Below are 57060 nucleotides of genomic sequence, written 5' to 3' on the forward strand. Positions count from 1 at the left end.
CAACACGAGATTTGTGCAGGACAGTGACAGGAAGCCTTTGCCCGTGAGGAGTCCAGGAACGTAGGATGTAAATGCGTCCAGGTCAAGGCACAGGAAACTCAGCCAACGGTTCCCTAAACCATAAGAATATGTACTTTTTCAAGTTTATTTATTTATTTTGAGACAGACAGAGAGTGAGTGGAGAAGGGACAGAGAGAGAGGGAAATAGAGTGAATCCCAAGCAGGTCCTGTGCTGTCAGCACAGAGCTCAACATATGGGGCTCGAACTCACGAAACTGAGATCATGACCTGAGCTGAAATCAAGGGTCGGATGCTCAACCTGCTGAGCCACCCAGGCGCCCCAAGAGTATGTATTTTGTACTTTAGAAGTCTGGAGGTGACTTCAGAAGTGGTGTCCTCACCAAGGTCCCAGACCCCTGCCATCTCTCTGATACTCCTTTCAAAACCCTACATCAGGATGGGAAAACAGGTCGGTAGGGCTTTCTTGCAGGGCGATTATCATCAAGGGAAAGAGAGTCCCCAGAAGACACCTCCTAACGTCTGATTGGCCCACGCTGGACCCCACATCTCGTTTCCGGTCCATTTTCTGGCAGCAGAAAGGGATTACCTCCACGGGATGAGGCCGGTCACAATTCATCCCCTGGGGTGGGCGAGGGGCAGGCCTCCCCCCGAAACAGGGAGACGTGCCCCTACTCGAGGTACTCAGACATCATTCTGGGGGATGTGACGGTAAGTATCATGGTGAGCCCGTGATTCCCTTTCCGTGACTCTGTGTCCTTCTGGCCCCCTCAAGGAGAAGTTGTCTGTTTGGTGTGTGTATATCCGTAAATCCTTCCCGATTCTCTGGAATCTTCATAGAAGAGGCAGAACTCAGGCTGAAACCCTAACGCGGGTAGCAGCATCTAGGTCACAGTGTTTTGTATTTATTTTATTTATCTCCAGAGTCACCTACTATTTTCGATAAGTGGATGGTTTTCCATTCCTGCTTTCCATTCATACAGTTTCCTGTGTTTAAAATTTCCTTTCAAAATACATCTGCGTCAGTAAAACAAGACTTTGAAAGTAACTATTACATAGATAATAATACACATATTATGGCAATTATGGGCAACATTGTAGGAAGGTTCAACAGAAGATTAAAAACTGGGAAGTGTTGCTTAAGGATTACAAAAAGGAAGATTTGAAAGAGAAACTGGTCTACGGTGCAATTAGACCCTTCGGGAAAACCGGAACGCTGCCTCTAGGTTAATTTCTTTAAAAAAAATTTTTTTGTGCTTATTCATTTTTGGAAGACAGAGAGAAACAGAGCCCAAGCAGGAGTGGGGCGGAGAGAGGGGGGGACACAGAATCCGAAGCAGCTCCAGGCTCCGAGCTGTCGTCACAGAGCCCGATGTGGGGCTCGAACTCACGGACCGCGAGATCATGACCTGGGCTGAAGTCGGACCCCCCCAGACGTCCGGAGGACACAATCTCCTCCACATCTCCAGTGCCTACTGGTTTTCCCATTAATCAAAGACAGGCTAGCATCACACCCACACCCAGCACCTTGGTGAGAATCAGGATCTAACTAGAAACGGATGTTCCTTTGTACCAGTTGGAATGTTGGGCTACAATTAACGTCTGAAAGACCGTGAAGAATGAGCTCTCCCAGCAGGTGGCTGAACTCAGGTCCCAGGGAACCAGCTCTGAGCCCCGCAGTTCCTGTGGCTTTTCTTACTCGGACACACACGGACGGGCTGGGCTTCGCACGTGAAACGTTCCAACATCAGCCTTCCGAGCAGGAAGGAGGGGGGCAAGAGAAGAGCCTCTCTTTGGGAAAAGCTCTTTCTTCTAATTTTCTTGGGAAGTTTTCTTTTCTTTTCTTTTTTTCCCACTTTTGTTCATTTGTTTTCCGAGCAGTTGTTCCTCTGACTTCCCTTTCTGTCTCTCTGGCCTCTCCTGGGTCATATGGCCGTCCTTAGACCGGTCACAGGCAACGGGGGTGATGGCACCTGTCTGGCCCGGCCACACTGGCTCCGTCCCTCAGGACGGGACCTTAGTGCTCTGATACTCTCTGATAGTACCCATGTCAAACGCTTTTCCGTGCACATGAAGAACTGACTTATTTCGTGACATAAACTTAGCAAAGTATACAGACCCCTTCCCTGCCTCTATTCAACATCTCGGAGGACCCAAGGTGGCTAGGCGAGGCTGCTAAATGCAGTCAAAGCCACACGGATGTAGAATTGCCTTATGGGGTCAGGAAATGTTGCCAGTTTCCTGCTTCCGGTGGAAAGCACTACTCCCCGATATCATAGCCATAGTCATAGCCCGACTGTCTCATAAGGAAAATACAAATGTACGTTTCTTTTTGTCAGCTTGATAAGCGACCCCGTAAAACTCCGCTACCTCCCTTTGCAGACAAATATCAACATTATTTTCCAGTTCAGATATGCTTATTAATCCTTTTTTTTTTTTTTCTTAAAAGAGCTGAATCTGAGCTCCGCTCCATCGTTTCTATGACTTTACTGGGTTTATAAAGAGTCGTGATGTTGTTACACTGTAAGACCGCGGCAGATGGAGAAGCTATAATTTAGGGAGATTAAATGAGCTGAATTTTATATGCCTGTAGCATTTAAGGCATTGAAAAATAACAAAATAATTGGCAAACGACGCATGGTGGACACCAGTCTATCTCTCAGCTGAACGGCTAATAATCACTCCTCACAAAGGCTCCAGATGTGTGTTTCCTCTAATAATGGAGAGTTAAAAATAACATTCCTAATTCCTCCTCCAAATGTGCCTGCTGCCTGGCACTCCCCGGGAGGGGCTGTTGTTGGGTGTCTCGAAGCAGCTTGACAATAAATAAATAAGCGTGTTCATCACATTATTCAAACGCAGTCTTCATTACTTGCTCCAAACTTTCCAAGCAGGCTCCTGGGGTTTCGTCTTTCCGCTCACGACCTGGTGCTAACCAGATGTGCCTGCTGAGGGATGAATTTTTACTAGAGCTGGGTCGTTGCTTGATCCCGCGTCTGGGGACCAGACGGCACAGCCCAGTCCCCGCCTCACCCGCAAACCCAGCCCCCTGTCCTCACAGCTGTCTTCGGGAGGTGACGCGCAGGACAGGCTTGACAGGTGCCGCGCTGAACGTTTCTCAGCCCGAGGGGCTGACTTACCGTTTGCTTTACACGCATGGAAGTGACTGTGGCCCTTACTCCCCGCCGGGGCCCGGCGACGGGGGAGAGAGATGCCCGATGGTGTCCCGCACTCCAATTGAGAGGGTCGCGGGCTGAAACCATGGGCTGCCTCAGCGTCCCGAAGGCAGGGGTGGCCTTCTGATTTGGGGTTTGGGGAACAAGCCGCGGGATGGCAGGAGGCCCTGAATCTCAGCTTCACGCGTCTGCCACCAAAGCACGGGGCTGGTGGGCGATTTCTAACCACGAGGGTTCCCCTCTGCAAAATGAAATCCTAATATTCAGACCTCCCTCCCTCCCTCCAAGCTTCTGCCCCTCCAACCACGTTCTCCTCCTCGTGGCTGAGGGGGCCCCAGGTCGGAGTGTCACACGGGGAGGCAGAGGCCACGCCCTGCAGGGCTCTCTGACCTCCCCGGGGTGACAGTGGAGGAGGGAAGAAAACACAATAATGATGCCATAACTGTGACAGTGTCCCCAGCACAGTAGCTACCCCAGCCCCCGTGCCTACCCCCATCCCCCCAGAGTCCACGGTTGACCGACCAGAAGCGCCCATGTGACATGGGACCGTCACGCAAACGTTCCCCCTGACACTGCACGGACTCGCTTATCTGTTCGTGTTCACATTATAGACCACTGCGTGCCGAAGAATCAACTTTGTCCAAAGTGATATCTGTCCTTCCTTCACCTGTCTCCTGGGAGGGAAGCCGTGAGCCCTGCCATTTCCTCAGCGGTGGCTCTGTCTTTGTGCTGCCTATGGCTCCCGGGTCACACCTGGTAGTTTATGCTAATCAGATGACTGGGGCGGGGCTTGGCCAGGCCAGAAGGACCAGCCGGTTGCTCAGAGGTTCTGGGGGATTTGAGCAGGTGGCCCGTGAGCCCCACCTCCAGCCGGGGACGAGCCGGACGTTGGATTCCACCCTGTGGACACATTTCCATCATTCACGCCTGTGTCCCAACGCTCCCCACAGACTCTGATGCAAAGCTCGGGGGAACTGCCTTCGAGGCGATGCTGGGTGTGTTTCGTCATATGTCGCGGCAGGGAGGGGTGCTCTGTCCAGGACCCCACACCGGGAGACGGCAGCAGGAGGTCCCGTTTGGACCCCTCCCCAGGGACCCCCTCCTTGGACGGCTTCTAACTGTATCCTTCCCCTCTAATAAGAGCAACCACAAAGGTAGCACTTTCCTAGACCTAGGAGACATTCTAGCGAATGGCCAGAACTGAGGGCGGCATTCAGAAGCCCCCACACTGGCGTCGGGGTCACGAGTGTCCAGAGGGGACCCTTCTCCCCGACTTGGCGGTTTGCACTGACTCTCTACCACCTTCCCTGGGCAGTCCAGTTAAGGCCCACAAGCTCGCTTCGTTTCATTAAAATATCCAAGGCGAAGGTCAAAGACGCGGGAAAATTCCCTCCTCCTCCCTTTGCCAAACCTCAGACTTTTAGTCATTCTGTGACCCTCCTGAGGTCTGAGCTGGGGATCCCGAAGAGAGAGAAGGAGCCAGGGCAAGTCTTCCTTGAATGGGTGACTCGGTAAAAGAGCTTCGCGCTCTGGACCCAGCACACGCCCACCCTGCGTCCTGATTCTCTTTGCGAGGAAGATCTCCACTGGCCTCACCTCCCCTGCAGCTTCTAGGGCCCAGTGACTGTGTCACTTGCCCCGCCGGCCACCCGTCCCCCCCTTGCTTCCTGAAGAAAGCCCCACCTCACTGTCCTCCAGACTGCTTCCCACAGGCCCTTCATCAGACCATCCCCCAGAGGACCTGGCCCCAATCCTTGCTCAAACCCACGTCTGGCCCCAGGAGCCCAGAACCAATCCGTTGCTCTGAGACCGCGACGGGGAACCGAAGTCTGGCACGCGCGTGAACGTGTGGTAAGACTGCGTGTTGTTTCAACACAGATCATAGAGAAGCAACGTCATGGGCATTAAGGTGTCACGGGTAGGGCATAAACCCCTTTTCTGCTGCAACCATGGATCGTCTGTAGAATATCAAGTCTCTTTCACTGTGTGTTAGGAACACTGCTTTTCCCCTGGGTTTTTGATCGCTTCTGTGTTAATTGAACTTCTGCTTCCCTCGCTGGCCCCTGCTGCTTCTTGGGGTTTTTCTAAACTTTGTAGGTGGTGAGTCTCACCCAGAACATCACCCACAGGGAGTGGGGGGGTCCTTTAATCTGTTTTTGGAGTCCAAGAAGTGATCCACAGCATGATACCCCTAGAAATCAAAGACAAGGCTCCCCATGGAAGGTAAGTATTTAAAAGGGTGTGTGGGGGGGAGCCTGGGGGCCTCACTCGGTTAAATGTCCAACTCTTCATTTCGGCTCAAGTCATGATCTCACGGTTGGTGGGATCGAGCCCGATGTCTGGCTCTGTGCTCATGGCATGGAGCCCGCTTGGGATTCTCTCTCTCTCTCTCTCTCTCTCTCTGAAAATAAATAAATAAACATTTTTTAAAATGGTGGAAACCAGAGAAGCCAGCAAAAACCACGCCGTGGTTCCGTGTCCCTGTGCTACGAAGGAGTGCCCGAATCCTTCCATGTGCAAACATCGGCATCTCTCGGCACATCGTTTGGGTGTCTGGGTTTTGCCTAATCCAGCACCTGGGTGCAGCTGGTGGCCGGGGGGGGGGGGAGGGGGGGAGTCCAGCACCATCGCACAGACATGTGGGTGGAACCTTCAAAACGCTAGAAAGAACTGAAAGTCCCTGTACTGGGAGGCGTGTGTTCGCAGACTCCAGCTGTGGTCCACCCACATCCGCCCACAATGTTCTCACAGTTGGGAAACGCTTGCCCTAGAGGAAAAGCCATGGAACCAGAGTAAAAAGGACATTCTAAAACACAACTGAAAGGGGAAAGACAACCCCTTCGTTAGGCAGCAGGAGAGGTGTGAATTAAGCACACTGTATAAGCCGTGCCTACACCTGCCATTTTTGTAAATTTGATTCATTGGGGCAGACTTGTTTATAATCTATCCTCTTATTTTTATTTTTTGAAGTTTATTTATTTAAAGAGAGAGCGAGCGGGAGAGGGGGAGAGATTGAGGGAGAGGGAGAATCCCAAGCAGTCCCCACGCTCAGCGCAGAGCCTGATGCAGGGCTCAAACCCACGACCCATGACATGATGACCTGAGCCAAAATCAAGAGTCGGACTCTCAATCGACTGAGCCACCCAGGCGCCCCTGGGTCAGACTTTATCACAAAAGGAATGGGCTGTTCCGTTCCAAACTCATAAAGCTATATGAGAATTGTGAGGGACCCCTATTTTCATGTGATTTCGGGCCCCAAGAAAGAATGGGAGCTGCGGCAAGCCAGGAGTGACCAAAGCCATGCTGAACAAATAAAATGATTAAAGGCGTAGAAAAGTGAGGCTCACACACAGCCCGGATTTGGAAGCCACACCCACCTCAATGTAAAGTGCAATTTCTCCTAATGAACAGAAAGGTGGTTTCTGCTCCCAGCGTCTGCTGTCTCCAGAGAGACAATCCTCCATCTAAACTAAAATACACGCATTTCATCTGAACAAATGACCCAGATCGACAATTAAAACCAGAGTCCTTTTCGTGCTTCTCCTGAAACACAGACATCCGCTGGTTTTATCCGTTGATAACATGCCAGCCTTCTTAGATTGAGAAGAACATTTATTTCCCTGGTAGAGTTTAAAGCCCTTGGATTATTCCCACCTACGGGTCTCCAACTAGGGAAGGGTTTCTATTCAACTCTTCCCCACACTTTCCTATGTATTTTAAGATTTCTAAAAACAAACAACGCCCCTACCACCATAACGCATATAAATTATAGAGGTTCAGTAAGAAATCTTCCGCAGGTATTAAGAACTTTAATACCAAAAAAAACCCCACAAAAACCCATCTCAAATGCAGCATTTGTGCTTTGCACAGAAACTTCTAACTCAAGTCCTTGTTCTTTTTGGAGTTACATTTCAAACTTGCTTCCAATCTGGAATGCGATTACTAAGCCTCGGTGCACACCGAGGTGTGGGAAGATGTGAGAACCATCAGCGGCCAGTGGCTCAGCTCTGTTTTCCGTCAGAAAGCGAACTGGATGAAGCTGTTAGTGAAAAATATTTTTTATAGCTCAGAAATTATGCTGATGGGGAAGAATGGATTGGGAATTTTGGAGAGCGTTCCGATTCATATTCTGCCAGCTCTTTTGAAGCAGGCAGGCTCGGCACTTCTCAAAGACCTTTACCATTGGTGCCCACTCACTCGCAGGTCCCTGTGGGGCTCGGACAAAGAGCGGGCTTGGCTGAGGGGATTTATTGAGACTTATCAAGCGATTCAAGCCCTGGATTTCCAGGGAGATATCTCTTTGCATCCTGGCAGCAAAGTGTGGTGTTTGCCAAAATGGCCAGCACGATGCTGACAGTTAGAACTTGAGAAATGCACCTGACAGTTTTTCAGCTGGGATGTCTGCACAAATCCTCGGTGACCCAACCAGAATCCCCAGCTGTCTTGCGTGTTTCTTATGTCTCTAGAGCTCCGTCGGCTGTGTAGCACCAGCACCCTGGGGATCGTGGACCCATACCCTGCCCCCATCACAAACACATACACCCACAGAGACACGGGCACAGAGACACGGGCACGCACAATACAGAGACACACACAAACACACATGCACGCACAGCACTCGTAAACAACCACACATGTACAGGCACACGCACATAGCCACACACATAGACAACCACAAACACATATGCACACACAAACACAGGCATAAACACACACGAACACCGACATACCCACCACACGATACACACTATGCACACATGCACACAAATACACATACATGAACATACACATCCACATCCACATCCAAGCCACTCACAAATATAGCTCAAAAGAGGAACAAAGAGAACCATCAGCTAGACCTTGAATATTTCCTTCTTCTGAGCTTTCATTTGGTTTGACCTGAGTGAGATTGCAAAATACCTCCCCTCTTCCTGTCTTTAGTACACGGGGGCAACTATCTACAGAAAATTTTTGTCTGGGCGGCTGCAGGAATAAATAAAATATTTCTTTTTTTAAGTTTATTTATTTATTGTGAGAGAGAGAAAGTGTGAGCAGGGGAGGGGCAGACAGAGAGGAGAGAGAGAAGAATCCCAAGCAGACTCCACGCTGTCAGCACAGAGCCCAATGCAGAGCTTGAACCCACCAACTGTGAGATCATAACCTGAGCCAAAAATCAAAAGCTGGATGCTTTTAACCGACTGAGCCAACCAGGCGCCCCTAAAATGCTTCTTAAAGGTGAAGTTTCCTAGTGTTTTTTTAAAAAAAATTTTTTTAATGTTTATTTATTTTTGAGAGAGAGAGAGCAGGGAAGGGGCAGAGAGAGAGGAGGACACAGAATCCAAAACAGTCTCCAGGCTCTGAGCTGTCAGCACAGAGCCCGATGCAGGGCTCAAACCCACGAGCCGCGAGATCATGACCTGAGCCCAAGTCGGACGCTTCACCGACTGAGCCATCCAGGCGCCCCCAGTTTCCCAGCGTTTTTAAGACTTTTAAATTCACACTTAACCTTACTGATTTGCAAAAAGCCGCCTGAGCCCTGAGTTCATCCCGGATCTAAACTCCAAGCTCAGTATTTTAGCATGCCTCCCCAGCATCTTTTTAAATTAGTGTTTTGGGTTTTTTTTTTTCTCGTAAAGTAGAGAATGCACATGATATTTATTAATCAGGATAGTTTTGACTGGAGAGATGGCCGCTAGTTCAGAAGGCACTCATGTTGTGTTTACACGGACAGAGCTGTGGGCTGAGACTTTTGAGGGGAGCAAAACCAGTTTCACTGCTGTTTTGAGACAGGAGGCAGCTTCCGTCTGCCGCTGCTGTTGGATAGGGTCGTCCCCGGATGGCCCCACCCGCACTGGCTCCTCCAAATCCCGCTCACGAAGTGGGGGGGCAACCAGCGTTCTGCTCAAAACGCACAGACGGCTTGTCACCTAATGTCGTCACTGTAAAACTCGGCTACCCACATGGCTGTGAAACTAAGAATGCACCTTCCCACTTGCCTCGATGTTCTCGCTTTCCCAAGGGTTCTGGAGAGACTTCCGGATGGTTTCAGTGTGGGATTAACCTGGTCTGTTTGCAAAATAAAAGCGAGGAAGTCAGTTTTGCTCTGTACAGGTGGTGTTTGCTGGGGCTTGCTGGGTGCCGTTTATCCCCAGGGAAAACGTCTCGTGTCTTCTGTTCTTGCTGTCTCCCGACTTAGCGTGCCCATGGATTTCAACCCCACTGTCTCTGTGAGGTCCCTGCTTCCCTACCCCCATCTCCTGGTCTCCAAAACGGCACCCCCCCCCCGTCCCCAGACCCAGGGGACGGACCTCTCACACCCACAGTGTTTTAGGTGAATTCTCATAGAAGCACCTGTCCCCTCTGTTCCTTCAAGGATGCATAAACCTGGGGCGCTCCCAAGACAAACTAACCAGGATTAATCTGAGTCATTCCATCCTGCAGCAAGGCCCTTTATCCATAGCGTGCTTTGGATGAAATTGTTTGTTCGGACCCACGATGTGAGTATCCCATCTACTAAAATCCTGCTCAGTTTAAGCAAACGGCATCAGACCCCGGGGCGCTGCATCTCAGAACTAATAACTCAGGTCTGTTTTTCCACGCTGGGTTACGCCTCTCAGGATGCGGTGTGTGTCATGTGGATGGCAACCAGCAGTGAAGTTAGCCCATGGCTTCTAATGGGCAAAGAAACGTCGAGAGCAGATATAACCCCGGGAAAATTTTGCTAAGTGGATGAGAGTCGGTGTCAAAGTTCGGCGAAATTTAGAGCCCCTGTGGTTTCATACCAAAATGTTTATTCTTTTGCTTCTTAAATGTTACACACACCCCCGCAGACCTATGGGAAAGGGGGACCGTTTGGAAAAGGGGGTCCCAGCCCTCGTCCAGTTTTTGACTTTACGCTGAGTTTTAGCACAAGGAGCAGATTGGACCGCCCAGGAGCTACTGTATCTCGCTGAACGTGCCCACGTTCTCTCTCTCCACAAACTCCCCTTCAGGGACGCGGTACATGTCCCCGTTCTCATGGCCACCCTCCGCCACGTGTCCACATCGTGAGTTTGTCCTGCACCCAAGCCGAGCGAGCTCGCCGGGCTGCCTTCAACAGGCTCCTCGCCCCGGGGGTGGGGGTGGGGGTGTGTGACATCCATTGTGTCCCCACCCACCACGCAAACCCCCCTCACCCCCAACGTCTCCTTTCCAGGGGACGCGCCTGGCTGACTGCTCATGACTCATCCTGTCACTGAGTTTAGATGCTTCTATTTCAGAAGCGAATTCCCATTATACTTGAGCCAAATGTCAAGTATCCAAATGGAGATAAGGTAAGTGAGAAGGAGCAGACTTCATTTGAATAATTATGTTGGAATTAGCATGTTCTCTCCAGAAGTGAGGCCACCCCTCCAGGGGATGCTGGGGGAAACCTCGGAATTATCCCAAGGCTTACAAAAAAGCTCCTTCTGCAAGCGTCAGCCACCTTTTAAATAATCTTTGTTGTTACTGCTGGTGATTATTTCTGACATTTTTTTTTCCTTTATACATGTCCACGCTTTCTACATACTTTACAACAGACACCCGTTTCCTTGATTGACAACAATGATTAAGATCGGTTCTGGGGCGCCTGGGTGGCTCGGTTGGTTAAGCGTCCCACTCTTGGTTTCAGCTCAGGTCATGATCTCACGGTTCGCGAGTTCGAACCCCGTGTCAGGCTCTGCAGAGTCTGCTTGAGATTCTCTTCCTCCTTCCCTCTCTGGCTCTCCTCACTCTCTCTCTTTTTTTTTTTTCTCAAGATAATTAAAAACTTAAAAAAAAAGAGACCGATGCTGCAAAGGATCTAGGGCTTCAAAGGAACCATCATCTGAGTCCAGGGTCTGGAGGGTTAAGGCATCCTGTGAGATGCCCACGTTTGCTTTCACCGGAGACATAGGTCTATTCCAGCCATCATGTCCAGAACCGCTCTGCATAATCCCTGGTCGCTCCTCTACTAAGGGGCTCCTCCCTTTCTCGTGGGGACCATCGGGCCCAGTGCCTGCAGCAAGGCTGGCAGGTAGTGGTTTCAGAAAGAGCATAAGTTTCTTTCTCCTTCCTAACAGAAAAATTCAAGGATGAGCGAGTCTTTTTTGCTATGTCACCACACTCTTGCATTCAGGGCAAAGCCTCAGAAGCTCGATGCCCACAGTGCGGTGCCTTTTAATTTTACATCAAATGATTCGGGGCTCCTGGCTTCATTCTCCAGTGAGATTTTTGAAAAAGTCAAGCTTTACCGACCTCACTCCTCAACCCCAGCAGTTACATGTTCAGGACTCAGAATTCCAGCTCCTGGGGGCAGGTCCGGTGATCTGCTCCTGTTTATAAACCCACAGGCATCCCAAAGACAGGAGATACAGGAAAATGACAGTGAAGCTGGGGTGGACGGTCCCTCCTGGGGACGAAGGGATGGAGATGAAGCCATGCTCCACTGTGAATTATGCAAGGCATCGCCCCTGGGGTCACAGGGCCGCCTCAGACCAGTCTGTAGGAACTTCCTACCCCCGTTCCTGAAAGTTCCATCTCTTAGACTTGGTCTTCAGATACGCAAGTCTACCTGTGATGTCATGTGAGCTGGCCATGAGCACCTCCAGAACAGAAGGTTCTACCCACTGACTCCCAATGGGATGAGACGTCCCTCACACGGATAAGAGAGCAAAGGCGGGGAGAAAACCACTCCTACGATCAGGAAGTTGCATCTGGGAGACAGGGTCAGAATCACACAGTTCACGCTTTGGGAGCAGTCGTTTTCCACTGGGTGCTGGCCTGACCTCCTTTTTTCACATTAAAATTGGTATGACAAAATAATTTGAAATTATAGAATAATAATGAGGTGCCAATGGACAGACCCAGAAATTTAGGATGCTAGTTTGTTATTTCTGCTTAAGATCTGTCTTTGAAAGAAAGACAGCATTAAAGATTTAGCTCAAAAGTAAAGTATTTAAAAATCTGAATTCCTGGGGTGCCTGAGTAGCTCAGTCGGTTAAGCACCCAACATCGGCTCAGGTCAGGATCTCACGGTTCGTGGGTTTGAGCCCCGCATCGGGCTCTGTGCTGACAGCTCGGAGCCTGGAGCCTGCTTCGGATTCTGTGTCTCCCTCTCTCTCTGCCCCTTCCCTGCTCATGCTCTCTCTCTCTCTCAAAAATAAATACACAATAAAAAAATAATAAAATAAAAATCTGGATTCCTGTCTCCTGCCCCCCGTACCATTGGTGCCATTCATTTCCCTTATATGTGCACGTACAGAATTGGGTACATTCTTGCTACTATTATTTTGAACAGATTTTTCTCTGCTAACATCAATTGAGAGTAAGAAAAATTAAAATTTTTATTATACCTTCGAGCCGCGCCTTCCTGCTCGCGTTGCAGCCTCCAGTGCCACCGCTGCCTCCGCCATGCCCAACATCGTGCTCCTCAGTGGCAGCTCCCACCAGGACCGGTCCCAGCGCGTGGCCAGCGCGTGGCCGGCTGCCTGGGCCTGGAGCTGGGCAAGGTGGTCACTGAGAAGTTCAGCAACCAGGAGACCAGCGTCGAGATCGGTGAGAGCGTGTGAGGGGCGAAGATGTCTCTATCATCCAGAGTGGCTGTGGAGAAGTCAACGACAACCTCCTGGAGCTTCTCATCATGAACAATGCCTGTAAGATCGCGTCGCCTTCCAGGGTGACTGCCGTGATCCTGTGTTTTCCATATGCCCGACAAGACAAAAAGGACAAGAGCCGCGCTCCGATTTCTGCGAAACTTGCGGCCAATATGCTGTCAGTGGCTGGGGCAGATCACATCATCACCATGGACCTGCACGCCTCTCACCTCCAGGGATTCTCTGACATCCCAGTGGATAATTTGTACGCAGAGCCCGTGGTCCTGCAGTGGATCCGGGAGAACACTGCCGAGTGGGACCATTGTATCATAGTTTCACCTGACGCCGGGGGAGCCAAGAGGGTCACCTCGATTGCGAACAGGCTGAATGTGGAATTTGCCCTGATTCACAAAGAGAGGAAGAAAGCAAACAAAGTAGACCGGATGGTTCTGGTGGGCGACGTGAAGGACCGCGTGGTCATCCTCGTGGACGACATGGCTGACACATGTGGCACCATCTGCCATGCCGCGGACAAGCTACTCTCAGCTGGAGCCACCAAAGTTTATGCTGTCCTCACACACGGGATCTTCTCTGGGCCAGCTATTTCCAGAATAAATAATGTCGCCTTTAAGGCTGTTGTGGTCACAAACACCATTCTGCAGGAGGACAAAATGAGACACTGTCCCCAGATTCAGGTTATTGATATCTCGATGATCTTGGCAGAGGTGATCTGAAGAACACGCAACGCTGAATCTGTGTCTTACCTGTTCAGCCATGGTCGCTATAGATCCCGGACGTGGGTATTTTGAGGCCACAATTTTCAAGTACATATAATTCCACTGTGGAAGTTCATAGTTTATATATTTTGAGGTTCCCAAAGGTGACTTCAGATTGAAACCTTCTGTGTAAATAATGATAATGCCTATGGACATTTGGGTAAAACTCTGTATGCAGAATTAGCCTTTTATTTCTGAGTGAATCTTAGAAAATTTATAATACCCTGAATTTTGATTTTTTTTTAAGTAACCAGATGTCAAATGAACCATTGGGGTTATTGTGCTTAATGTGACCAAATTTTATGTGGCTTAAGATGGCCACGGACACGTTTACCGTCTGATAAACATTAGCCATATCAGAGGCAATGTAGTTTGGTGTCTTTTTTGTTATTGCCACTTCTGAAAAACATGTTACAACTGTCACTTACCTGCAGTGTCACGTTCTGAAATTCCAAAATTTGTGTTCGGCAACAGATCTGATTGAGAGAGTGTCGAGATAGACCCAGTGAGCGGACTGGTGGCACTCACGCTGTGCTCTGGCCATCCCGTGGGGACAGCTCTTTGAGCGGCTCCCGTCCGCTGTCTTATTTTACGACCTGGTTTTAGCTCTAGCTTTTACGTTGCCTTTTTTCCAAGAATTTCATGTTGTGGGTTTCCACCAAAGCACAGCCTCCCCTAAGCCCCCTCAAACGTACTAGTCTGATTGTTATTTTGTTTTTAACATAATAAAAAGGTGAACTTTTGTGACAGCCACCAAATGCATATTTGAACATTCCATCCTCCATTTTAATTTCCTATGCCTTTGCCTTCTGTAATCAAAAGTAGCAAGTCTCCCAGTCAACTGATTATTTTAACTAAAACTGTTAAATGAACAATGTCGGTAAGGCTGACGAGAAAAGCATAAATAAGTAAGCATTAATTGCTCTATTAAGATCATGTTAACGCGGTGGCAGGTGCCTCTTGGAGGATGTTGTGAGTTTTGTTAGATGCACCTTGGTGCACAACCACCCGAATTTTTCAGCCCCAAAAGAGGAGAATCTGCCTCAGAGACAAAGCCCTGGTTACAGTAACAGTCTCTCCCTCTGCTCAATCTCAAAACTCGAAGAGAGGAGACCCTCTGCTCTAGATTCTGCTGGTGGCAAAATCCAATCTTTAAGTCATTAACAGACTTGAACCACAATCTTTAAGCTTTCAGACTTCACTACAGCAGAGGCCGAGATTTAAAAGGATCATTTTGGTCATTGCGTTGTGCTGTACCTTAAAAAGTCTTCTGAGAAAACAGTGGTATTACAGCCTGATAGTGTCAGCCCTACGATATGGACTGGCTCTATCTAGGAAGAGTTGACTTGAGATCTGGAAAGAGCCTATTTCGATGTATGTGATTCTTAGTTTCAAAAAATGAGTGCTAGCTCTTTCTGGGAATTTCTATGCACAGGCAACTGAAAATGTAGTCATGTGTGCACGTGAGTAGACAGCCTAGGCATACTACTGTAGACATGTTGACATGACTGCAAAAAAGTTGATTTAAAGGTACTCATTTCACCTTAAGATGGACTCCAAGATCTAAAACTAGTTTTAAAATCTTCACATAAAAAAATATGCAGAGTCATTATCATGAACTGTTTGTTTCTCTCATTTAGCCTCACTTTTTGTTTTCAAGTACTTGTGGTACATTAACTGATTAGGCTAGACTTGGCCATACACAGTGGCAATGTAGTCCTTAACTGTTTGATGGTTTCACTTCAAGAAGGATGATGAAGGTGACCTCAGGAGTGGCCCGATCCCAGAACTTGGGTACCCCTTGCTGCTTGCCTGGAAACATTGAAGTGATGATGAATGGAAGTGATGATGAATTGAAGTGATGATGAATTGAAGTGATGATGAATTGAAGTGACAAATGAAAGAGCCCAGTACATTGGTTCTGTCCAACTCTGCTGAACGGGGCTGGACTCCCAAATATCAAGCCAAAAGGGGAGCCAGGGAAATTCAGAAACACCAAAGCTGCCTATCTTCCAACTTAAATTATATTATTCAACTTACAGATGCTCATATTAGAACTTGCCTTTGTTAGATGTGAACTACGTTCAAGAATATATCATTTGCAGTGCTTGAATTTGTTTAGAATATAGGATTTTAAGATTGTCCAACACTGTACTAAACCACATCAATAAAATCATGCTACTACTTTAAAATTTTTTTATTATACCTTCAAAAAAGCTTTTTTCTGAGAGAAAAAAGTAAAGTAAGTAAAATGGCTTAGCAGAGACTATGAAGGGCTATTCTAGCCCAAAGTCCAACTCAACAGCTATTCCATCTTAATAAAATTGAACTTGGGGCACCTGCGTGGCTCAGTTGGTTAAGCATCTGACACTTGATCTCAGCTCAGGTCATGATCTCATGGTTCCTGAATTCGAGCCCTGCTTCAGGCTCTGTGCTGACAGTGTGGAGCCTGCTTAGAATTCTCCCTTTCCCTCTCTCTCTCTGTCCCTCCCTTTCTCTCACCCACTCTCTCTCTCTCAAAATAAGTATTAAAAAATTGTACTTAATCTTCTTACCCTGAATATTTTTGCTTCTGACCATTCCTGTGGTTTATATCCAGTAACATTTTCTATTTTATAAGTTATGCAAGAATCAATATTTTATAAGCTATGCGATTTCTTTCTTCTTTGCCACTGATTTACAGCCACTGTGTTTTCCCTAACAACAGCTCAATCTTGGAATTGCCATTTCCTTTTGTGATTTGTATGTGTGTTTGTGTGTGCATGTGTGTTTGCACCCAGGCCAGTTACGTTCCTCCCTCCACTGTGCATCCTGTGGCTGTTTGAATTTTTTAAAAGTATTTATTTATTTTTGAGAGAAAGAGAAGAGAGAGAGAGAGAGAGAGAGAGAGAGAGAGAGGACATGAGCAGGGAAGGGGCAGAGAGAGAGGGAGACACAAAATCCCAAGCAAGCTTTAGGCTCTGAACTGCCAGCACAGACCCCGACACAAAGTTCAAACTCATGAGCTGTGAGATCATGACCTGAGCTGAAGTCGGACACTTAACCGACTGAACCTCCCAGATGCCCTGGTGTTTTGTTCCTACCACAAAAATAATTGTGAACATCTCACTTGTCATCAGATAGATGGATGTCTACATACTGTCAAATTGGAATATCATCTATTTATTTCTTTTTACTTTTATTCACACAAATGGCAAGCATCATCTGCAGCTGTTTCCTTGACAATTCCTTTTCTGTACATAGAAACACTATTTTTAGATTTCACATTGGGTGCAAAAAAATTGATACTCATAGTGCTTCATAAATAGAGCTAGAAGTAGTTTGAGAGATTGGACCCACCCAAGAAGGGCCCCTATTATTTCCCCCATGAAGGTATAATGACCAGAGGAAACACAATAAACATGTTTGTGATGGCAACATTTCCCCCAAAATTCATGTGGGAAAAAGTTTCATGTAAAACTTATTAAATAGCGCTCTTTTATTGACACTCATATATTAAGTGAAGCCTCTTGTATAATTCAAGCTATTTTAAATAAGGAAAACTAGAAAAGATAAAGTAGGGATATGAATTTACACACTGCCCCTGAACACTGATGTGAGGGTAGATGGAGAAAACGAACGTGCAGCATGGATACTCAGTCAATGGAAAGAGGTGACAAGGCCCAAGTAATGAAACTTGTAGGACAATCAAACAGATCTTGAAGAGAGGACTAGATTTTTCCCTAGTCATGTTTCTAAAAGAGTAGTTGACTATGGAAAGTCTTCTGGGAGCCGCCGTTGAGAAGGAAGTTCCTCTCCTCGAACTGCAGCCCCCTGTCTATCATGGTTGTGCACTCCTCCGACGGGAGGGTGATGTCCACGGGGTTTTCCAGAAGTTCTACTTCATTCCCAAGCCAGACCCAGTCATGGGAATGGGGGATGTTGCCTTGTTCGCTCACAGCGAAACTTTTGTGTCTGTATTTCCAAACAAATGCCACACAGTTGATTAAGAAGACCAAAATGGCCAAGCAGAAGACACAGAGCAGAGCGTACATGCCGATCTCCAAATCAGTTAACCCCCTTGAGGTCACTGTAAGGTCACTGGGATTATTGGGTTCCGGTAACTTCCCTTGAGTGGGGAGGCTTGTGAAGGCGTCTGGACCGCCACTCTTGAGCAACTTCTTATCCTTTCCTTCCAGGGGGTACTGTGGGGTTGTGCTTCTGTTGCTACGTTCCTCTTGGCCAACAGAGGCGCCATGTTGGAACCACTCCTGAACCGCTCTCTCCTGGTTTCCTTCACGCTGTATGGAATTAAGTGGTCTTTGTATTCCCGACTGATGCCCTCGATATCGTTGGTGCCTCCTAGGTGCTCATCAACATTTGGTTCAAATTTGACCTTGACGTTTCCTTTACCCACGGCAAGAACACTCTTCCTCTTGGTCTTCTGACAGGGTTCGCTAATCATCATCTCTAATTTAATCAAGGGACCTTGCCCTTCACCCTGTGCAACCACAACCGGCCATTGGGACTGAAAGTTTGACTGGACAGACACCACCATTTCATCCAATGATGACACAGTAACTGAAAAATCCATGGGATCATCAATGTCTAAGGGTGTCACCGAACCATCACTGAACAAAATCCAACAACTAAGAAAAATGAAATTAAGGCATTATGTTATAATTCATCTCCTTCAAATGTGTAAACATGTACACAGATTTATAAATCACACATGTGGTTTCCTATGACAGATGTTTTCAATACGAAGCAGAGAAGAATAAATATGTTTTAAAATCTGAATCAGTTGCTCTCATACATCAAACTGGCGTAAATAATGGGCTGTAACCGTACGGGTGTGAGGAGCAAATGTGTAGACCGTGGTGAATGCAGTGCTGTGTATATTAACGTATCGAATGTTGTGTAACAGAATTTGATTCTGAAGTCTCCAAAGAGTATGAAAGACCACGTGATGCATCTGAATCAATTTCAGGTGCAGCTAATCAGGCTCAAGATAATGTCACTTCAAGCATTCTTTATTAGGAAGGCATGCTCATTTGAAGTATCTGAGAAACGATGTCGTGTGGGGACGGGCATGCTTGAAAGACACAGTGACCTTGATATAATTCAACTGGATTTGCTACAAGTTTAAAGACGGAGCAGAGGTTTAAAGTTGCCCGTAATTATTATAAACCAACAGATGTCTGGTGTCCATTAGCCATACTTGTTTAAGTAGCAGAAATAGAATTTGCAAGTATTGATGAGTACTTATTTTGGAAAAGTGAATACATGTGATCCTTAGGTTATGGTCTATCAGTAGTGCTCCCTGCCCCCTCATCACAGATAACCAGCTGCAAAGTGGTATTTGGACACATGGTCAGTGTGTAAAATATATGCGGACGATTTATCCAAAGTCCTGAACACTTTTCTCAAAGATGAGACAGACTGCATAGAAAGCAGGAAGGAGTTTCAAGGACCTGTCCTAGACACAAGTGCTCTACTGATGTCCTTTGCAGATACGCGGGGGAGGGAAGTGGTTTCAAACGACCGGGGACAAAAGGACTCTGCGATCCCACCTGCTGCGGGGCTCGGAGAACATCCTGGGCAGCCACCATCGAGACGATGGCTCTTTTGTCCGCTCTGTGAGGCTTCAGGGCAAGAGACAAGCCAGCCACCAGCTGCACGCCCAGGTCGGCGATGGTGACGCGGTCATTCAGGACGATCACCGTCTTCTCGGCCAGGATGGAGTCAAGAGAGCGGGGAGAGGACCTTCAAAGGAAGCGACCAAGCTCCAGTGTGTGCTCCACACATTATTAATGAGGGGAAAAAAGGAAAGAAACTGGTAAAATGCCTGCAAAAGAAAGTGGGGCTTTGTAAGCAGGTGGCTGCCTTATTTTCAGGCATTTCTTTTCGCCATCCTTTAAACCCTGAAGTGTGTTCTCAGTGCTAAATGAGTTTCTGGAAACTAGGAATGAGCTCAGCCCAAGAAAGCCAAACCCTGCCCTTCCCTTTATTCGGCTGTGATGACAGATGCGGGTGAAGTCACCTGCCACATTAGCAGGAAACATTCCTCCCAGGGACGATAGAGCTGTGGTATCAGAACAACCCCTTTTGGGGGTGACTGCTATCTTTTTTGACCCCTGCAAAACACTGTTCTCTAAACGCAAGGATTATCAGAAACTTTGCTCTTTGAAATCCTGTCGTCAGGCAGGATGAGTCCCTCTCTTGCCTGGAGGACCTAAGTCACTCTGACACAGAGAAGCAAGTCTGATTTCCAACTCCAGTGCAGGATTTCAGAAAATGGGTTTCTGAACCTATCATTCCCCGCGTATGTGAGTCCTGCGTTTCGCTAGCAAGCAGGACCCTGGGTCCGCTGCACGGTCCAGACTGATGCCGGCAGCCCTGCATGCCTGGAGCTACCCACTTTCTGCTTGATTAGAGCCTTGCCTGCCCTCAGCCCTTGCCAGCTTCCTTTCAGAATCTATCTCTTTTGAATGATAATGTTTCCCACATTTCCTGTGTGTGTTGTCTCCCCGAGAGCAGTAGGTCAGTAAACCTGACTTTTTCAGACAACAGATTTGCACCTGGTGATCTTAGGACAGACAGATGGTCTTGGGCTAGGACAACTCACTGAAATGCCTATGGCATAGAAGAACATTTTTTAATGTTCAGTTGCAACCCCCTCGGTGAAAAGGAATTATAAATAGATCAACCTAATACATTTTACTTCCTTTGATTTATACAAGGTTAGTCAGTTATTTTCTCCAAAGACCTTGACTTCATTTAGTGATAATGCCCCCCAAATTAAAGAATATTATCTCCCTGCTGGCATTGGCCCATTACAGCACAGAAAATGTGACATTTTCCTCAAAATGAATAGTTACATTTTGACAATCTTTTTCCTAAAAATATTTAGAGAAATGGCGTCTTGCCTTCTTCCCCCATTTCATTCTTTCTCTTTCTCTTTGGGTAGTTAGATGTTTATCAGACAACAATTGCAGAGCCTTGTGGCATCACTGAGCTTGCTGAGAAAATTCTGTGGAAAAAGGAATCGTCATGGCCTTAAAAAGTCATTTCACCTCATAAAGCATCAATTTGCAGCCAGAGTGTTTCAGACCTAGACTAATGTAGTATCAATAAACCAGCGTTTGCAAAATCACGTTTGGGCAAACCCTAAATTGGGGTGTGATACGAAATATTTAAACACTTTGTAAAGATAATGATCCGCTGCATAATCTCTTCACAGCCATCCTATTAACATAACTAAGAAGCATCTTCAATAATAGTCTAAGAAAAGAGAAAGCATAGCGTGATGGAACATGTGGCTACCTCTACATGCATGTGACAAACAAAAAGTGTCCCAACTTTGCCAAGCGTCCTGTGGTTGACAGCCGCTAATACCAGGGAAAGAAGGTTGCTTCCATGAAGTGTGTCTTAACTTAGCATCCACTGGGGAAAGGGAGAGATATTTGATCTCAAGAGTTTCTCTAGAACACTATGGGAGGTTCTTCAAAAACTAAAAATAGAACCATCCTATCAGCCAGCAATTGCACTACTGGGTATTTACCCAAAGGATACAAAAATACAGATTTGAGGGAGCACATGTACCCTGATGGTGATAGCAGCACTATCAACAATAGCCGAACTATAGAGAGAGCCCAAATGTCCACTGACGGATGAATGGATAAAGGAGATGCGGTACATATACAAAGGAGTGTTACTCAGCCATCAAAAAGAATGAGATCTTGCTATTTGCAATGACGTGGTTGGAGCTGGAATGTTTTATGCCAAGCGAGATAAGTCAGTCAGAGAAAGACAAATACCATAAGATTTCACTCGTGTGGAATTTGAGAAACGAAACAGATGAACATATGGGAAGGAGGGGAGAGAAGAGAGGGAAATAAACCACAAGAGACTCTTAAAGACAGAGAACACATTGAAGGTTGATGGAGGGAAGTAGGTGGGGGTTGGGCTAGATGAGTGATGGGTATTAAGGAGGGCACTTGTTGAGACGAACACAATGTCTTATGTAAGTGATGAGTCACTGAATTCTACTCCTGAAACCAGTATTGCCCTGCACACTAACTAACTAGAATTTAAATACAAATCAGAATGAGCATGACCCACATTAGGGATGTTTGAAATATCCTCAATTTTCCAGAAAGTGTGGGACTGTGGTCATGAAATGTCAATGTCAGGACGTGGCTCTCTCCTGGCCAAACGTGTGTATCCACAGATTCACCTACAACATCTTCAGCCATCTGGCATCTGGCACAGAACTTTGCCAGAATTGTGGCTTCATGCTCAGAACACAGGAAACAAAGACATCATCTCGTGCTTCCAGCTTGTTTTCACTCAAGTGCAGGATCCACCCAGCCGGGGAAACAGTTCCAGAACTTTGCTGCACTGTGGAATCGCCTGCGGGTGATCCTACTGCCCAGTTTCAGCCCACGGCAATGTAATCAGAGTGTCTTGAGGTTAGAGCCAGGCATCCATATATTTCAAAGAGCCCCTGGCGATTCCAATGGGCAGCAGTTTGGGAAGCAGTAGTTTGAGCTCCAAATGTAACAAAACTAGCCCCTGTTCCACGCTAACTTAGACAAGGCATGTGCGTGCTCTGATCCTCATTTTCCTCACCTGGGAAATTGGGGGTGCCCACCTCTGCTGTGGTTGTAGCAGGAAGGGGGAACAAATCATGCCATGTTGTTTGACCTGAGGCCAGCTTACAATGGAATACAGCTTGGCAATGAGAAAGAATGAAATCCTGCCATTTGCAGCAATGTGGATGGAACTGGAGGGTATTATGCTAAGTGAAGTAAGTCAGGCAGAGAAAGACAGATACCATATGTTTGCACTCTTATGTGAATCTGAGAAAGTTACGACCATGGGGGAGGGGAAGGAAAAAAAAGTTAGGGAGAGAGTCAAACCATAAGAGACTCTTAAAAACTGAGAATAAACTGAGAGTTGATGGGGGGTGGGAGGGAAGGGAGGGTGGGTGATGGGCATTGAGGAGGGCACCTGTTGGGATGAGCACTGGGTTGCAGGGAAACCGGTTTGACAATAAATTGTATTTTAAAAAATAGAATTGGGGCGCCTGGGTGGCTCAGTCGGTTGAGCGTCCGACTTCAGCTCAGGTCATGATCTCACGGTTCGTGAGTTCGAGCCCCGCGTCAGGCTCTGGGCTGATGGCTCGGAGCCTGGAGCCTGCTTCTGATTCTGTGTCTCCCTCTCTCTCTGCCCCTCCCCCATTCATGCTCTGTCTCTCTGTGTCTCAGAAATAAATAAACATTAAAAAAAATAGAATTTAAGAGATGGTGTTATTAACGTCTCAAGGACAGGTGTGAGTGGGGACCTCACAGAGGTCAGCTTGGGCTCCAGGAGAGGCGGGAGACAGGATGGCTGGGAACCTGTGCGGTTGAAAGGGGCTCGTTATGAATAACAAACACTTATTCTGCCTTTATGACTCTCAGCCTAGGACAGAAGATCAACGATTATAACAAAAGATGCTCAAAATCGCTCTCATCACTTAGAAAATCCCAAGGGTCTTAGGGCTGTGAGCCAGGAACCAAACACAAAGACCAAAACACAGATCTGTTCTAATTCACAGCGTCACAGGCAGCGTCCAGCATGGCATCGGCTCCTGGGGCAACATTGGAGACCACCATCACTGCTATGCCTTCGCACATTTACTTGGTTTCCAGCCACGGAGCTACTTCCGGTCGCCCATGGTCTCCCAGGGGGACATCGGCCGCCACCTAGCGTGCACGGCCCTGCATCCTTCCGTCACTAAGAAGGACTCCTCTTCTGTCATTTCAGTCTGCGCGGCTGCCAAGCAGGGAGAGAAGCGAAGCGGCCATTAGCAGCCCACACTGTCTTGTCAAATAATAGCATCCACTTAAGTGGCTGTTAGACTTCATGGGACATAAACGCTTTCCTCTCTAACCCACTTCCTGTTTACCCATAGAATAGGCACTTCGTCTCCTCATTTCAGCTTCTCTTCTGTCTCGAAAATCAGATACTCAGCCCCAGGCAGTTATCGGCTCCCTCATTATGTCCCCATGCTGGGGGATTCATTGCCTCAGAAACGCTTGATTCCATGAGCTGATAGCTATTTCTGAAGTCAAAACAAAACAACAACAAAAATCACTTATTTACAATGATATTTGGGAAAGTTTTCTTCTTTCTCCCTCCAGGGTGTTTATACTGGCTGTCTCTTGATAGACTCGGCTACACCTGCTACGGAAGAGCTATGATAAAGGCAAATTTATGTCGCTGCTTTTTGTTTTGTTTGGTTTTGTTAGCAACCAAGTCCGCTGCTTGAACGTGGGCCCCCCGTGTCTCTTGATCAAGTATTTGGGTACAGGGAATGCAGGCCCACAGCTGGCAAGGGGAGCAGCTAGAAAAACGACCTTTGAATCTTACTCACTTATTCTCAACCTCTATATTCCCTGGGGAAGCCAGGCACCCAATTTGTCAGAAATTTAAATTTAAATTTAAATTTATTGTGGTAAGAACACCTTACTTAGGAGATTTACCCTCCTAACACATTTTTGTAATGTAATATATACATATGCTTTCCAGATCACACAAAACGTAATTAAGGAAAAGGTTCAGCCACAGGAGCAAGGTATTTGGGAATTTGGGTTTAATCCCCCCCCACATTATAAATAAATAGATAGAGAGATAGATAGATATATAGATAGATAGATAGATAGATAAGTAAATACTCCCCACCAGGGCCATTCTCCCAGGCCATGTAGGTCACCACTCTCCCATGGGGGAGATGTGCCTGTAAACCCCACGCCCCAACAATCTGCAGGGCAGACAGGGACCCCACCTGCTGATATCAACGGGGCAGATGGAAAGCATTCACCGCAAGTTTCAAGTTTGTCCCTGGCCACCTAAGTTCAGTCCAGGATCTGAGAAAGGATTCACAAGTTGACTTTTAAATGTTCCATTAGTGACCATCGAAAAGGCCAAAGCAAACCCAGCGTAAAACAGAAAACTTCTCTCATCCTGAAAAACAGGGAGTGTCGGGTCATGATTTTTCTCCAGAAGTTCTGCCCCACCCACCACCCTGGCAGTTTCACTGAGAGAAATTGGTCTCCGGGAAGGTGGTATTTCTGCAGATGTTCTGTCTACAGGCAGCAGTGTTCTTCCTGAGGTCAAGGGCAGCCCCCTCCGCTAGAGCCTCCTGAACCATCATGAGACCCGCCCCCACCGCCTCAGGTGCAGGGCCCTGGGATGCGCACGCACCCTGCAGGTGGAGGGCGGCCACGTCCCCCCTTGGAGGAGCGTCCCTGGCTTCTCTCCACTGTCTCCCAGACGTGGGTCTCTACTTGCCCTTCCCCAGCCCCAGCAACGACAGATATTTACATGTGTGTTCATACGTGTAACGTGTCTGCCCTTTGCCGCACATTTTTCTAACCCCACTCATTGCTTTTCTGGTACTTCTCCGGAATCTTTTGGTTTCTAATATCATTTGCCATTACAAGGAGCCGGGCTTCTTAGAGGTATGAATGATTCTAGATGGGGGCAGACAGTGCAGTCGCCCCCCTGATCCAAAGTTTCACTCACCTGTGGACAACTGTGGTCGGAAGCAGATGGTCCTCCTTCTGACTTACCCTCATACGGTCAAGAGTAGCCTAACTCCAGGTCACAGTGCCTGTGCCATTCAGCTCATCACCTGGGCAAAGCACCTCGGGTGGTCACAGGACGGGGGTTGGGCAAAGCACCTGGGGTGGTCACAGGAGGGGTTGTGCTGGTTAGACACTCTGTGTGCGTGTTTAATATACATGTATAGTCACTATATATACAAATACACAACGTAATATATAGTGATATATATTATGTATAGTAATATAGTATATGGCTATACATATATACTATATATAGTGTAAGACTATACAGATATGTTCTGTAGAGTATAATACTAATAATATATTATTATGTACGTATACATACGTATATGTATACACATATACTGTGTATATTATACTACAATACAGTATAGTGTATTATTAGCATTATGCTATACAGAGCATATATGTCTAGTAATTATATACAATTTGTATGTATATCATAGAATGATGCATTATATATCCCATTATTAGTATTATACTCTACAGAGTATGTACGTAATTACATATAATTTGTGTCTAATGGCTCACTGTGCATTTCATGCATATTTTATATTTACATAACATATAAATATGTCGCATTTGTTTGCATTATGTATTCATTATGTATCTTAATGTTACATAGTATAGGTACAATTTCTATGCATGCTTTATGGGTTAGCGTGTATTTCACGCACACGTTACATTTACAGAACATAAGCGTTTTACATGCATTACACATATTTATGTTGTAGAAAACGGAGCTCTCGGATTGTAGAACTATAATCCGGAGTGCTGTTGCCTTTCCCAGTTGCATAAGAGGGAGCCGAGGATGGGGCAGCACTGGTAGCCGGCCCAGGGTCGTCGAGCCGGAAGCGGCAGGTCCGGGACTCACACGGCGCCTGCCATCACGCTTCCCACCATGTCGCTGTCTTCAAAAAGGGAAAGGAGGGTTTAGTCTGTGTGCTCATCCCTGCCCTTCGCTGAGTTTGCCACCGAATCGATCTGTCTCAACGGCAGGAAGCCTGGCCGTGCATTGTAACTCCCCTTACCACCCTGCCCTCAACCTGACAACATATCAAGGAAGAAAAGCTACAGAATTGGATGGTATGTTTCTCACACGTACACGGAAAATGCACACATCTCTATGCAGACATGTAAAATACATCAATAAAAGCTGTTTTTGATGTTTATTTATTTTGAGAGAAAAAGCAAGAGAGTGCGAGAGAGACACAGAGAGAGAATGCATGAGCTGGGGAGGGGCAGAGAGAGAAGGGGAGGGAGAGAATCTCAAGCAGGCTCCACGCTGTCAGCACACAGCTCGAGGTGGGGCTCGAACCCACGAACCGGGAGATCGTGACTTGAGCTGAAACCAAGAGTTGGACGCTCAACTGACGAAACCACCCAGGTGCTCCTTAAAAAAACTTTTAACGGTCATTTTTTTTTTTAATTTTTTTTTTTTAACGGTCATTTTTGATTCAAACCTAAAGGCTGTTTAATATGTCTTCCGTAGTTTGCAAAAACGGTTAGTCTCCACCCCTTAAGGAGCACTTGCCTACATTTTTGGGTTTGCCTTATAAGCCAGGAACCCCTGAAATCAGAGAAGGGCTAATAGTCAGGAGCCTATGTGGAGCGCTGTCCGTGCACTGGGCATCGTTCTTAGAACTTAGTATGTCCTGTATGCATTCAATCCTCACAATAACTGTGTAACATGAAGTATCCTGGTTTTTCCATCAGAACGCACCAACTGAAGCTAAGAGGGGCCAGCTGGCCAAGGGGACAGAGCCAGCAAGAGACAGAGTCAGGATTTGAGCTGAGTTTTGATAAGGAATCATTTTTGGAAGATACTTACCTAGAAAGAGCGAGACCTTATTGGACGTGTTTTGGGGAAGGGGTGCCCGGGCGGCTCAGTCAGTGAAGCATCTGACTCTTGATTTTGGCTCAGGTCACGTTCTCAGGCTTCGTGAGATTGAGCCTCGTGTCAGGCTCATGACACCTGGATGTAAGACAGGTGTTCCTAACCGATTTGGGTTAATAGCCCAGCACAAATACACAGGACAGGAGCCACAGCCCTTCTCCGTCAAGCAGTGGGGTCCAGTTGGGACACAGGAGAAGGAGCGTGCAGTGAGAACTTCGTGACTGATCCATGGTCTTCCAACTAAACTCCCAAGGAGGGGAGGGGGGCAGGATTGCCGGCTTCGTGCAGGGACCTGAACCAGGGGGGCTCTGGGCCCATTGTCCCTTCTCCTGACTGCCCGTGTCCTCAGGTCTGACAGTCACTCTCCTAAGCACTACACACAGAGTATGTAGCGATTAGTAAACTTATCAGGGTTCTCTGGGGCCAATCAAATTTAAAAATGAGAAAAATTGACTTATTATGAGAACATGTATGAAATGGATTATGTCTGCTGGGCTGTATAAAATGGTGACATTTCGGGGCACCTGGGTGGCTCAGTCGGTGAAGCGTCCGACTTTGGCTCAGGTCACGATCTCACGGTCCGTGAGTTGGAGCCCCGCGTCGGGCTCTGTGCTGACAGCTCAGAGCCTGGAACCTGCTTCAGATTCTGTGTCTCCCTCTCTCTCTGACCCTCCCCCGTTCATGCTCTGTCTCTCTCTGTCTCAAAAATAAATAAACGTTAAAAAAATTTTTTTTAAATGTGACATTTCTACCTTTGCAAATCTCTCAGCAAATTGCCTGTGATGCGCATCACGTTCTGGTTTAATACGGACTCAATAATGAAATCGTTTTCTTTCTCCTCTGCTTTTTTTTGGAGAGGTTTTCTGAGTTGGCAGAAGATATTGTTTTTAATTGTATTTCCCTAAAGCTCCTGGGGGGCCTGGGGGATGAACACGTTCACTGGCTGTTTTCCTCTCAGAACCACGAGAGGGGTTCACCGTTCACCTTAATTAGAGACACGCACGACATCTGCACAGAAGGACTCCCTGATAACTCTCTCAGCCAAGCTCCATTAGATGGCACAGGACAGGCCTGGGCTCTATCCGACGGGCCATCACTATGGCAAAGCTAAGACATGTTAGTTTTTTTTCCTCTAGGGAAAAAGCTCTGTCCCCAAACACTGTCTTGTTTTCTAATGTTTATTTATTTATTTTGACAAAGAGAGAGAGCGAAAGAAAACAAGAGAACGTGCGTGCACTAGCAGGGGAGGGGCAGAGAGAGAGGGAGAGGGAGAATCTCAAGCAGCCTCCGCGCTGTCAGCACAGAGCCCAACTCAGGGCTCAATCCCACGAACTGTGAGATCATGACCTGAGCCCAAATCAAGAGTCAGATGCTCAGCCGACTGAGCCTCCCAGGTGCCCCTGCCCCAAAACACGTTCAGTAAGGTTTTGTTATTTCTAGATACGTATCTTCCCCAAATTATTCCTTATTAAAACTTCAGAGCGTCCCAGGCCAGACTATGGCTCAGTACTAAGTTTAGCGTACCCTTATTTGTAGGATGCTTTCATTTTAGCGTCTCATCCCTTGGCATCGGGGGATTTTAAAAGCACCACCAATGCTTGTTAGCTTAGCAAAAGATCCAAGCACTTCACGTTCATCGAACGGTGCCCCAGAAGGGATTAGGGGGTGCTTATCTGGTGAGAGCCCAGCATATGGCTGTGCCCGGCTTCTTGCGCCCGCTCTGACTGCGCGCACTGGGCCTGCTGGGGAGACGCGCTGTTAATTAGGCTCCCTTGGCACAGATGTTGAAGCTAAGGCTTAGATGTTCGGGGCTTGCACGCAAATTAGTCACACACACACACACACACACACACACACATTCATAAGGTATTTTGGCAGGATAAACAGGTTTTCAAGGGGAAAAATAAGGGGAAGTTCCACAGAATTTTTCCAACTTCTACGACAGCTACTTAGGTAATGTCTATTAGGAAAAGTGCTTGGGAAATCAGAGACTCACGCACGGTGAACTTAAGGTACCAATAGCGGAAGAGTTTATTTCTGTGATTCCCAGGAAAAGGACAGAAGTAAACGCAAGCAGTGGCCTCTCGACCACCTGTTCCACAAAGAGACATTGGAAGAGGGACTTTGAAAGTCCCAAGCGGACAGGGCCCGGCAGACGCAAGGCGTGCTCCCCACCTCCAAGAGAAGGCTGGACCTCCACACTCACACTCTTCACGGAGTCGTTCTCAAGGGAACTGGAAATTCAGAATCCAGCCCAGCCCCGGCCCTTCGTGGGGAAATTCTGGGTGCACAAGCAATGTTCTCGGCATCACCTTGCGGGACCATTGATGGCGCTTGTGTTCCCTCCGCCACGAGTAGAGGTTAATGAAACCCTTGCCTACGAGAGACTTTCTCTGAACTGCCCGAGAAAGTCGTGTCCGCAAGCACTGAGCTCATCCATGGCAACAAATCTTGATTGGGTAGTGTGGTACATCCACTGTACCTCCAGTCCCGCCTCCCCCACACCGCCAGGGTGAGATGACACCCGATCCTTGCGTGATCCAACGTCTAGATTTACACGAATGAAGCAAAGCGAACTCATCATCCTATTACCCTGTACATCCACAGCAGCCTTCAATTGGCAAGAAGGTAATTTACCCATCAATTCTCATAAATAAAGGAGTGGCGTGAAATAGTGTTCAGACTAGGTAAGCAGACACAACACAACACACAGCACAACACAGCCCTGAGTGGCCCGTCGGGTGGGTGTGACGGGCCTGGGGTATTGGGACAAGGCAAACCGGAAGGAGACTTTCACTCGAGGGAGGCGGCCACCACAGCTGGGATGAGTTGCTTTCACACAGGAGTGCTAACACTGCTCTTTGAGGGCGCCTGATTGCTTTTCGAAAGAAACAGGAAATCCAGGTAGAGAGCGAAATCTATCAAGTTTCAACACCGGCCACTGACGGGGAAACTGTAAAGAAGGCTCCTGGCCGAACAAAGCAAGTCTTGGGACTGTTTTTGCCTCAAGAATTGGCATTTTACAGCCTTGGGCGTAATGCTTTCCTTGACAGTATGCCTCCAACGCCCAGGGAAGCAGGTGGGTTTATTGTTATTTTTTCAGTGTATGAAATCATCTGGAACAAAGGTGTCCCTCGCGGACATTATGCTGCAGTCCTTATTTGATACTGCTCCCGGCGCCCACAGACTGTACCATAAATAGGAAAGGTTTCATCGCATTTGTGAGTGTAGAAGGATCCTCACAGGCGCTGGGGGCTTGTCCTGAGAAGGAGTCTGGACTCTGGGGAGAGGCGTGCAAGGACTGATTAGTGATGTCTTCCTGGGACAGGAGCTAGGGAGCTGTGATACGCGTGTCTTACCTCTCCCATTTTTGCTATAAATTCAAATCCGAATTCGTTAGAAGGTTCCGAAGGCTCTTCAAACCCTAATAACAACAAAGCTTCCAAGGTGCTTCTCGGCAGCAACGATGTCTTTTTTTAATTCTTTTTGATATTTTATTTATTTTTGAGTGTGAGAGGGTGAGCAGGAGAGAGACACAGAGAGAGGGGAACCGAAGATGTGAAGCGGGCTCTGTACTGACCGTGGTGAGCCCAACGCGGGGCTCAAACCCACAAACTGTGAGATCGTGACCCAAGCTGATGTCAGACGCTCAACCAGCTGAGCCACCCGGGCTCCCGTGGCTGCCTCGTCTCTTTTGTGTTAGTGCCAAAAATCACACAAGCAGCATTTCAAATAAATAATTTAGTATCCATACTTCTCCATAAATCCAACTCCCTCTTTTGAAGTAATAATCCTGATGTTGCCCACATAGTTATCTGCACCAACTCTCTCCCTTGCGGACAGAAGGGGCATCTGTGGCTTGAGAACCTCCGTAGTGTTCTCCTCCCATTGAACCTGCTTACATGGCCCATGAGAATTCAGCCGTGCTTTTTACAAATTAAGATAAAATTCACCTATCATTAAATTCACCTTGTAAAGTGGACGAGTGGATGGGTTTTGGTAGATTCACAGTTTGCAATAATCGCTATCTACTGTTAGACTATTTTTGTCACCCACAAAAGAAACCGCGTACTCCTTAGACATCGCTTCATTCCTCACTCCTCTCCCCCCGCCAGCTCCTGGCGACCACGAGTCTACTTTCTGTTTCTATGAATTTTTCTACTCTAGACATTTCATACGAATGGAATCCTGCTCTATGTGCCCTTTGGTGCCTGGATTCTCTCACTCAGCATCATGTTCTCAAGCTCATTCACGTTGTAACATAGATCAGGGCTTCATTCCTTTCTACAGCTGAGTAATGGCCTCTTATCTGGATAGACCACATGTGTTTCACCCCCCAGGGGAAAACGGACACTTGGGCTATTTCTCCTTTTTTTTTTGATATTATGAATAAAGTTGCCATGAGCATCCACGTAACAGTTTCTGCCTATGAGGACTTACATTTTCATGTCTCTTCAATATACGCCTACAAGTGGGATTGCTGGGTCACGTGAGAACTCCACGTTTAATGTTTTCAGGATCTGCTAAACTGTTTCCCAGAGCAGTGGCCCTATTTACATTCCCACCAACAATGTCTGAGTATCCCAATTTCGACATCTTCGGCGGCCATGATTTTGAGAGCAAACCCTCCACCCAAAGTACGAGCTGTCACATTCCAGACTTCTCTACCCATCCACAGGAAAATACTTAAGAAGATCTTCTTTCTTTGGATTGCCTGTCAAAAGGAAGAATTCTCCACTGAGGAGTGAATTGCAGGGTCTAAACTGTGACCCAGAAGCACCAGTTGAAGTATCTATCAGTTTCTGCTTGTAGATTTAGACATTATTTCCTTTCAAACACCCACATACCCACTAAGAATGTTCTTTTTCATGAAACAACTGGAGAAGGCAGTCTTTAAATGGTGCATTGAACATATGACTGGGTATATGCACGATTGAGTAGTGACTGGATACATGAATAATAGGTGGGTGAATGAACAAGCTCAGTGAATATTTACTGAACACCCTGGAGGGACCAGGTGCTGTGCTAGACATGGGGCCGATGCGAACAACAGAGACACGTGAGAACTCACAAAGATCACGTTCTGTTGCGGGAGACAGACAGGATCAAGCAAATACGCCAGTTGAAGGAGAAGGTCAGCTAGAGGCAGACGCTATAAAGGAAGCCAAAGGGGGTCAAGGAGTGTAGCGGTTGGGCAGGACCTTGCAATCATGGTCATGGTCATGGGATGGAGGGAAGGGAGGTTTTGAGGATATTATAGCTCTTTCTGCTCTAACTCTTCAACTCAGTTGTCACCACTGTTTCTCTCTGGTCTCCTCTCAAGCCCTCCAGTGGATTGTTCCCCTCCTTGCAAGAGAACCTTCCAAAATACTCTTCCCTCTCTCCTACCCACCTCCTACACGATTGCCTGAATTTCATTATCTCCAAGGCTCATTTTCAAAAACTCTATCACCCGATGGCCATTGTCCTGGGTCTCCCCTCTGACCAGGGGCTAAACTCCAAACTCCTTTGCTCAACTTCACACTCGTCCTCCTGCACACACCCCAGTGCCTCTCCCGCTATCTGTGCTTCAAGAAAACTGGTATCTCCCTATTTGCCCAAGCACATTGGGCATTAGAAAACAACAACAATTAACAGATGCTTTTTCAATGCTGAGAATGCCTTATTTCTCATTGTCTTCCTAATCAGATTCCATCTGCTCCCTCCTAACCTCTGTATCTACTTCCAGGCCATTTTCATTCATTTCCCAAATCACTGAAGAGTGTACTGTCACCACCCATTGAGATAACTTAGTTCTCCGTCTCAGTTTTAGCTGAACATCTAGTAAAAGCAGACCAGAAACCTGTCAGAGGCAGGACACAAATATGCAATTCATCTTCATATCCTCCACACACAGGACAAGGAATGGCACAGAGTATATGAGTGATGATGGATGGATGGGTGGATGGTTGGATGGATGGATGGATGGATGGGTGGACAGGTGGATGGATGGATGGGTGGCTCGCTGGCTGGCTGGATGGATGGATGGACGGGTAGATGGATGGATGGATGGATGGATGGGTAGATGGCTGGATGGATGGATGGATGGATGGGTGGATGGATGGAAAAATGGATGGATGTATGAACAGGTGGATGGCTGGATGGATGCATGTATGGATGGATGGGTAGATGGATGGGTAGATGGATGGACGGGTGGATGGATGGATGGGTGGCTGGATGGATGGATGGATGGATGGATAGATGGATGGATGGATGGATGGATGGACGGGTGGATGGATGGATGGATGGGTGGGTGGATGGATGGATGGATGGATGGGTGGATGGATGGAAAAATGGATGGATATATGAACAGGTGGATGGCTGGATGGATGCGTGTATGGATGGATGGAAAAATGGATGGGTAGATGGATGGATGGATGGACGGATGGATGGACAGGTCGGTGAATGGATGGATGGATGGACGGGTGGATGGATGGATGGACGGGTGGATGGATGGATGGGTGGCTGGCTGGATGGATGGATAGATGGATGGATGGATGGATGGACGGGTGGATGGATGGATGGATGGATGGATGGATGGTTGGATGGATGGAAAAATGGATGGATATATGAACAGGTGGATGGCTGGATGGATGCATGTATGGATGGATGGAAAAATGGATGGGTAGATGGATGGATGGATGGATGGATGGATGGACAGGTCGGTGAATGGATAGTTGGATGGACAGACAAGTGGATGAATGAATGAATGAATGAGTGAATGAACCGATCAGAAAAACTTCCTCCTTTCTCCCTGGCAGGAGGCCTGCCCAACAAGAGAGCATGTGAGCCAACAGAATCCCTCAGCTCCCTCCCAACACAGACAGCTTAGAAGTCACTTACAGTCAGATGTGTTACCAAAGCTGGACCAGAGCCCTTTGTGGGAGCTTTTGGACTGAACTTCGTTGGAAAAGATTCTTTTCCTTCCTGATCATAGAGTTGCACAGATATGAGCTTGAAGCTACTTGCGGCCACAGTCCCAATTGCATGGACAAGCTTGTCAGGAGAAAGATAACTGGTGTCGAGAAGTAAGAGATGCATAGACAGTGTCTGGCAATGGTTTCATCTCTGGCTGCTGATCATCCCTAAAGCCCCAAACTTCTAAACATGGGCTTACGGGGTCCAATATATTCCCCTCCATCCCATCTTTCTTCTGGAGGTAGAATTCGGTGGTTCTCACCCAGGGACAGTTCTACCTCTAGCGTAAAGCTATTCTGGGGGGTATTTTGGGTTGTCACAATTCAGGCAGGTGGTGGCCACTGGCATTTAGTGAGTAAACGCTAGAGATGCGTGTAAATCCCCTACAATGCACAGCACAGACCCTCCTGAGAAAGAAGTATCAGACTTCAACTGTCAGGATTGGGAAACCTTCGATTAGCTCAAACCCAGCACTTATGACGAGGGTCCCGACAGCACACTCACACCGGGGACTTGCAAAGCCTGTGCCTGAAGCTGACCACTGCCCTCCAGCCTGCCAGGGGGACCCGCCTGCCCCCATCTGCAAGTCAAGCCCCAAAACCCCCCGTCCTACAAAGGGGGCGTTCCCATGTTAAAATAGTTGATTTTCATCTCACACTGTCTTGCCTGGATCGCATATGAAAAGCATTTTCTTTTCCCTCTTAATCCTGCTCCCTTTCCATCAATGAAACAAGGCAATTCCCGAAGTTAAATCAAGTAACAACAGGACTGATTAGCCCCGGCGTTTTCAAACAGCTCTATCAGCATTCCATGGGTTACGCAGGCTGCAGATGTCGCCTATTGATTGGACCTGAAAGAACCCCTTCTTCCTGGAGAGCAGGTGCCTACTTCTCTGCAATGTGTGGTCTCTGTGCTGACAGGTCTCGGCCCCTGCAGTTGCATTGATCGGTCCGGCCACTGATTTTTTAATGAACATGTGGATAATGCAGAATATGAGAATGCGCATTGATTCAGTCTTGAAGGATGCCTTCTTTGCGCAGAAAGACCCTCTCTAAACGTTTCCCATTGGACCGTATTCTTGTTTTGTTCCGTTTTTGTCTCGTTTTGCTGTACCCCTTATCATGCTACCCTAGGTGACTACCATAAGCCTGGTTCTGTGCAGAAGTATTGGCTTTTCCACGTGCTTCCCCAGAGGGTCCAAGACTCTGATTGATCTTCCTGTGCTCAGCGGAATCCTTTGGCATCCGCTGCGATGCCCGTATGCTGTCACAATCCACGGGGCCCCTCACAAATACACCACCCCATGAAAAAATCCCGGAGATTCGCCAAGTGTTCCTGAGTTTGTATCCTCCTGGGTGGTATCTCTGAGCCGACCAAACACAGACTCTGGAGCGGGACGAATCGGGACTCAAACCTCGTTTTACTTGTTTGGTACTCAACTGATGTGGGCACATAAACTTCCCAGAGCCTTAGTTACGGTGAAATGGAGACTCTATCACTTGTATCTGAAAGGCCTATAGGATCCATCACTTTAAATAACTGATGAAAAATGCTGGAGGAGAGAACCAGGCACCGGAGAATCATTCCCCAAATTAATCGATATTTTTTTAAATTTTTTCATGTTTATTTATTATTTAGAGAGACAGACAGATAGTGAGTGGAGAAGGGGCAGAGAGAGAGGGAGACACAGAATCCGAAGCAGGCTCCAGGCTCTGAGCCGTCAGCACAGGGCCCGACACGGGGCTCGAACCCACGAACCGTGAGATCATGACCTGAGCCGAAGTCGGACGCTTAACCGACTGAGCCACCCAGCTGCCCCTATCAATAAATTTTTAAAAAGCAAATAAGGGGCATCTGGGTGGCTCAGTCGATTGAGCGTCCAACTTCAGCTCAGGTCATGATCTTGCGATTTGTGAGTTCAAGCCCCCCATCAGGCTAACAGCTTGGAGCCTGGAGCCTCCTTCGGATTCTGTGTCTCCGTCTCTCTCTGTCACCCACCCACCCCCCATACTCACTCTCTGTCTCTCAAAAATGAATAAACGTTAAAATTTTTTGACAAAAAGCGAATAAAATAATTCTCCAATCTCTACCTTCCTGGTTGCCGTAAAGAAAGGCCAGTCTGGAGGAACTTGGGAAAACCGGAAAATCGTCTCATACTGGCCATGAAACAAACAAGAAGACACTGTACTGAGTAGGAGATCGGTATTTGGAGGCGATCATGCAGCTGGGCTTGGAAACTTGGCACGACTTGGCCGAGGTAAGGTGCGATGTAATAACACCAGGACCCAGACCAATGCCAGGTGGCCCGGGCGCTGCACTCTGCAGTATACACGTCTATGCAGCATATCTACCCACATGTAATCACAATTCTAAAGACTGTCTGAAATGCATCATCAGCAATATGAAATGGGAGGGAATGAGCATTTTATTTCAATGGTGAGGTCAAAATACGAGCACAGGGCCAGGGAAGAAACAGAGAGGCAGGGGAGGGGCAGCGGACAGACAGTGGATGGCAGGCTTTGGGTGTCTACACAGCCTGACCTAAGAGGGAAACGGCAGGTCCAAGGGCAGTAGGGAGTGAGTGCACAGTCCCCTGGGCTCCAGGTAAGCAAGCAGAGCAGAGCAGACGAGGGATCGGGTCCCTCCCAGAACTCGCCAGGAGGGGGAATGTGCCCCATGGCTCTCAGGCCACCTGCCAGGGAGCTGCAGTCATCTGACGGGTCTGGGAATCCCTCAGCCACACTGAGCAGAGGGCCAGGCCACTGCTTTGCTCAGGGTCAGCCGGGGTGGGGGCTTCTCAGGCAAGGGGACGTCAGCTCCTGGCACACAGCTCTGAATGCACCTGGCTCTGTCTTTTGCAGAGACAGCCGTTCCACCATGAAGCCCTTTAATGGCAGGATCAGCTTTGCAAAGTGGAGCCACGGGAACAACAGAGCAGGTGCCTCCGGGAGCCGCTGGCGTCGTCTGTCACGGCTGAGGCCGGGCTGACAGGTGTTACCCAAGTGCCTGCCCGAGCCTCACCTTGCGGGCTTCCCAGTGTCACTTTGTATTAGAACGATGGTCACAAAGGGAGGGCTTGGCAACCTCAGTGTTATGACTAATAGCATCTTATAAAGTTTAGTAAAAGGCCTCCACTAAGGGCTGAACACAGCCAAGCTGCGGTCTCTACCGTCGTCAACGTGCCTGGAAAAATGCCCTCACACTTAGGGTTTTCAACTTGCAGAGACACGGACGCCTGGGGGGCTCTGTCGGTTGAGCGTCCAACTTCGGCTCAGGTCACGATCTCGCGGTTCATGAGTTTGAGCCCTGCGTCGGGCTCTGTGCCGACGGCTCAGAGCCTGGAACCTGCTTCGGATTCTGTGTCTCCCGCTCTCTGCCCCTCCCTCACTGGCCTTCTGTCTCTCTCTCTCAAAAATAAATAAACACTAAAAAAATTGTTCTAACTTGCAGAGACACAACCCACAAGCCCACTGAGTTATTCCCAGGAGCGGCAGTGATAGTAAAAATAAGCGTGTATTTGTTTCACGAAGGGCATTTTACAAATTGTCAATGATGGGAAATGCCTTACTCACTGCTGTTGCCTGTTTGGCCTGGAGAAGTACCTGGAAACGTCGATGTTTGCTGATTGACTAATGAATAACAGTATTGTATCATATGCGCACACGGGGCTGGGGAGGCGGCCTGAACTCATCTTTTCCCTTAAGAGGAAGAAACTGAGGTTCTTGGAGTTGAACCGACTCGCTGAGCCTCACAGTCAGCAGTCAGGAGACGAACCTTGCTTTTCTGCAGCAGGGGGAAAATACAGTGGTGGTTATGAGCACGGACGGCAGAACAGCACAGGCCTGGCTACACATCCAGGCCCCTACTTATGATTTGTGAAGTCTTGGGCGTTACTTACCTTTGCTCAGTTTCCCCCTCTGTAAAGTGGGGATAGTGACATACCCTCCCTCAGAACTAGAGAGCCTTACGTGAACTAGACACAGGAGTTCCTTAGAATAGTGAGTCTGTAATCAGCATCACATCGAGATCAAGCGCTGTCATAGCTTGAATGCTCTCTCTCCTGTGCTTTGCGGCATTTTTAAGAGGCCAGGCAAGTCGGAGTGGAACTCTGTTATTACTGCTGATGGCCTGGTAGTCGTTCCTGCTTCTCTGAGTGGCAGAGCTCTGATTTTCCCTGGAAAGACCTCACTTCCTCATGCTCCGTCTGTTCCGATTGCATACAGCCAGATCCAGGAGTAGCCGGTGACCCAGACGTGACAGTCATCACGTTCCTGTCCCCTGAGCAAAGCAGCCAGGCTGGAAACAAGATGGGGCGTGAACTGCTCCCGTCAAGTCAATCCCAGGGCTTTTGCTGAAACTCAGGAAAATGAAATTCCCTTCCTGCTGGGCATGAGCAGAAAAGGGGGAGAGAGAAAGAGAGAGAGAGAGAGAGAGAGAGAGAGAGAATCCCATGAAGGCTTCACGCTGTGAGCATGGAGTCAGACATTGGGCCCGATCTCATGACCCTGGGGTTATGGCCTGAGTGACAATCAAGAGTCTGACGCTCCACCAACTGAGCCACCCACCCACGTGCCACAGAAATGAAGGTGTTCATTTCTCTCACTGAGCTCAAAATGAATGCATCTCCAAAAGGAACAAGGCAGTAAGAGCCAGGGTTAAGCAGCGTCTGAGACCTGCAGCCCACGAAGGGCCCCAAAGCTCTGAGAGCCCCGTGTTCCTGAGGACACAGGTGGCTGCAGGTAGCTGGAGACGGGCCAGGGAGGCTTTGCCCCAGGAGGAGGGAGAAGTTCCGGTGACATTCTGGGCCAGCAGAGAAGCTGGGGAACTTGCCACATTAAAGGATTTAAGAATGTTCGTTCTTAATGGAGGTTGCCAAAACCGTACTGGGGGAAAAAAAAAAACCTGTCTAATTAATTGAAATCATAATCTACACAGCAGGAGCCGAAGGTTAAGAACAAGGTGTTATCTCCAGTCCAGAAACCAGGAAATAGATACCATTATCTCCAACCAGAAAGGGGTGGCTGATGGCGACATTACTGAGAGAAGGGAAAACAAAGCCAGGCAAGAACTCTGAACTGCCTGACGGTTTATATTTAAATTCTCGGCTCCTGGGGTTAGCCAGTGGGATGGAGATGATGCCCAATAACTTGCAGGAAGTGTTGGCCACCATGGCCAAGGAAGAGGCATCCGTCTTACGTCTCAAATCCCAGCTAAGAACCACGTACTTACTTTCTGCGTTTCCACAGCCAAGGCTAAGCCCAGGGCTGACGTCCTATGGTTGCCATTACGGATTGAAATTCTCCATATGTGTGCACCTGCTGGTGTGCATATCAACGTGCTCATTGCACGACCTAGTGTGAGCTCCTAGGTGTGATAATAATTCTATTATTGTTAGTGGTAGTGCCCCCTTTTGACTTTACCTCCTCCAACTCCACAGTACGCAACCAGTCAAGACCCCAGTGCAGCTCTTTCTGCCCATGGGCTCTGCACCCGTGCTTTAATAAAACCACCTTTTTGTACCAAAGATGTCTCAAAATATCTTTCTTGGCCATCAGCTCTGGATCACCACCACTCCAAAACCCCATCCATATAGACCCCGTCAATGCAGAGGTAAATTAGACATGGGTCCTGCCCTCAGGAAGCTGGAATCTCAGGGAAGGACCAACCTGTCCCATGCATATCCTCATAAAACCAGTCCAGGAAGCCAACAGGCTGATCCCTGTGCAAGGCAGGGTAGCCGTGGAGTGAGAGAGGCCAGGAGGAAAAGCCTAGGCAGAGGAGGGGCCCTGAGCCAGCTGGGAACCTAAAGTGTGGTCCAGCGTCCCCAGGTAGAGGGCCTCTCTCAGGAATGAAAAGTTCTAGAAAAAGTCAGGTTCAACCAGAGAGACCCTTGACCCAACTTTGTATAGTGGCATCATGATGTTTTCAGTTGTATAAGCCAGGACACTTCCTCTTAAGGAGAACATGCTTGAGCCGGTGTGATGTTTCCACTACAGAAAACTAAACTACCATAATTAACCTAAGAGCTTATGGTAGACGTGCCGGTCGCCATTGTGTATCACCTGGGTGCAGGTGCCTCCAGCCAGAATCTTCCATAAGGTCCTCACCTCCGTCACTAAGGCTCAAGCATGCCCCTCTATGGGTCTGCGTTCAGGAAGCGGATCAGAGATCACTTTATCACTTCCTCTAAATTCACCCAATGTTGAACCATCTAAAGAGAGCTTGGGAGGTGAGCTCATTTGGACTTATTCCACATTCACCCAGGAACCGCAGGCTTCCGACCATCTCCAGAGATGACATCACCTTCTACTTAGTGACCAATTTCCTTTGCATTTCTGAGCAAACAGCAGTTCAGATTTTCTCTGACAGCACATCTATCAGGAAACATACCCATTGTAAACTAAGTGTGAGAAGAAGATGCTTCCCTGGGGCAGGAAAGCCTTTAAAATGTTAATGCAACTTTTTGGGAGTCTTTTGACACCTCATTAGTGCTCAGTCCAGTGGATATTGGGAACCTGAAAACTTTATTATCGCGGAGTAAGTTGGTAGGCGCCACCTTCCAGAGCGGCAATAGCGTTTTTGGCTATTTCTGTCCAAGAATGAAAAAACAATCCAGCCCCTTGCTGATGATGTGGGACTGGCTTCTGGTGTTCTGGAAGCCAAGGTTCACTGGCAAACAATACAGTTACCAGTAACGGAAAAACAGCAGCCCAGCCCTCAGTCACAAAGGTAGATTCTCAAAGGTTGCACTATAATCGCACCCTGGAAATCACATTTGTCTTCCTTCTGGAAAAGACCTTCAAAGAAACTGGAAAGAAAAAGGAAAAACAAAACAAGAAATGATATAAGGTTTAGAGGTGATGTGGTTAAATACAGAAGTGTTTTTGAAAACTCAAAAAAGCTCGCTCCAACTAACAGATCCCTTTGATGGAGGACTAGCAGGAACGGTACTTTGGCTACTCGTTTCTGAGGACGGCCTCTGTCGACACATCCACGCTGAAAATTCATTAATGCGCAGTGTGGGGAGGGGCAGCTCTGGGGCCTGCAAGCACCCGTGAGCACCTGCCCACTGGGCGACCCGGGGTGAGTTTCCTAACGTCTCTGCACCTCTGATCACACGTCTATAACATCACGTGATAAATAGTCTTACCTGCCTCAAAAACATGTGTGAGTTAAATGAGTCAGCAGTGCCTAGCACATCGTGAGAGTGAGAGGGAGTGAGAGCTCCAAAAAGAGTTAACTAGTTCTTTCCCTCAGGCTGGTTATCACCTTCCACGGACAGGACACATATCCGTATCCCAGCTGGTTGCCCACCAAGCCCCCTGCACATTGCTGTGCTCAGAGCAGACCATCATCCCTGTTGCAACAAAAGCATCCCATGAAGCAAAACCCCACTTGGGCCAAGGTTGCAAGCCCAAGTCAGATCACTTTGACAAAGATGCTCCAGATACCAGTCCTCTTGGAAGATGTCCAACAGCAGGGTCTTCCCCAGGGACGTTCTAGCAAAGACTAAACGACCACAGAGAGAGCTCACTGCATCTTGGGAAAGAGCTCTGGAATGAACTGCATCTCCCCAAATTCACTTGCTGAAGCCCTAACCCCAGCGTGACTGTGTTTGGAGAGAGGGCCTCTGGGTGGGGGTCATGAGGATCCAGTGAGGTGATTAGGGTGCAGTGCAATAGAAGCGGTGTCCTTATAAGAAGAGGGACAGACACTAGGGACCTCCTCCTCTGTGCATGTGCACAGATAAAAGGCCATGTGAGGACACAGCCAGGAGGCAGCTATCTGAAAGCCAGCAAGAGTGGCCTCACAAGACACCAGCCCTGAGAGCACCTTGCTTTCAAACCTTACTGATAAAATGAATTTCTACTGTTTAAGTCACCCAGCCCATGGTATTTTGTGAGGACAGCTCTAGCTGACAGATTTCCCTAATACATCCGTCCTACATACACATTAGTACTTCTGTGTGTGATAAACATTGGTGAATGAGATAGAGTTCTTATCCTATGGAGCTTTGAATCAAGCGGAGGTAAAACATTATAGACATCCCTACACACAAGCTCAATTCCTAAAGGGACACGCAAATTTACTCCCAGATTGGCAAAAACAAAAGCAAACTCAGAGTCTAATTCCATGGGTCTTAGACTGGATATTTTTGACAGAATGCTTACTTTGCCAATGAATCATTTAGGCGCATTCTGTATTTCCAGAAAGACACAGTTCTTTCTTGACATCCTGGTCCTGCTCATTCAATCTTTTCATAGTCCACTCCTGATAGATGCCAGGGCATGGGGTTAGAAAGAACAGGTGTGAAGGAACACGGCACATGCAATTGTGGTGCTCAATTTGACCTTCTCAACCATCTATATGGTAAGCACTATTTTTCTTCTCTTCTACAGACAGATGATGTGTTTTTCTTTGATAAAAATTTGGAACTAACAACTACTGGGCAAGAAAACAGAAAATTTGGAGTGCAAATTTGAAAACATGGTAATTGAGCTAAGGAAGGTGTAGCATTGGCATGTTATACATATATGGGGATTTTTTCTCCTTCTAGATAGAATTATAATCATTCATCCATCCATTCATCTATCCGTCCATTCATTCATCCATACATTCACTCACCTGTCCATTCACTCACACATCCATTTACTTATCCATCCATCCACCCATCCACTCATTCACTCACTCATTCATCCATTCACTCATCCAAATCATTCATTCGTCCATTCACTCACCTGTCCATTCACTCACACATCCATTCACTTATCCATCCATCCATTCATCCACTCACTCATTCATCCATTCATGCATTCATCCATTTGTGCACCAAGCGTTACCTGAACGCATACTTCGGTCATTTTTCTATTCTGTACATTAAGATGACCAATAAACAAACAACCAAGTGATACAGATTCCCCACTCGGAAGAACCCATTCTCACAAGAAAAAATAAACAAACACAAATAATTAAGATGTCCATTGGGAAAGCCCTGAGCAATTGGAGATAAAAAGACGTCGTGGCAGTTTGGACAAAAGTATAGATGTGGAGAGATGTTCTTGGAAGCAGAGCTGAGGTTTTCGAAGAAAGAAGAATCCCATGAGCGTATGGCAACCTCAGCTGCTGTCCAGCTTTCCGGGTCCGCATCCTGACAGCCTGCCCCTTGGGTTTCTGACGTGCCTGCTGCCCCCACCGCTGTAGAGACCAGCTCTGTGCATTGCTTCTCTTAGCAGATGCGTGTGCCATGGTTTCTGTTCCTCACCAGCTGGCTGGTCGGGTTAACACAGCGGCTGCTCAGGGGCACAGCCAAGATCAGAAGAGAGACTCTTAGAGTCAACACCCACCGTCCTAGATTGGCTAAATACCGTGTTATTTCCTCAGCCAAATCACCTCCTCCAAATGCAGTTACAACATCATCTTATCCAACTAAAAAGGGATCTTTGAGGGTGAACACTGACCTCCTAAAACTTTAGTTAAATGAGAAAGAATGCACAACAAGAACTAATTAAGTGTGTTTTGCCCTATGTGAAGTTCGGCCAGTAGAGAAATACCGAAGGAGCCCCAAGGTTCACGAGTATTGACCACAATGCTTGTGGTTTATGATATACCCAATCTGCCTACATCCCGAAAGCTCCAGGAGAAGCCACAAGCCCTGAGGTCCAACGCCAAGCTCTGAAGGTGACTTCATTCCATTTTTCTCCCTTTGCCCTCACGTGCCTCGAGTCATGATTTATCAAACTTCAAGACAGCTGTAAACTTCCGGCAGAGAAAAACTCAGGTTTTTGCTACCACGTAAATCATGATTTTCAATCCCCGTGCTGGGCATCAGATAACTCTGAAGTCTGCGTAGCCTACCACTTAAACTCTATTTTTGTGGCCTCTGATAATAGGCTATCCTGGTGGTATACACTTTCAAAATCCAGCTACCTGTTGGTCCCTGCAGAAAATGAGGAAAGACATTTCAAATAAGATAGCACTTAGAGAAAAATTCAATAAAAATTCAGCTCAGCTCAAAGCACACTTGCTGTGTCAAGGGGGTAATAGCTAATATGGGGAGACGGGAAAGCTGGAGGAAACTCCCATTATCACCGTCCCTGTGGATGGAGAACGTCCATCAGTAGCCAAGACTAACTAGATAATAGCATCCACCTACCTGCCCCCCGGGGTCACTGCGAGGAAGCGACTGGCCACTGGGCTTTATGTATCGTTCACCAAGTTTTCTCGATTAAATGCATCTGTACAACTTGCAGGCAGAATATAAAACAGGTGAGTTGCTAACCTGTGCACGGAAAGCTTGAAGCTGGGGAGGCAACAATAAAGACAAATTGCCCCTTCCGGCGAGAGTGGGAGCATCTGAACCGAGAAAACTCGAAGGGACTGGCAATCCAATGAGAGTAAAAGACCAACTTTCGTGTCTGCAACATGGTGAATGAGTGGCCACCCCATGTTTGTTAAATAAATGTGAGGCAGTGATATTCAAACGCTCATTAGTAATTTCTCTCTTCCTGATATCCTTCTGCCTGGGGACAGCTACAGGGACCCCAGAAGCCATTCTGGGAAGCTGGGAAGCATGACCCACCTACCCTGGCCACCACTGAGTCGTCCATTGGTGAACTTGCCCCAAACTGGGTCTTGAGGCAACAGCCATGGGTTTGGGGGGGTCAAGTCTCTGTCTTAGCTCTTTTCTTGAGAGGTAGGGGCATAAACCCAGGAGCAGCTGGTGGCCATTTCATGCCACCTACATGAAAAGCAGAGAAAGGAGTCCTGTAGGAAGGGCAACAAGGAAGCACCTTTGTAGAAAGAAGCAGAAATATGAGCTCCGGGGCTGGTTTCAGGTTATCCTTAAGCAAGATGGCGGGGGGAGGCAGAGAGAGTCTCCTGCCCTTGGTGTCGTTGAGGCATTCTGTCACCATAGCAACACACATCAGTGCCCTTTCCACCATGAGTCCATTGCGGGGGGTGCTGGCCTACAGTCTCTACATTTTCCCCATCATCCTAAAGCATGTAAAGCCTTCCCACCTGCATCCCATTTTCACTTACTGTTCAGAGACAGACACCAGCTCCTACACTCCCAGCCACACATCCTCGGCCTCGCTGCGGGGAAGGGAAGATGAGTGGGTACAAGAGGCTGTCACTAAGGGTCACAGGTGAGGGCTCACCTCCGCTGTGCTGCCAGGTTTTGGGGCGACCCAAGCCAGCAAGAGCCTCTGTCCACTTCCTCGCCTGCAAATCTGGGAGTCCTAGTCTATCCTATCGTCGTTCCCAAGGATGGACAGTGATTGGACAATGACTGGAGAAAGGGAAGGAGGGAAGGAAGGGAGAGGATTATTATCTTGCCAAGCGGAGGAAAGGTCAGCCAAACCCTGGAAAGAATGAGTCTCTGAGACAAAGCCCTCCAAAGGTCGAGATGGGGACGGAGAGGACAGAACGACCTGGATGCCTCCCATCGGGGGAAGTACTGGGACACGCACCTTACAGAAGAGGAGCGGAGACTCAGAGACCAGTCACTTCCCTGAGGTCACAAGGCAGCTCAGGCGTTGAGCTGGGGCGTGCCAGGCTGCAGCGTCACGTGGGGAAAGCCTGCACTTGTCGCCGTGACTGGGGGTGGGGGGAAGAGGAGGGAGTCTGGTTTTCAATGTGTTGGTAGCTGTGCAGAATTGTATCACGTCACGGTGAATAAAAAACACGAAAAACGGAGGGGATTCGGTCCGTGGCTGAGTCTCCCTCTGCGTTTGATAACGAACAACAAGCAAAGCGAAGCCTTGATGGTCTGTTATCACTCGGGGCCCCTCTCCGTCTGCGGTGTCTGAACCGAGAGACAGGTGTCTGTCAGGCATCTGTGAGAGGGCAGGGCGACCAGTGATCTCCCGGTTCCGTGCCAGGGAGGAACAGAATCCTGGTCTGTGTGAGGGGGAGGGACAGGACCGAGAGGCAGGCAGCCAGTCAGATAAGGTAAGGAAACTGAGGCGGAGAGACAGGACGTCAGAGAATCCCCACGCGCAAAGAAACCAGAGGCAGAGTGGCACAAGCGGGACCCCCGTAGTTGGAAGGACAGCCGGAGGCAGCGAGAGGGGCTGGGAAGTGCAGAGATGGGGCCCAGGGGCTTTCAGACAGACAGAGTCACGGAAATGAGGCCAAAGACGGTCGGAAAAACAAATTAACTTCTGCTCCGGTACAGGCGTCACAGCCTAACCCCGAGGACGTGCCAGTGTCCTCCTGACGGCAGAAGAGGGACTCACGGAGGTGATGAAGTTCAAGGTCTTGAGAAGAGGAAGCCGTCCTCGTTATGACCCCTGAACACACCTGCCTGTGTCCTCTAAGAGGCAGGGACAGGAGCGTCTGGTGCAGAAGGAAGGGGGACAGGCAGGTGCCCAGCAGTGAGGCGGCCACAAGCCAAGGGACGCCAGGGGCCGCCAGAGGAGGAGGGAGGGCGTCATCCCCGGGGCCTCCTGAGGGCGCAAACCCTGCGGACGCCTTGGTTTCAGCCCCACCCACGCTGATTTTAGACTTTCGACCTCCAGGGTAGTGAGAGGGCACATTTCTGCTGTTTTAAGTCATCCCCGCTGTGGTCAGTTGTTAGCAGCAGTCACAGGAAAGGACACGCCATCGGGCAGAGAGAGACCAGCCGGAGAGGGAATGACCGACAGGCGGGAACACGGCAGAGCCTGGCAGGCAAGGTCGAGCGCGCCCAGGTGGCACCGTCTCCGTCATGCGGGTGGGTCTGCTCATTCGCACACCCCAGCGCCAGCACTGAATCATCAGTGTTTATCTCTAATTCCTTCCCGGCGCCTGAATCTATTAGCGGTTCAGTCGAGCTCTGCCTAATTACGTCTGTAACCTGCTAATGCAACCGTCTTTGTTGACTGGAGGCGCCTTCTTCCCCGCCGTGGGCCAAATGAAAATGAAACAGCACATCCAGTTGCCACAGAGCTAGCATGCAAATATCGGTCGCTGACTGAACACCCAACCCTGATGAGACAGCGGCTTGTGGAGCAAAGCTCTGGAAGAGAAGCCTGGAACCCCGGCCCGTGGCGGTGGCTTCGCCAAAGAACGAGGGCCCCCTGCCCCATGGCTCCTGTCATATGGACACGGGTAGGTCCGGTCAGCAGGGGAGACGTGGCCGGAGCCGGGTTGACTCTCAGTCCTTTGGACAGAAGACGGGAAGGGACAGGGAGACAGGCAGATAGAGAGAAGAGCCACACGTTGAGTAGAGTCACAGGCAGAGGAGTGAAGGGCCGGACAGAATATGCGAGTATCGGTGCAGACGAGTAACAGAATGAACACAGAAACAGAGGCGGTGGGGAGAGAGAGAGAGAGAGAGAGAGAGAGAGGGAATGAGAAAGCCAGGCTGGTTAAAAAGAGTAGGAAATCCAAGAGAGAGGCAGGCGGCCAAGGACACAGAGACGAAACCTAACAGAGCAGATAGCGGGCAACACAAAGACATACAGAGAGGGCATCAAAGGGAGATACGGAGGGAGAGGCAAGGGGACCTCGGACCCAGGGACGCGTGCGGTCCTCATGGCCTGTCCCGCCCCGCACCTGTGACTACGGTGTTCCGGATGTCAATCCAGCCACCCCGGCCCCCGTTTAGCTGCATCTCAGTGCTTATCTGGGCATCCGGCAGGTAGCATGTTCTCAGCCGACACATGTTGGCAAGGACAGAGGAGAGGGAGGCGTAAGAAAAGAGAGGAGCCCCCCAGAAAGGGGGGTTCCCCCAAACCCCTGCAAGAGACCGCACTTGTCCACCCTGTTTTGTGAAGCTTCGGCACGGCTGATTATCCGTCCCTGAGCCACCCAGTCCTTGAGCAGATGACTTCCTTTAACCATTCGTGCTTCAGCAGGCTTCTCTCTCTTTCCCGACGCTCTTTCTTCCCCAGCGCCCCCCGGTGTGGTGTGACGGCTGAAAGCCGGGTTCTGGGGACAGCGGGCCTGCTCCAAAAGCTACCTGTGCTTGGGAGAGTCCCCTGTTGGCTCATCTGTAAAAGGGACATACTGAGCATTTCCTCTCACACGGTTTTTTTGAATTTTTTCTTAACATTTATTTTTGAGAGACAGAGCGTGAGCAGGGGAGGGGCAGGGAGAGAGGGAGACACAGAATCTGAAACAGGCTCCAGGCCCCGAGCTGTCGGCACAGAGCCCGACGCGGGGCTCGAACCCACGAACCGGGAGATCATGACCTGAGCCGGAGTCGGCCGCTTAAGCGACTGAGCCACCCGGGGGCCCCTCGCTCACACTGTTGAATGGCTGATGGTGACAAGGCATTGGAAACATGTAAAAAGCACGTGTGGGGCACAGTTAGTGCTGTTAACAGTAACTACTGATTTCATGACTCACGGCTCCTCATTCTTCCTGGCAAACTCCTACCGATCCTTCAAAACCCCATTCCGATACTGTCTTTACTTTCAAGCCTTCCCAGGTGAAACGTGCCCCTCTTGGAAGAGTCAGCCCTCTCTTTAAGTACGGAGACGAACCGCCCCTTAGCATATAGGAACATCGCTTACATACCTGTGTCTCAGCTCTACTGCACAAATCCTGAAAGTGAGGGATGGGTACAACTTGATTGTTTACGCCTAGAACCAAGTATATAGCACCTGGAGCAGAGACAGTGCTTGAGTGAATTGGTAAAGAGCTGGGGGAGGGGAGGGGAGCCGGGGAAATGAGAAATGTCATCACATTTTCCGTGGCAGAAATTCTGAATGCACCCCCCTCCCCCCGCCCCGGCCCTGAGCCCGCCACGGTCCCCTCCCCCTCGCCAAGAAGCAAAAACTCATCTCGGGAGAGTGTGATCGGTTAAGTCGTTTTTGGGGGGGAACAGCTAGGCACAAAGAAAAGCGGTGTGTGTGTCAGCAGGGGAAAATCTGATAGAAAACTGTGTCTTTTTCCGTCAAGGCTTTGGCATTGAAATCTCTCAGGAAAGGTTACAAGAGGGTAGCAATAAACCAAAGTCTCTGAAAACCAGATCGTGTGTTCTATCCGTGGCCTCCACGCCGAGCCCCCTCCCACGCCCATTGGAAGCAGGTGCCCTCGGAAGGGGTCCTTGAGGGGCCGTCCTTCCTATGTGCCATTTGAACAATGGACAGGGTGACTTTTTTTCCCTTTGTGAGAGTTATTCACCACGATGTTTCTTCTTCAGACGAAACAGAAAGGAGACGTATTTACTGAGCCAGCCTGATATAGAGAGTAGATGATTTGCTAAATTATGATCATGCAAAGCAATTCTGACGTGCTGCCCAGCGCTTCTGAGCAGGACTCGGAGCACAAATGCATAAGCGTCGGCCCACAGGCAGCAAGGCTGTTTTTGATTTCCAGTGTTACATCCAAGTCAGCTCTCTCATATCTTTGCCTAAGTCTTAGAGCACAGAAGGGGCTCCTATCTTTTTTTTTTTTTAATGTTTATTTATTTTTGAGGGAGAGAGAGAGAGACAGAGTGCGATCGGGGAGGTGGGGTGACAGAGGGAGACACAGAGTCTGAAACAGGCTCCAGGCTCCCAGCCGTCAGCACAGAGCCCGACGCAGGGCTCGAACCCACGAACCGTGAGATCATGACCTGAGCCGAACTCTGACGCTCAACCGACTGAGCCACCCAGGCGCCCCAACGGGCTCCTTTCTTAAGGCTACAGGAAGCAGGGCTCACGCTGAACGGTCTGGCGTTGATCTTGCTAGAAGAACACAAAGGAAACATGGCGGCCGTTGCCTTCATCCAGAGAAAACACTTCCTCACCCTCTAAACGATACCTCAGTAGTTTGGGGAAACCATTTGGGTTCTTTTTTTTCCCAAAGAACTCTCAAGTTGCCAAGCAACCATTTTCAGGGTCCCCTGCTTAATGAGAAGTATGATCACCAGCCTTTTATCCTATGGAAAGGTCTCAGTATTTTGCTTCCAAAGGTTGTACTCCAGAAAATGGTCCTGGTCTATGATCAGGAGGGAAAGGGAAGGTAACCTGTACCTTCTCTTCTCCAATGCTGGTCACAGCACACCGTTGTCCAGAACGGGTCGCTGGCCGGGTCGCAGGGTCTGTGAGGATCGCAGGTCTGACAGGTGGTTTGTGATGCCTACCCAGCCTCGGGTGGGGAGGTGATCATCGAACAGATGGGCTGATGGCACCAGTCTTCTCCTGTAGATTTACATCTGGGCGGGAGCAGGGAGCCCAGAGTGTCTCTGCCTCTGTCTTCCATTTGCTGCTCCCAGACATCAACCCTCTAACCTCCATTTGGAAGAGGGTCCCTGGGGTAATGGTTTCGGAGAATTGGTGTGAGTGGATCCTACTATGAAACAAAGAAAACTCCATGCCTTCCCTGAACAGATTAACGTGAGGAGTGGTGTTTTACATGGGGAACGGGACAGTACCTGCCTTTGCCTTCCTCCCGACACGTCCCATCATCTGTGGCTTTGAACCCTCTCAAGCTCCCCGGGTGAAATCTGAAAGCAGGGCCGAGGGAGGGCAGGGAGAGGCCGAGAAGAAGGGGGCAGAGCGCCCCGGATGGCCGGCAGCAGGTACAACAGGGAGGGGCGCTCCCATCCAGGCTTGTCTTGGGGGACGGACGAGCAGATTTGGGCCCCGCCTGCCAGTATCTTGGGGTTCACAGAGAGGCCTCAGCGGGCATCGCCGCAACATCGCCATGGTCTCAGCGCCACATACCCCTCAAGGCCGCGGCCCGGAAACCCGCTCCCACCATGGGAAGGAAGGCAGAGCCCCATCCGGAAGAGAGGTACAGCAGCCATCTTGGCACCACGAGGCAACAAGTATGGGGAAAAGATCTAAAGAATCTCAAAAACTCTGATCCCGATATCATAGAACCATGGAGCTGAAACAGAAGCTTCCAGGCCTCTTGCCCTGGAGACGAATAAGCCCCGATTTCATTTTGTTTTGCTCTGTTTCACTACCATGACTCAGCTATTCTGTTGCTCACAGACCAAAGCATATCTAATAGCCACCCCTTCCAGTGGCTTAGGGGAAGCCCAAGGGAGGCAAAATTAAACAAAAAAGGCCAATGGGACATTAGCTGTCTGTGAAAGGCAGGAGAGAAGTAGGGAAGAGGGGAGGGGAAAAGAAAACCAGCCAGAGAAGCTTGCTCTCGGTGTTCTTTGTGGATCTGGGGGCAAGGGTGGCATACATTTACTGTGGGACCCAGGGAATGTCTCGGGTGATGCAAACACCGAGTTGAACAGCCTCTGGACCTTCACGTACTCAGATTAAGCTTCTCTGTCTGTCTCCCCCAGACCCAGGTGTACTTTGATAGCAGAAAGCCACACGGCAGGTTCCTATTGTTTTATGGATTATTCTAAACCTTCCCCATGTTCGCCATTGCGTGGCATCTTATCTCGTGTCTGGATCCTCAGCCCTCCCGCACCAGAACTTCTCCCGGGGGCCCCCCAGATTTTAAAGAAACAGGCACGGGAAGCGATACTCCACGAGTTACCGCTTTACGAGACCCCAGTGGGTTTCTCAGCTTGAATTGTAATTCATAAAGCCGTCTGTGGCTCTCTCTCTCTCAGCCACCAGCATTGCTGCTGCTTAATTCTTCAAAGGACTGTGCTAATTGCCTTTCTACCCCCCCCCCCACCTCCTTTTTTGTAAAAGTTGAAAGAGACAGTTTCCACAGCAGAGGCCAGCTGAGGCCACTCCAGAGGCGGCTGAAGACGAAATACACCGATGACAAGGAAAAGGTGTGTGTTTGCGGTGGTGACGCAAGAGGGATCCTGCAGCCCGAGACTCGGGCCGTCCCCTCGCCTCGGAGGGGCCTCCCTGCACAGCGTCCCCCCGTGGGATTCGGGGCTCGCCTCCGAGACCCCGAGCACGGTTCCTCCTGCACGCGCATGTGGACACCACGGGGGAGCAGTGGCAGCGGCGGAGCTCGGCCTTGGGTCTGAGGGAGGCACGGAGACCCCTCACCCCCCTCACGCTCACCCCCCCGACACGCCCTGTGCTATTACGTGTCTCTTCAAAAGGTCGCCAGCTTGGTATTTTTCTTTAAAGCAGCTCAGGCCTCAACTCACAAGCCTTGCTGTGAGCAATGGGCATTGCAAAATATCGTCCGATGGGCCAGCGTCCCCTCACTTCCTCCTACTGCGTTTTAATTACAGCTACGCGCATACACGGTGTCCACGCACATAAACGCACGTGGCGATGCGCATTCAAGCACATGCACGCGCCCCATCACCTGTGCTATGAAAACCCGCCAGTGACAAACATGAGTCTTATTGAAATGACTCGTTTTAATCAGGAGAAGGGGCCCCGAGAAGAGAAAGGACTTCTCCAGCGTCATTTAGCTAAAACAGTAAGGGGCAGAACTCGAACCCAGGACCACCGATGCCCGATCCAGACCTCTTGTCTGAAGAATCAAGATTGCCCGGCTTGACAGACAAGGCCAAATCAGGTAAGGCGGAGGGTGGCCGCATGGGGGAGGCGAATCGGGTAGAAGACCATGGGAGGCCTCAGACCTGCACACCTGGGGGTGTGTTCACACCAGGGGGAGGGGGCACAGCCACTGGAGCAGGTGGGTTGAGATCCAAGGCCTTATGTCTCCCTCCTACCTAGGAACTGCCTACCTAAGACCCCTGCCTCCAGGGGCGCCTGGGTGGCTCAGTCGGTTGAGCGTCCGACTTCTGCTCAGGTCATGATCTCACAGTTTGTGAGTTCGAGCCCCACGTCGGGCTCTGTGCTGACAGCTCAGAGCCTGGAACCTGCTTCGGATTCTGTGTCTCCCTCTCTCTCTGCCTGTCCTTGCCTGCTCTCTGTCTCTCTCAAAAATAAACATTAAAAAAAAATAAGACCCCTTGCTCCATTCAGCCTGGACCCTCAGCGTGGCCTTTCGTCACCCTGTCCCCATCACGACCTTTGCCATATCCAGACAAATGTCAGCTCCTGGGACTATGGATCCTGGGCCTTTTTAAAAAGGAGTAAAGATGGGGTGCCTGGGTGGCTCAGTCGGTTGAGCGCCCAACTTCGGCTCAGGTCATAATCTCACAGTCTGTGGGTTCGAGCCCCGCGTCAGGCTCTGTGCTGACAGTTCAGAGCCTGGAGCCTGCCTCCAATCCCGTGTCTCCCTCTCGCTCTGCCCCTCCCCACTCTCACTTTGTCTCACTCTGTCTCTCAAAAATAAAAAAATAAAAATTAAAAAAAAAAAAAGAAAAAGGAGTAAAGAAAAACAACAGTGAAGTTACCAAGTGAACCCACATCCCAAGAGTATGTATGTTCTTGTCCAACTACAGGGACAACAGGGACCTTGCAAAGAAGGGTCGGTGACTGAGGAGGGAGCAGGAAGTGCCCTTTCCCCAGGGCTCAGGCCCAGGTGGGGGGAGGACGATGGCTGTTTGCCGCTGTGAGGAGGTTAAGTTACTCTTGCCCTAGTCGGGCTACAACAGATCCGGATCCCGTGGACTCGGGGACACAGCTTAGTCCTGGTCGGGGTCGCCAAGCATGGGTGAGCGTGTCTCCCGGGCACACCGACAGGGTCTGGGTCGTCTCTGGCATCTGGCAGGCGGAATCCAGGGACGCTGCTCAAAGTCCCACAAGGCACGGAACAGACTCTCTGGGCAAAGATTTATCCAGCACAAACCGCCAGCCTTGCTGAGGCTGAGAAGCTCCGAGGTCAAGATTGTGGCTCGGAATTGACGGATGTGACAGGACACAGCCGAGGAAGGGGCAGCGTCCTACGTGTGGTCACCGAAGTGTCAGCGGGGCATCCCCCGCCCGCCCTCCACCCGCCGGGGCCAGCCTGCCACAGGGGGTGACATCCACCAGAAGACAACGGTATTCTCTACTGTTGGAATCATGAATGCTTCTCGTTTCTATCCGGGGAGGACATCTCCAAGGTCATTCTTGTCCGACGGTGTTGTGAACGACTCTGGGGTTCGTGCATGATGTCACATCACAGGGACCATTACTGACACAAATGGGGAGAGAAACAAGGTTATCTGTGACTCGAGAATGGAGGGGGCTGGGGGAAACACCCATAAAGGGGTATTTCGCCTTTGAGAGGAGCAACCCTACAGAGGAAAAACTGAAGGTGGCTGGAGGGGAGGTGGGCGGGGGATGGGCTGGATGGGGGATGGGCATCAGGAGGGCACTTGTTGGGACGAGCCCTGGGCGTCATATGGAAGTAACAGGTCACTAACTTCTACTCATGAAACCATTCCTACACTATATGTCAACCAGCTTAGATTTAAATAAAATTTTAAAAATGATAATAGCCAAAAAAAAAAAAAAAAAAAAAAAAACAACCAAGCAAACCAAACAGAACCATCACGTGAATCTGTCAGCCGGTCTGTGGGCTCCACCTTCTAACACTGAAAACCGGAGTTCTGCCCGTCGCTGGCACTGCTGGCTCTTGGGTCCAAGCCACTCCCATCATCCACCGTCCAGATTATTCCAGCAGCCTCCCACCTGACACTTTAGACCTTGCCTTTGCTCCTCTTTGGTATGTCCTCAAACCAGCATCCAGTGTGAGCCTCTAAAAATGTGTAACAAAACAAATCCTCTCTACTCAAATTCTCCAACGGCTCCTAATTCCTGGGAAGAAAAAGCCACAGTCCTTCAATGGCCATGAAGACCCACCATGATTTCCTCAATCCAACACAGACACATTCCTGCCTCAGGGCCTTTGCACTTGCTGTCCCCTCTTCCGGGAATCCCTAGGTATCTTTGTGGCCAATTCACACATTTCCTTTCGTCTTTACTCAGATGGAAAGAATGTTCATTTTTTTGGAGAAAAATTTCCTGGACTCTTTCTAAAATTGCAAGCTTTCCTTTTACCCCTACAGACACTATGCCTGGTCTTTCTTTTCTGAACACTTTTCACGATCTAACATACCACATATATTACTCATGTATTGTATCTCTCTCTGCCCCAGAAGATGCCAAGTCCCATGAGAACAGAGATTTTTTTTAAGTATATTTATTTATTTGAGGATGGTGGGAGGGGCAGAGAGAGAGAGAGAGAGTGAGAGAATCCCAAACAGGCTCCATGCTGCCAGCACGGAACCCAACGTGGGGTTCGATCTCAAGTTCGTGAGATCATGACCTGAGCCAAAATCAACGCTCAACCGACTGAGCCACCCAGGTGCCCAGAGAACAGAGAATTTTATATTTGGTCATTATGAAATCACCGGCACCTAGAATCATGCCTACCATATATAGGAGGCTCTCAGTAATTATTTCTTGAATGAATTAATGAGACATAATAGAATAATTGCTAACCATGCAGCCTGTATACACACACCATTTCTAAAAAGCTCAAGTGATGATAATATATGTGTCCCACTTACCAATCAAATATGTAATTACCAGAAATCAGTAAGTACAAAAATTTGTTCCTTACTTACAAGTTACAAAAGAAGCACAAGTAAAAACAATATGACATTTTCCCCATCAAATTAGCAAGTATGTTTTAAAAACAAATTGACAATGCCCAGTATCAGGATGAGTAAGCATTTCTCACACTGTTAATGAGAAATCAGTCTTGCGACTTCTCTGTGAAACATGTTGGCAAACAGGTAGCAGCGATCTTAAAAATATTTGTGAAAATATTAGTCATTTCATTTTAAGAAACAATCTAAAGAAATAACAAGAGGACTAGACAAAGACATATCACATATAACATAAGCCTGTAACACTGCTTATATTAAAAAAAATTGGGAGCACCTGGGTGGCTCAGTCGGTTCAGCATCCGACTTCAGCTCAGGTCGTGATCTCGCAGCTCACGAGTTGGAGCCCTGCATCGGGCTCTGTGCTGATGGCTCAGAGCCTGGAGCCTGCTTCGGATTCTGTGTCTCCCTGTCTCTCTGCCCCTCCTCCGATTGTGCTCTGTCTCTCTCTCTCTCTCTCTCTCTCTCAAAAATAAATAAACATTAAAAAAAGTTTTTTTTAAAGAAAAGAAAGGAGTTGATTAAATACATTATATTTCAGCCATTTAGCAAGGTGCTCTGGCCAACGAAATCCTGAATGGTCGGTTACTGGGCGATATATTCCAATAGTATATTAAGTAGCTGGCTGCAAATCTTCACCCCTCCCTATGTCTACACTCGCCTGCAATAGAGTCCACACTCTCATATTCCTCTGTAGGTACTGGATGCTCTAAATGTACAGCCAATGAACAGCTGCTCCTGTTTGAAGGAGTTAAAGAGTTAGCTGAGCAATGGCCAGCAGTGCAGTCCATCGAATCTGAATTTCCCATACATGTACCTAAAATAGAGAACCATGATAGGGAGGTAGCTTTACATGGCAGGTCAACATCCGAACAAGACATAAAATGTGTCCTCCCCCGCCACCCATTCCCCACGTCAGGACACAAGACCTTCTGTCACACCAGTGCTTCCTCTGGGTCTTTGAGGTGGAGCCTACGGCACAATCCGGGGTCTCTGAAAGTTTCCACGGGGCTGCTTGTGTGTTTGTTCTCCACGACAGATAAGGAGCAAACACAGAGTCCTCCTGCTGGTGACGCGGTGGACGAGAGCCTCCCTGGGATGTCCTTCCCCAGTTCTGCAGGATGTGAGAGGGGCTTTTGGCCAAAAGCAACTTTAAATGTACACCAGCAGCAATAAATGTAAGTGACCATCAAGCTTTGGTCTGCTCCAGAATCCCCAAGCTGTTCTCGGAGCAGCTCAGGTCATAGAGGAACTATCTCAGGTCTGGGCTTCAAGAAGGACCTTAGCCGCACCCCCTGCTGCCACGCTGGCCCCAGCCACCGTGTCCCTTCTCCTGGACGAGGACAGCAGCTTCCAAAGCTGCCACCCACCTTCCAGGCTTGAAATGCCCCACCCCGATGCCACACAGTAGCCAGACTTGCAGATTCAATGGTTTTATGTATAAATAAGGTAGGTAATGTCAGCCTCCTGCTTAAAGCCCTACAGTGACTTCCTGCCTTTACGGAAAGACCCAGGCTCTGTCCATGGTCTTGAGAGGCCCCGCACAATTGAGCACCTGGTACAAGTCTGATCTCCGTTTGTACAACATTTCTTTGTTGTCTGCAACAAATTATCCAAAACTTGGTGGCTTAAAAATAACAGAAATTCATTCTCTCAGGGCG

General features: G+C 48.7%; 2 protein-coding genes across 2 annotated transcripts; one reads left to right on the forward strand and one right to left on the reverse strand.

Annotated features, from left to right (window-relative positions):
* The first annotated feature begins 12669 nt into the window (after positions 1-12669).
* Positions 12670-13582, forward strand: LOC106986933 (ribose-phosphate pyrophosphokinase 2-like). The gene has a single exon (XM_053205729.1). It carries the CDS (start codon positions 12835-12837, stop codon positions 13519-13521), a length of 687 nt encoding a protein of 228 aa, XP_053061704.1. The 5' UTR covers positions 12670-12834; the 3' UTR covers positions 13522-13582.
* Positions 13583-17188: 3606 nt separating this feature from the next.
* Positions 17189-47680, reverse strand: LOC106989763 (transmembrane protein 132B-like). Its single transcript, XM_015088231.3, is given in 6 exon segments — positions 17189-17857; positions 17860-18191; positions 18615-18679; positions 19116-19308; positions 46340-46481; positions 47572-47680. Coding segments are annotated over 6 exon segments (1401 nt in total). The 3' UTR covers positions 17189-17297.
* Between the last annotated feature and the right edge of the window lie 9380 nt (positions 47681-57060).

This window comes from Acinonyx jubatus, chromosome D3 (assembly GCF_027475565.1).
Source record: "Acinonyx jubatus isolate Ajub_Pintada_27869175 chromosome D3, VMU_Ajub_asm_v1.0, whole genome shotgun sequence".
Taxonomy (NCBI): Eukaryota; Metazoa; Chordata; class Mammalia; order Carnivora; family Felidae; genus Acinonyx; species Acinonyx jubatus.

Bases quoted from the DNA above. Each gene is read 5' to 3' on its own strand.
- LOC106986933 (XM_053205729.1), top strand. From the start codon at position 12,835: ATGAACAATGCCTGTAAGATCGCGTCGCCTTCCAGGGTGACTGCCGTG.